The sequence below is a fragment of the Hibiscus syriacus genome, unplaced genomic scaffold, assembly GCF_006381635.1.
Source record: "Hibiscus syriacus cultivar Baekdansim isolate YM2019G1 unplaced genomic scaffold, ASM638163v2 tig00000916_pilon, whole genome shotgun sequence".
Lineage (NCBI taxonomy): Eukaryota > Viridiplantae > Streptophyta > Magnoliopsida > Malvales > Malvaceae > Hibiscus > Hibiscus syriacus.
The window spans coordinates 2,515,594-2,587,682 of NW_024061833.1; the positions used below are offsets into that span (position 1 = coordinate 2,515,594).

Sequence of the window (72,089 nt, forward strand, 5' to 3'; positions counted from 1 at the left end):
CTCCAGTTAGTGCGTTCTGTTTTGTTCAGCCTAACTAATTATTGGTGTAGGCAAGTTATGCTTCCTCGGGGGGTAATCAAGAAAGTTGAGCAGTTATGCTCTCGATATTTTTGGAAGGGTGCTGATCTTCCTGCTAAGGGAGCTAGGGTGAGCTGGAGATAGATCTGTCTTTCAAAGTCTGAAGGGGGCCTTGGTGTTATTGATATACAAGGATGGAATAGGGTTTGTTCTGTGAGGTTGTTTCGAAACTTATTGGCTGATGAGGGTTCCTTGTGGGTGGCTTGGACTCGGTCTTATGTTATTAAAAATGCAGATTTTTGGCATATGGTTCCTCCTACTAATGCTAGCTGGAATTTCAAAAAGCTGTTGAAGATGAGACATTCGGTTAATCATCTCTTTGTTAACCGTGATTGTGCCCTCAGTACTAGGCAGATATGGGAGGACTTGCGCATCGTGGCTCCAAAGGTTGCTTGGCATCATCTGGTTTGGTTTTCCGAGCGCATCCCTAAGCACAACATAATTCCGTGGATGGCCATTTTGGATAGGCTTCCCACCCGGGTTAGACTGATGCGAATGGGACTAGTAATAGAGAATGATCGATGTCTCTTCTGTGATTTGGTGCCTGAGACTAGAAATCACATTTTCTTTGAATGTGATTATGCTAAAAGCCTGTGGAAGGCCATCCTTCTGCTCTGTGGAGTTAACCGAAGAGTAAGCCACTGGGAAGGCGAGTTTTCATGGGCTGCTCACTGCCTTAAAGGAAAGTCCCTTCTCACGAGAGTGTTTAAGTTTGCTTTGACAAGCTATGTGTATGTCATATGGAGAGAAAGGAACAACAGACTGTACAGTGGATTGCTTAGGTCGATGAGTGATATCCTGCTGAGCATTAAAACTGATATCCAGATTCGACTCGATGGTTGGCCAATTAACAGAAGTGACTCTAGGAACATTACCCTTTGTGTTAGATGGGGTATTTCATAATTGTGATGTTGTTTTCTATGTTCCTTGTTAGCCTTTGTTTTGCATCTGTTCTCTTTGGTAATGCTTTGCTATTAGATGGATGATGTGTTGTAATGAGTTGGTTTTTTTTTTGTAGCAGAATTCTGCTTTCTTAAAAAAAGTATAAAGGTCTATAGATACACACCCTTTTTGCCAAAGTTATATATATTAAACAATTCGGCAACAAATAATAATTATTGAAACCGAGATAAAATGAATAGTGTTACGCATTATATAAAAGAAAACGACAATACATAATAAAAATAACATATATGTTTACATAAAAATTTAAAACAAAATCATGTGTTGAAAAAAAATCATTATAATATTAAAGTTATTAAGATTTGTAATTGCGATGCTTTTTGTCTTCTAAAATTTAATCAATAAATTTAATTATTGTTGTATATTTATATATATTTTTAATATAAACGGCTAGTTTTATTAAAAATAAAAAAAAATTCAAATTACAATAAAAGTTTACAACTATAACCATATACAAAACACATAATAAGTAAATTTTTCTATAATCATTAACGCAAAAAATAGCCACTCAAGATCACAAAATGATCATATAAGGAAAATGTTAAAAAAAACTAATCAAATAAACTCGAACAAAAGGTAGATACATATAGATTTGATCGCATCGACAAACGAACCACAAAATAGATCAAGCTATTGAGAGACCATCGAGAACAATGACCAAACGACCGAAATCGTGCCATAAAGACAGAGTTATTAAAATTTTAAAAAGAAAAAAAAGAAAAAATAAATATACTCTATAATAATATAAAAGGATAACAATGAATACCGATAGTCGATAATTAATACCATGATTAATATTATCACCGATCACAGATAAAGAATAAAAAAAACTAATGATGGCTAAAGAAAAGAGAAACCCTAAAAAAACCACAATAATTACTCTTATCTATTTATATGTTAATTATTCGATGAGAAATAAAGATTATATTACAAAGAATTTTTAATATAAATTATTATTTTAAATTAGAAATTAATGGAAACATATAATTGTGCACAGATTGAATTCACATATTCAATTAAAATGATAGGGGAAGTACGATTTTCGAACTTCAACGTGAGAATCTTTATAGATTATTCTTTTCCCTTTAATTTTACTTCTTTTAAAAGAATCGTATCAAAAAAATTCCTAATCGAATTAAACGAAATTCTAATTACAAATTTTATTTTAAGACAAGAAAGTTGGTAGGGGTATAGTGTTTGTTTTAATGAAGAAGATGTAAGTTTTAAGACATTTATTCAAGCAGTGTCCCTACAATCAGCGTTGGATATTAAACCAGCACTTAGTTGGAATTATTAATTTTCCACTTCTGAAATGATATAAATTACGGCACATGTGATACATCAATGATTTTAATCAAACAGAAACACTCGATTATTATTAATTGAATATGACAAAAATACAAATTTAGCTCTGATATAAAAATATTTAAATTAATAATATACAAATAAATAAAATATAAAAATATTTTATATGCGTTGCATGACACAATTGTAAAGCAACAAGCTTTGGCCGTCCAATTCATTCTCTACAAATCAATCGCAAGATGCCGACTGTACCTACAAAACTAATAACAAAAATTAAAATAAAGACAGAGCAGATGCCGCCTTCAATATGCACCCACTTTCTAGGATTCTTTGCTTGTTGCTCTATCTTTAACAATGATCATGTCTTCATGCTCCAATATGTAGTAAATGGTAGAATCGTGGAGTGATGGGGGAGCTTTTTATGAACAATACAATGCGACTTCAGTTGGTGGTCGTATTACCAAGAGCCTTATTGACGTGTGATCGGAAGTAGGGATAAATATGGGTCGAGTCTGATCGATTTTTAGCTCACCCAAATCCGATCAAAATTTAAACCCTTTCGCCCACACCTGACATGTTTTTAAGAGGGTTTCATTTGACCTAAAACACGACCCAAGTTTAAGAAGATTTTATCCGATCTTAAATTCTATATAGTTGTAATGTTAAAACTCGCACCTAACCTAACATGAATATAATTTATTTTTGTTAAGCAAAATAAAAGCTTAATTGACAAAATAAAAAGATTATTATTATAATTATCCATAAATATATAAAAGATAACTATAATATTATGTTAGGTAAGATCTTTTTAACTTTAAATCTGATCTAATCCTACACTTAAAAAAATTCAATTCGACCTGACCCAAATTTTCAAAATAAAAAACAAACCCAATCAGGTTAAGTCAAAATCTTTCATATCGAGATGAAATGACCATCCCTAAAATCGGGCGTGAGAGGAACTATTTCCATGCAATAAAAATTGGATTTTATTTTTTGAAAATACAAGTGTTAAAAAATTATTTTGGGTTCTAAACTATTTATTACATAAAATAAAAATTGGATTTTTTTATAATTTTTTTTTTTAATTCCGGCCTAGATTATTTGGCCACCGAAGTCACTTCCATGCGGGTCCTAATGTAATATTACGACGGTCAATGGCTATCTAACTTTCTGGTGTATGTCTGTAGCAGAGAGCCTCCACTAGTGCTGTTAGAGCAGCCTTTGCCCGCACTTAAGTACTCCGTGGGAATCACATTTGAATCAGGCACGCTTTCATGCCATTAGGTGTGCTTTTTGGCAAGTTGGTGGGCCAAAAAGGGACAGTGAAACTCTCTACTTCATGCTGTGTTGAACAACAACGTCTGATATTGTATTCTTGAGGTGTTCACTTGGTTTAGGGAAAAGAAACCACGGGCAAAATCAAACATAAACATCTCGAGCATACCAATACTAGACGTGTTAAACGAGTCGTAAATGTATTTAGACCTTCATTTTAGGGGGCGTTTGGTTCAAGTTATATTAGATTATCGGGAAAATGGAATATCATTCTCCCGTTTGATTCGTAAACATTCACAACCCCGATAATCTTTTATTTTCAATAGTGGTATTTTGAGGGTATATTACTAGGAATGTGATTTCCCTCTTCCCTTAGGTATTATTACATTTCCGATGTTTTAGACTAAAATACCCTTAATTTTTTTCCAAAAATATCCTTTTTCTGTCGTTAGATAAAAAATTATACGAATGTTAAATTATAATTTTATCCTTAAACTATTTTAAATTTACCAAAAAAAAATCGTAATTAGAATTTTATATGAAGTTTAGGGTTAAAATAAAATTTTATCCTTCCATTAAACTTGTTTATCTTTTCAATTTTGTAAAAAAAATTAAATAAATTTTATGAATTTAAAATTTTTAAAGAAAATATATAAATTATTTATAGTAAAATTATAGTAGAATTCAACTTGTTAAAAAACAAATATATAATAAAGATAATTTGGTAAAATATACATTCCAATAATATTTTATTCCTTTAACCAAACACTGTAATCTTATATTCCTGTTAAACGAACTAAACACAAAATATAACATTCCCAGTAATCTTACATTCCTGTTAAACGAACTAAACACAAAATATAACATTCCCAGTAATCTTATTCTTGCCGATAATCTTACATTTCTTGAACAAACGCACCCTTGGAGTTTTAACATCTTCCACCACAGAACAGTTAAAGCCGATAATTTCGGTTAAAATCCAACATTTCTATCTTAAAACCAAGTCATTTGCAACAAAGATGCAAGCATTTGTTTAGAGCCTGTTTTTATAGTACACTTATTTCTTGAACTACTCACTACTAAGGACTGGTCCACAGCATGAACCAACCTGGAAGTAATTCCATAAATTAAAAAAGCACATGATCAAAGCTTAAACAAAGCATAAAACATTGAAAATACAAAAGAAAAAAAGATTCCAAACTCAATTCAGATTAAAGAAATAAACAAACCAAATCAGGCTGTAAACAAGTACATATACTGATATAAGATACAGCTGGTCCACGATTTTGATTAAATTCGGAACACGAAAATTAAGACCAGTCTTGCTAATGTCTTGTCCTGTGTTTCTCTATTAGCTTCACTGCCTTGACAAAAATAAATAAAATAAAAGAAGCTTACCGAATGTGAGACAATCAAGACCCGAGCATCTCAAAGGTCGACAAAGTCAATACCCGAACCAAAACTCCACACGAGATTGGTTCGTTCTTGACTCGAAACCCTTCTTCTCGAGCTCCATTTCATTCCCATTCTATCTGTATCTCCTATACTTTCCGCTTTATCTTCTTTATTTTTCACAGCACAATGTATATATATGTAAATTGATTATGAAGGAACCTTACCAAGATGGCTCGGACTATGTTACCATAAGTGCAGCTCTGATTTTCTTAATTGTGCAGGAGATGAGATTGTTAACGGTTTCTACTGACTCCATTGTTATCTTAGCAGTAGGAACACTATTCACCAAAATCTGAAATCCAACTGTAAGTATGCATCCACTGCTGCTTATACTCCCATTGTCATCCGGTTTTACCATTTGTCCATCGGAGTTACTTTGCCCGCCATGATAACTAGGTGAAGTATGGGAAAGAATTGCGAATCCAGAAGGTAAGAGTGTTACGTATGCTGAATCGCCACCATTCATCACTATGCTCATTGGTGATATATCGACGGGTGTGTCGTAACCGGTTTTCGTCCGGGCACGAAATTTTTACTCGGCGGGAAAAGTGATGTGAATAAATGGTTTTTTAAAATATTTTGGGAGTCGCCATCGGCCTTTTGGGTTAGGTAAGTCGAATACCTAAAAATCATCTTTTAAAAGAGTTTTAAGAAAACATCAGTTAAAAGATGAACTGATATGCATTTATAACCAAAAATTCGTTCTTTTTAATAATAAAAAGGGATTCGTGGTCAGTTACGTTTAGGGAAGGATTAGCACCCCTACAACGCCCAAAATTGGTACTTTTTAATTATACATTGTCTCTATTATTAGAAATTTAAAAAATTCAAAATATATTTAATTTATAATCCTATTATTTTAAAATTATAATTATGAAAAATATATATTAATTTATATATTTATAAATAAAATATTTATTTATTTAGAAATATAAGAAAAGGACTTCTAGGTGCCTTAAGACAGCTCTTTTCTTTGATATAAAAATAAAAAACAATTACTATATAATTTATAAAATAAGATATTTATTTATTTAAAAATATCATAAAATGGACATCCAGTTATTTTAAGACTGCCCTTTCTTAATATTGAAAAATAAATAAATATATATTAAAATATGATTATTAAAAAAGTAATTTATGAAATATAAGATTTTAACGAATAAACAAATATTATTTATTATATATATATATATTTATTTATATAAATAATAAGAATAATAATAAAAAGTAATAATAAAAATAAAATAATATTGCAAATAATAATTAAAAATATAATATTAAAATAAAAAATAAAAAAAATAATCAAAAATAAAATTTGAATGATTAAAATATAAAATTATAAAACTAGAGTACTAATTCGAAATATATAAAAGATGGGCATTAAAAGTGTAATTTAACCATAATTCATAATACGTGATTAAAATAATAATTAATAAACTATGAGGGACTAAATTTGATATTTACCTAAATATACATATATATATACTGATAAGGACTAAATTAAAATAAAATAAAATTAGAAGACTAAATTAAAATAATCAAAAATTGCTTTCAGTGACTAAATTGCAAGGTATACAAATTTGGAGCACTGCGAACGGGATTTACCCTTTATGAAATTACAGAAAACCCTCCCCCAAAACGGCGTCGTTTGGGTTTTCTCTCAAACAGAGAGAGAGCCAGAGTTCTCTCTGGCTTCTCTCTAAACTGAGAGAAAGCCGTCACGGTCAGCCACCGCTGCCGGCCACCGTTAATGGTGGCCGGAAATTACAAAAATACACCAAAATATAGATTGGGACGATCTAAAACCGTTTCCGGTGTTCTTTTTCCTTAAAAAGCTCCCAATCGGAGCAAATCTACAAAAGTACCTTCAGTTTTCGTTGTTTTCGGCGACGGTTGGGTTTCTCCGATGACATAGTAAGTTTCTTTCCTCTCTTCTCTCCTTTTTTTTTTGTTGTTGCGTTGTTGTTGACTAGGATCGTTGGTAGTTTTTTTGTATCTTGTTTCTGTTCTGTTTTTTTTTGCTCTCCGTCCTCTGTCTGTTTTTTGTTTTACAGGATCCGGTGGCTTTTATAGCCACCACCGGTGATGGCTTCAGACCGGTCCCAATAAGGTTGATTAGGTGAGTCACCATAGCTATGGTGGTGACTCACCGTAGAGCTTGACATGTGGAGGGGTAGTTGGGTCTTCTGGAGCCTTCTGTTGAGGTATCGTGGCAGAGTAGACCCTCGGCAGCATCTGGTTGGGTCACCTGGCAGTGGAGTGTCGACAATGAGCGACGGCTGTGGCTTCTGGAAGCTTGAGGCGGCGGCTGGAACTAGGGTTTAGAAACCCTAACTAAAACCCTAAATGTTTAGGGTTTCCTTTTGGGCCTGGGCCGGTTCTGGTTGGGCCTAGGATTTGGGCTTGTAATTATTTTTTAATAATAATACTAATATATATAATAATATATATATATATATAATAATAATAATAATAATAATAATAAATAAAATTGGTAAAAAAATTAGTATATCCAGCTGACCCTCTTTGCTCATTCTTGTGTTAACAAGAATAGGGCAAAGACGAAAAGATAATAAATTTTTTTTATCCATTTGACTTCACTTGATTATGATGGCAATTTTGAATAATTTCTTCTTTGGGATTAGTTCTTCTAATTATGAACTTTTCCACTGGGGATGACAATTTATCTCCTTCTGTGATGTAATCTAGCAAAGGTTGAACAAGCTCTTCTCATTGTGAACTTCTTCTTCTTCAGATGAGTTCTTCTCATTGTGAACTCTTTCTGGAAATGCTGATGATGATATATCTCCTTCTGTGATAGAGTTATGCAAAAGGTTGAACAAAATTTTCTCATGATGAACTTCTTCTTCCTCTTCAGATAAGTTCTTCTCATTATGAACTTCTTCTTCTTTCTTCAGATAAGTTCTTCTCATTATGAACTTCTTCTTCTTTCTTCAGATGAGTTCTTTTTATTATGAACTCTACCTGGCAATGCTGATCCATCAAGTGATGGATTTGAACAAAAAGTTGAACAAGTTCTTCTCATTATGAACTTCTTCTTTCTTCTTCAGATGAATTCTTCTCATTATGAACTCGACCTGGTAATGCTGATCCATCGAATGATGAATTCAAGCGAAAAGTTTAACAAGTTCTTCTCATTATGAACTTCTTCTTCCTTCTTCAGATGAGTTCTTCTCATTATGAACTCGACCTGGTAATGCTGATCCATCGAATGATGAATTCAAGCGAAAAGTTGAACAAGTTCTTCTCATTATGAACTTCTTCTTCCTTCTTCAGATGAATTCTTCTCATTATGAACTCGACCTGGTAATGCTGATCCATCGAATGATGAATTCAAGCGAAAAGTTGAACAAGTTCCTCTCATTATGAACTTCTTCTTCCTTCTTCAGATGAGTTATTCTCATTATGAACTCGACCTGGTAATGCTGATCCATCGAATGATGAATTCAAGTGAAAAGTTGAACAAGTTCTTCTCATTATGAACTTCTTCTTCCTTCTTCAGATGAGTTCTTCTCATTATGAACTCGACCTGGAATGTTGATCCATTGAATGATGGATTTGAAGTTTGTTAAAATCTTTGAAATTCCTGTCAAATATTCAACATGGATAAAATGAATGAAAATACTCCTATTTTGCAAATGTCTAAATATGATGCATGAATGTTGATGCAATCTTTATTTGACTTCAAAATGGTGAACTCGTTTTCCTCCACTTCATCATTTATTGCCAGGGTCACCTCTGGATATCAGTGTAGCAACTTATGCTATCAAGCTTGCATTTCTGAAGAACCATCTGATCAACTTGTATCTTTATGTCTTCTTTGCTTCATGAAAGTCTCAGAAGAATTGTTTCATTTGTGGAACTCTTGTCGTAGTCAGAACTATGACCTTGATGCCCCATTTTGTCTTGGATAAAACCAACTTTCTTTGCTTGGAGTTGTGCAGAAATCCGATAAAGCTTTCATCTTTGAAAAGAGAATATGTCATCTTTAAAAAGGGAATCTATCATCTTTGAAGAGTGTAGATGTAGATATGCCTGACTCAGCAGGGATTAATTAGGAGAGTAGAGTCTGTTCTGATTTGACTCTTGAAACATATCAATAGGAGGATTTATTCCAATTCCTTTCATGTCTCCACATCTAATTGGATCTCGAACAAAGCAACTCAAACCATATCATGTAAAGATGTTTAACAACAACCTATTGTTTGTGTAACACCCCCAACCCGTATCCGACCCGGATACGAGTCCGAAGTGTCACATTGACTTTTCAAACATTTATTCGTATAAAATAGTGAGTAATTTAAAAACTTTGATAACATTTAACTTATTCAAAACGTTTACAAAATATATCAGAGTTCATACAATTTATATCTTTAGACTACATGCCAACTACACTCTATAACCAGTACATATATTTTCTGATCTGACATTTGGTAAGGAGAACTGACATGTCTTGCTCCGCATTCCTCTTTACTCTTCTCGAAACCTACGTGTGAAACAATCACACGCTAAGTCGAAGACTTAGTGAGGCATAACAACTTATAATGCACTTTATAACATATATCAATACATGCATGTTATGTTCTATCATGTTATACCAATTCCATGCATTCTTTGTATCATATAAAATCATATCAAATTAATTACAGTAAATACATACATACACATAATTCATCATTAACAGTTTATCATGTAATCACATACTTTTATGGTTAACCTTTTCAATCAAACACTATACACACACAACATCATAACATTTCTATAACATTTATCATACCACTAACATATATTTGTTCATATCTCTGGATTAGCCCATGTACATATGTGAGAACTATCGATATGTGAGTCTATAGAGGTTGTGCACTAATGTTGTCACCACAGCTCGTATAATTGCACCGAAGTGCCGCGTAGAATTGCACCGTAGTGCCATATAATAATGTCCATAAGGACCACATATTATTCCTTAAGAATCATATACATATACTAGGGATCAAGTATGTGTCTTACAAGACTTCACACATGTTCCACATAATATATATATATCCCGAAGGACCGCGTAGAATTGTACCGTAGTGCCATATAATAATGTCCCTAAGGACCACATATTATTCCTTAAGAATCATATACATATACTAAGGACCAATTATGTGCCTCAAATACCTCATAAATGTTCCAAAGAATATACATATGTCCCGAAGGACCGCGTAGACCCTCGACTCTTGGCATGCCAACTATACCCCTAGCTCTCATGACACATAACATGGGCATTATCATTTATTTCATTTCAAATATTCACATAAACATGTAATTCACTTTCACATATCACGTATCATATAGCTTCTTTTCATATTATCACATAGTTACATAGTTCACTTACACGTAGATCATTTCCATATAATTCACATGTCACATATCTCATGTTCTTGTATAATTTCTATCATTTCTCACCCAATCACATTTATTCATGTAAACATACTTATCATATCTTGTTCACATAAGATCATATACTTCATATAACATATAGAAACACCTAGAACACTTTCACGTAGTTTATAGTCATAGGTCTTATCTCATAACATATACTTGTTTTCACATATATATTTCATATCATTTCTTATACCATCACATAATTCATTTAACATACATAACATATCATGTAACATTATAATAGAAATACCTATAAGTCATATCACTTAGAGCACATATACGTATAGTCACATTTCTTATAACTTAATCTTATACCTTCTCTTAGACATATATATATATATATATATATATTCACATGTTCAGGTAATCCACCATTTCATCGCATAATTATGTATTCATATAACTCATTTCTATTATTTCTTTATGTATATAATCTAATCTGTTTACTTAATTCAATTTCATATAACTCTTATAATCTTCTCATATAGCTTCATAAATTTCTATCATACAACCCCTGTGTTATAGTTTTATTTAAACATATGAATCTTTCCCATCTAGCTTATCTTATATGTTCATATTATCATTTATGTTCAAATCTCCTAGTTAGTGTACTATTCTCACATCATCCTATAGATCAATATTATCTAGCTTATTTCACTTATCATATAATAATATAATTATATTTTACTATGATCACATAGTTTATATCTCATATAATTCATAACCTTTCTTATGTAATCACTTATACTTTCTCACCTAACACATAAAAGAACAGATCAATCCATATAATCAAGCATACATACATGCATATTCAATTCATGCCTTTAATCATGCATTCATGTGTAACACTTCAGGAAATAGACTCATCGCAAGTCTTATTCCCATCGCACATCATATACTATTGAATATGCACTCACATGGGCCTCGTTGTTTGAATCAATCCTAATCCGGAACAAACTTTCATTCTATATCTACATAATAATACATTAATACTTATCAGTATACTGATTGATATATTCGAAACTATCACTCCCTTAGTCTCAAAGAAAAGCCAATTTCATCTTTTAATGAAGGTATGCATCGATGCACTACACCATGCATCGATGCATAAATCCTATTCGATGTTTGTATTTAATGGGGATGCATCGATGCACTCCTTATGCATCGATGCATAAATCCTATTCGATGTTTTCTATTTAAATTCATGCATCGATGCACTGCATGTGCATCGATGCACCTTAAACAATTTCTGGTATTTATCATCGGTGCACAATGAATATGCATAGATGCACATTGCCCAGAACTGACATTTTAGCACGTAAATCATCAACTCTTCCCTTAATTCTTCTATTCTAAGCCTCTATTTTGACATTAAACTCAATTACCATTACTTGAACCAACTTATATCCATGTAAATCATCTTTAACCTCAAAATCCTATCTTCTTTATGAGATTCAAGAATCATACCAAATTTTCTATATGTTCTAAATCCAATTCTATCACTCCAAATCTCTTAATTTAACCATTGACAAGTCAAATTTAACTTCCAATTTAAGAAATGAACTCTACTTCAAGATTTCACTTTTCTACTTCCTTTCTTTAATTCTTCATCTACTCCTCATCTTATAGTTTTAAGATAATCTAAGCTTCCCTTAAGCTTAGTTATTATCTAAGGATCAATAAGCAACCTTAAATTCATCAAGAATTTGATCCACAAGAAAACTCACCTTTATCTTGGCTCTCCCACGTATGAAGAAGAAGAAAGGAGAAGAGAACTCTGGATGTTTCTCATTTCCCACGTTTATATTACCTTTTAAAAGAAAGATAAAAATCTTTCTGATCAAATGACCATTTAACCCTTAGCTTCTTTTAATAATTACAAAATAACCTTCATCATATATATTCAATAATCATTGAACTATTTCATTCTTATACTTTAGTCACCAAATTCTGAAACTTTACAATTTGGTCACTAACCCGGTATTGAGGATGTTACAAATCTCCCATTCTTTTAAGAAAATTCGTCCCCGAATTTTCAATGCACATCTTAATAAGAACATATCTTCTAATGTTCTTATGTTGCTTTCCTGACTTATTCTTTCTTGTCATCAACAGAAACTTACTTTTTAATCCTTTAGTTTTTCGACTATCTTTTTCGTTTATACATTCATCCTCTGTTGCTTATCATATAAACAATAACCAGTAATACCAATCCATTGTTGTCTTTTCTCTCATTCGACTATGCATTTTTCCTTTGACCTTTCTAAAATTCCATATAATGTCACTCATCACTCTATATCATAAATCCATCTCATCACTCTATATCATAAATCCATCTATTTCTTCATAACTCTTTAATTACCTTATAACCATACCAAACTTGTATTTCGTCATCATTTGACCAAAACATATACTTTAAGGAGTCAAATAATATTTTCACATCACCTTGCACACTTGTCTTATTTCTATATCAAAATTGTCCTCTGTACTCCCATATTTATCGTATCTGATCCTTTAAATCAATCCCTTTCATTTCTTTATTCCTTCTTCCTTATACATAAATCATATATTTCCTTTCATATTCACATAATCTTGTCTTATCACTTATACTCATCTTTATGTACCAATCTTCATTGCATCCTCATTACTCTAATAACCCATTTCTTATACATAACTTCATTCTTTATCATTTCTTATACTTGTATTTTCCTTCCTGAAGGTTCCATGCAAATACTTATCTCTGTTTCTACATCATAGCTATCTGCTCAGAATATACAACCATATTCAAATTCACATCATAATCAATTAACTCAACTTTATCTTTTCCTTCAATCTTATAACTCTATCACCTTTACTCTGACAGCTAGTCAATAACATATGTTCAATCTAGGGTACAAACCCTAATCAACCAAACACATACATCCTTTCAAATCGAAATTATCTTAAAATTCGCTTACTCAACTTATCAATTTCACCTCTATTCTCATACATCCTGAAATTTCTTTTGCTCAAACTCAACATTCTGACTTCTTGTGTCTTATATCTGATCATCGATATACACATTCTCAAACTCTTCTTATCAATCCTCAGCTTTACTTAAATATACAAATTCTTACTTCCTTTTCCTTTACTATACCACATTACTATGATCCAAATATGCAACTATATCCAGATCCATTGCAGATCTGGTTATCATATCCTGACAATATCTTATAATCTTATAATTCCAGTACATTCCCATCGCATATTCTTGTTAGCCAATGCTAACTTTTCCGTCTTAACTGCAAACCCTTATCATATAAACGCTCTGGCTTATACACAATGTTATCCCTTCATTTCGAACTCATAAGCTCTGACTTATACATCTTATACGCTTGTCACTGATGCACTTATCCTTGAGTTCTTCTATACGTACTCATCACGTCATTAGATCTTTTTAACATTCTTATGGTGACACCTGTTCACCATATTCTATCTTATCCACATAATAAAAAAACTACTCTATATCATTTTTTCCGATTCCAAACGATGAAAACTTTCTATCATTATTCAGATATGATTTCAGCTTTCTGAAATCAACTTTTGATCTTACTAGGCATTTCCTGAGGTGTCCGCTCTTCATCCTGCCTGGCCAGGGCAGGTGAATAGCTATCACAATCAGGAATATCACCTTTTACTTACTTCGAAATTATCACGATCGGATTTCTACTGTATTAAATTATTCTTATTCTATTAGCAAGACAACATATTCCTTACACTATCAGATCAGAAATTTTTCAATCTATGTTGGCATGTACACCTTTTATGACACTTTGGACTTCGGTTTATGCCGAGAATCGGATAAACCATAGCTCTGATACCATTAAATGTAACACCCCCAACCCGTATCCAACCCGGATACGAGTCCGAAGTGTCACATTGACTTTTCAAACATTTATTCGTATAAAATAGTGAGTAATTTAAAAACTTTGATAACATTTAACTTATTCAAAACGTTTACAAAATATATATCAGAGTTCATACAATTTATATCTTTAGACTACATGCCAACTACACTCTATAACCAGTACATATATTTTCTGATCTGACATTTGGTAAGGAGAACTGACATGTCTTGCTCCGCATTCCTCTTTACTCTTTTCGAAACCTACGTGTGAAACAATCACGCTAAGTCGAAGACTTAGTGAGGCATAACAACTTATAATGCACTTTATAACATATATCAATACATGCATGTTCTGTTCTATCATGTTATACCAATTCCATGCATTCTTTGTATCATATAAAATCATATCAAATTAATTACAGTAAATACATACATACACATAATTCATCATTAACAGTTTATCATGTAATCACATACTTTTATGGTTAACCTTTTCAATCAAACACTATACACACACACAACATCATAACATTTCTATAACATTTATCATACCACTAACATATATTTGTTCATATCTCTGGATTAGCCCATGTACATATGTGAGAACTATCGATATGTGAGTCTATAGAGGTTGTGCACTAATGCTGTCACCACAGCTCGTATAATTGCACCAAAGTGCCGCGTAGAATTGCACCGTAGTGCCATATAATAATGTCCATAAGGACCACATATTATTCCTTAAGAATCATATACATATACTAGGGATCAAGTATGTGTCTTACAAGACTTCACACATGTTCCACAGAATATATATATATCCCGAAGGACCGCGTAGAATTGTACCGTAGTGCCATATAATAATGTCCCTAAGGACCACATATTATTCCTTAAGAATCATATACATATACTAAGGACCAAGTATGTGCCTCAAAGACCTCATAAATGTTCCAAAGAATATACATATATCCCGAAGGACCGCGTAGACCCTCGACTCTTGGCATGCCAACTATACCCCTAGCTCTCATGACACATAACATGGGCATTATCATTTATTTCATTTCAAATATTCACATAAACATGTAATTCACTTTCACATATCACGTATCACATAGCTTCTTTTCATATTATCACATAGTTACATAGTTCACTTACACGTAGATCATTTCCATATAATTCACATGTCACATATCTCATGTTCTTGTATAATTTCTATCATTTCTCACCCAATCACATTTATTCATGTAAACATACTTATCATATCTTGTTCACATAAGATCATATACTTCATATAACATATAGAAACACCTAGAACACTTTCACGTAGTTTATAATCATAGGTCTTATCTCATAACATATACTTGTTTTCACATATATATTTCATATCATTTCTTATACCATCACATAATTCATTTAACATACATAACATATCATGTAACATTATAATAGAAATACCTATAAGTCATATCACTTAGAGCACATATACGTATAGTCACATTTCTTATAACTTAATCTTATACCTTCTCTTAGACATATATATATATATATATATATATATATTCACATGTTCAGGTAATCCACCATTTCATCGCATAATTATGTATTCATATAACTCATTTCATTTCATATCTACCTATATATATATATATTCTCAAGATTTATCCTAATATAAATCATATAGCACTCTTATAATTCATATTCATATTCATCTATGTCAGACTTATAAACACATCTCACTTCTATTATTTCTTTATGTATATAATCTAATCTGTTTACTTAATTCAATTTCATATAACTCTTATAATCTTCTCATATAGCTTCATAAATTTCTATCATACAACCCCTGTGTTATAGTTTTATTTAAACATATGAATCTTTCCCATCTAGCTTATCTTATATGTTCATATTATCATTTATGTTCAAATCTCCTAGTTAGTGTACTATTCTCACATCATCCTATAGATCAATATTATCTAGCTTATTTCACTTATCATATAATAATATAATTATATTTTACTATGATCACATAGTTTATATCTCATATAATTCATAACCTTTCTTATGTAATCACTTATACTTTCTCACCTAACACATAAAAGAACAGATCAATTCATATAATCAAGCATACATACATGCATATTCAATTCATGCCTTTAATCATGCATTCATGTGTAACACTTCAGGAAATAGACTCATCGCAAGTCTTATTCCCATCGCACATCATATACTATTGAATATGCACTCACCTGGGCCTCGTTGTTTGAATCAATCCTAATCCTTAGTTTGTTCCGGAACAAGCTTTCATTCTATATCTACATAATAATACATTAATACTTATCAGTATACTGATTGATATATTCGAAACTATCACTCCTTAGTCTCAAAGAAAAGCCAATTTCATCTTTTAATGAAGGTATGCATCGATGCACTACACCATGCATCGATGCATAAATCCTATTCGATGTTTGTATTTAATGGGGATGCATCGATGCACTCCTTATGCATCGATGCATAAATCCTATTCGATGTTTTCTATTTAAATTCATGCATCGATGCACTGCATGTGCATCGATGCACCTTAAACAATTTCTGGTATTTATCATCGATGCATCGGTGCACAATGAATATACATAGATGCACATTAACCAGAACTGACATTTTAGCACGTAAATCATCAACTCTTCCCTTAATTGTTCTATTCTAAGCCTCTATTTTGACATTAAACTCAATTATCATTACTTGAACCAACTTATATCCATGTAAATCATCTTTAACCTCAAAATCCTATCTTCTTTATGAGATTCAAGAATCATACCAAATTTTCTATATGTTCTAAATCCAATTCTATCACTCCAAATCTCTTAATTTAACCATTGACAAGTCAAATTTAACTTCCAATTTAAGAAATGAACTCTACTTCAAGATTTCACTTTTCTACTTCCTTTCTTTAATTCTTCAACTACTCCTCATCTTATAGTTTTAAGATAATCTAAGCTTCCCTTAAGCTTAGTTATTATCTAAGGATCAATAAGCAACCTTAAATTCATCAAGAATTTGATCCACAAGAAAACTCACCTTTATCTTGGCTCTCCCACGTATGAAGAAGAAGAAAGGAGAAGAGAACTCTGGATGTTTCTCATTTCCCACGTTTATATTACCTTTTAAAAGAAAGATAAAAATCTTTCTGATCAAATGACCATTTAACCCTTAGCTTCTTTTAATAATTACAAAATAACCTTCATCATATATATTCAATAATCATTGAACTATTTCATTCTTATACTTTAGTCACCAAATTCTGAAACTTTACAATTTGGTCACTAACCCGGTATTGAGGATGTTACATATCTCCCCTTCTTTTAAGAAAATTCGTCCCCGAATTTTCAATGCACATCTTAATAAGAACATATCTTCTAATGTTCATATGTTGCTTTCCTGACTTATTCTTTCTTGTCATCAACAGAAACTTACTTTTTAATCCTTTAGTTTTCCGACTATCTTTTTCGTTTATACATTCATCCTCTGTTACTTATCATATAAACAATAACCAGTAATACCAATCCATTGTTGTCTTTTCTCTCATTCGACTATGCATTTTTCCTTTGACCTTTCTAAAATTCCATATAATGTCACTCATCACTCTATATCATAAATCCATCTCATCACTCTATATCATAAATCCATCTATTTCTTCATAACTCTTTAATTACCTTATAACCATACCAAACTTGTATTTCGTCATCATTTGACCAAAACATATACTTTAAGGAGTCAAACAATATTTTCACATCACCTTGCACACTTGTCTTATTTCTATATCAAAATTGTCCTCTGTACTCCCATATTTATCGTATCTGATCCTTTAAATCAATCCCTTTCATTTCTTTATTCCTTCTTCCTTATACATAAATCATATATTTCCTTTCATATTCACATACTCTTGTCTTATCACTTATACTCATCTTTATGTACCAATCTTCATTGCATCCTCATTACTCTAATAACCCATTTCTTATACATAACTTCATTCTTTATCATTTCTTATACTTGTATTTTCCTTCCTGAAGGTTCCATGCAAATACTTATCTCTGTTTCTACATCATAGCTATCTGCTCAGAATATACAACCATATTCAAATTCACATCATAATCAATTAACTCAACTTTATATTTTCCTTCAATCTTATAACTCTATCACCTTTACTCTGACAGCTAGTCAATAACATATGTTCAATCTAGGGTACAAACCCTAATCAACCAAACACATACATCCTTTCAAATCGAAATTATCTTAAAATTCGCTTACTCAACTTATCAATTTCACCTCTATTCTCATACATCCTGAAATTTCTTTTGCTCAAACTCAACATTCTGACTTCTTGTGTCTTATAATCTGATCATCGATATACACATTCTCAAACTCTTCTTATCAATCCTCAGCTTTACTTAAATATACAAATTCTTACTTCCTTTTCCTTTACTATACCACATTACTATGATCCAAATATGCAACTATATCCAGATCCATTGCAGATCTGGTTATCATATCCTGACAATATCTTATAATCTTATAATTCCAGTACATTCCCATCGCATATTCTTGTTAGCCAACGCTAACTTTTCCGTCTTAACTGCAAACCCTTATCATATAAACGCTCTGGCTTATACACAATGTTATCCCTTCATTTCGAACTCATAAGCTCTGACTTATACATCTTATACGCTTGTCACTGATGCACTTATCCTTGAGTTCTTCTATACGTACTCATCACGTCATTAGATCTTTTTAACATTCTTATGGTGACACCTGTTCACCATATTCTATCTTATCCACATAATAAAAAAACTACTCTATATCATTTTTTCCGATTCCAAACGATGAAAACTTTCTATCATTATTCAGATATGATTTCAGCTTTCTGAAATCAACTTTTGATCTTACTAGGCATTTCCTGAGGTGGCCGCTCTTCATCCTGCCTGGCCAGGGCAGGTGAATAGCTATCACAATCAGGAATATCACCTTTTACTTACTTCGAAATTATCACGATCGGATTTCTATTGTATTAAATTATTCTTATTCTATTAGCAAGACAACATATTCCTTACACTATCAGATCAGAAATTTTTCAATCTATGTTGGCATGTACACCTTTTATGACACTTAGGACTTCGGTTTATGCCGAGAATCGGCTAAACCATAGCTCTGATACCATTAAATGTAACACCCCCAACCCGTATCCGACCCGGATACGAGTCTGAAGTGTCTCATTGACTTTTCAAACATTTATTCGTATAAAATAGTGAGTAATTTAAAAACTTTGATAACATTTAACTTATTCAAAACGTTTACAAAATATATCAGAGTTCATACAATTTATATCTTTAGACTACATGCCAACTACACTCTATAACCAGTACATATATTTTCTGATCTGACATTTGGTAAGGAGAACTGACATGTCTTGCTCCGCATTCCTCTTTACTCTTTTCGAAACCTACGTGTGAAACAATCACGCTAAGTCGAAGACTTAGTGAGGCATAACAACTTATAATGCACTTTATAACATATATCAATACATGCATGTTCTGTTCTATCATGTTATACCAATTCCATGCATTCTTTGTATCATATAAAATCATATCAAATTAATTACAGTAAATACATACATACACATAATTCATCATTAACAGTTTATCATGTAATCACATACTTTTATGGTTAACCTTTTCAATCAAACACTATACACACACAACATCATAACATTTCTATAACATTTATCATACCGCTAACATATATTTGTTCATATCTCTGGATTAGCCCATGTACATATGTGAGAACTATCGATATGTGAGTCTATAGAGGTTGTGCACTAATGCTGTCACCACAGCTCGTATAATTGCACCAAAGTGCCGCGTAGAATTGCACCGTAGTGCCATATAATAATGTCCATAAGGACCACATATTATTCCTTAAGAATCATATACATATACTAGGGATCAAGTATGTGTCTTACAAGACTTCACACATGTTCCACAGAATATATATATCCCGAAGGACCGCGTAGAATTGCACCGTAGTGCCATATAATAATGTCCCTAAGGACCACATATTATTCTTTAAGAATCATATACATATACTAAGGACCAAGTATGTGCCTCAAAGACCTCATAAATGTTCCAAAGAATATACATATGTCCCGAAGGACCGCGTAGACCCTCGACTCTTGGCATGCCAACTATACCCCTAGCTCTCATGACACATAACATGGGCATTATCATTTATTTCATTTCAAATATTCACATAAACATGTAATTCACTTTCACATATCACGTATCACATAGCTTCTTTTCATATTATCACATAGTCACATAGTTCACTTACACGTAGATCATTTCCATATAATTCACATGTCACATATCTCATGTTCTTGTATAATTTCTATCATTTCTCACCCAATCACATTTATTCATGTAAACATACTTATCATATCTTGTTCACATAAGATCATATACTTCATAAATATAGAAACACCTAGAACACTTTCACGTAGTTTATAGTCATAGGTCTTATCTCATAACATATACTTGTTTTCACATATATATTCATATCATTTCTTATACCATCACATAATTCATTTAACATACATAACATATCATGTAACATTATAATAGAAATACCTATAAGTCATATCACTTAGAGCACATATACTTATAGTCACATTTCTTATAACTTAATCTTATACCTTCTCTTAGACATATATATATATATATATATATATATATATATATTCACATGTTCAGGTAATCCACCATTTCATCACATAATTATGTATTCATATAACTCATTTCATTTCATATCTACCTATATATATATATATTCTCAAGATTTATCCTAATATAAATCATATAACACTCTTATAATTCATATTCATATTCATCTATGTCAGACTTATAAACACATCTCACTTCTATTATTTCTTTATGTATATAATCTAATCTGTTTACTTAATTCAATTTCATATAACTCTTATAATCTTCTCATATAGCTTCATAAATTTCTATCATACAACCCCTGTGTTATAGTTTTATTTAAACATATGAATCTTTCCCATCTAGCTTATCTTATATGTTCATATTATCATTTATGTTCAAATCTCCTAGTTAGTGTACTATTCTCACATCATCCTATAGATCAATATTATCTAGCTTATTTCACTTATCATATAATAATATAATTATATTTTACTATGATCACATAGTTTATATCTCATATAATTCATAACCTTTCTTATGTAATCACTTATACTTTCTCACCTAACACATAAAAGAACAGATCAATCCATATAATCAAGCATACATACATGCATATTCAATTCATGCCTTTAATCATGCATTCATGTGTAACACTTCAGGAAATAGACTCATCGCAAGTCTTATTCCCATCGCACATCATATACTATTGAATATGCACTCACCTGGGCCTCGTTGTTTGAATCAATCCTAATCCTTAGTTTGTTCCGGAACAAGCTTTCATTCTATATCTACATAATAATACATTAATACTTATCAGCATAATGATTGATATATTCGAAACTATCACTCCTTAGTCTCAAAGAAAAGCCAATTTCATCTTTTAATGAAGGTATGCATCGATGCACTACACCATGCATCGATGCATAAATCCTATTCGATGTTTGTATTTAATGGGGATGCATCGATGCACTCCTTATGCATCGATGCATAAATCCTATTCGATGTTTTCTATTTAAATTCATGCATCGATGCACTGCATGTGCATCGATGCACCTTAAACAATTTCTGGTATTTATCATCGATGCATCGGTGCACAATGAATATGCATCGATGCACATTGCCCAGAACTGACATTTTAGCACGTAAATCATCAACTCTTCCCTTAATTCTTCTATTCTAAGCCCCTATTTTGACATTAAACTCAATTACCATTACTTGAACCAACTTATATCCATGTAAATCATCTTTAACCTCAAAATCCTATCTTCTTTATGAGATTCAAGAATCATACCAAATTTTCTATATGTTCTAAATCCAATTCTATCACTCCAAATCTCTTAATTTAACCATTGACAAGTCAAATTTAACTTCCAATTTAAGAAATGAACTCTACTTCAAGATTTCACTTTTCTACTTCCTTTCTTTAATTTTTCATCTACTCCTCATCTTATAGTTTTAAGATAATCGAAGCTTCCCTTAAGCTTAGTTATTATCTAAGGATCAATAAGCAACCTTAAATTCATCAAGAATTTGATCCACAAGAAAACTCACCTTTAGCTTGGCTCTCCCACGTATGAAGAAGAAGAAAGGAGAAGAGAACTCTGGATGTTTCTCATTTCCTACGTTTATATTACCTTTTAAAAGAAAGATAAAAATCTTTCTGATCAAATGATCATTTAACCCTTAGCTTCTTTTAATAATTACAAAATAACCTTCATCATATATATTCAATAATCATTGAACTATTTCATTCTTATACTTTAGTCACCAAATTCTGAAACTTTACAATTTGGTCACTTACCCGGTATTGAGGATGTTACAGTTTGATCTTAGTTGGCTCCAATAGTTTCTTGTTGTTAAAATTTCAGCTCTCCTTCTGTGGAAAGAAATCTCCATAATATCTCACTTCTAATCTTGGGGTTGAAGAAGACAGACTTCATCTTGGATCAAAAATGGAAACCATATGATCACAACATTGGTTCAACATCAGAATAACTAGTTCGTAAAACATTTTGACAACACATTCTTCATCTCATATGGTTTCAGCTCAAATGTTCGTAAAGCATTTGACAACACATTCATCCTTTTTTGTGGCTTATGCCAAGATTTATCAATCATTGAATCTCTTTGCATGGTGTTCAAAGTTTTTGTATGATGTTATAAGACCATTTGAGAATAAAACTCAATGGGGATTCAAGTGTGATGTTGGTATGACCAAAAAGTTGGTCAAATTCACAAGATATACTGGTGTCGAATTGAATAGAAGACACTAATTACTCTTGATATCCTCTCGAGCAAGGGCAAATGTAATACTGATCACGTTTTCTTCTGTAATGAGCATTTTAGAAAGTAGAAACACTTCATCTATAGGATCCATGTACATAAAGATATCCATGGATTTCTTGCTGCTGGGGATGAAACGCACATGATAAAACTAAAATAGATGAAAACTCAGTTCATCTTGGCTAGCAATGATGATCCCAATAACAACGGGAAAGAGCAATATATATGAGCTTCTCTCTTTAATGTCATCAAGTAAACAAAACTGATGTGAAAACAGCTTTGTAACCTCAACAGTATGGTTGAAACTAACTGACAGGAATCTCAAAGAAATATTTCTAATCGTCACCGACACACGGAATACAAAATTCAAAGCTGAGATTTTGAGGAACTGAATCCTAGATCGAATGGTCTGCTTGGGGACCATCTTTATTCATGCAACCATGATGTAGCTTAACAAAGAACACGCCGTCATGTGATATATGGTTAAGAAGATTGGGTACTTGAAACCATACTTGATGAGTAGATATTTGTTCAACAACATGATCATAATGTAACTGCCTGATGAACGAAACAATTATGTATAGTCAGCTTGACTGTCACTGTTTTATCATTTTTATTCTTCATATCATTCTGTCTTATTGGAAATATTTTCTCAAATCAATGATCTTTAACACATGATGATATGAGCCTTCAACATGTCCCAACATTGCTGAAAAAAATACATCAACAGTCCTAATTCTGATTGAAAGGGACTTTCAGCACACCCCAACATTTGCTAATACAAACGTTCAAAATACATCAATATTCCTGATTCTATTTGAAAGGGGCTTTCAGCATGCCCCAGTATTTGCTTCTTGTTAATCTGAGACTTCAAAATGCCCCATATGGATTTGTCTGAAGTAACCTTCAAAATATCCCAACATTCTATTTCTGGTTGAAATGAGCCTCCAAGAATACCCAAAATGTCCCACTATTCTATTTCTGTTTGAAATGGGTTTTCAAGATGTCCCGCATGAATCTGTCTGAATTGGACCTTTAGAATGCCCCCAACCTTATAAATTGTAAGGCTTACTTCCAATGTTTGTTTGATTTCAATACCATAATCCCCACGAAGTTCAATTTTGACAATGTACTGTTGTTGGTACTTGTAGCTTTATTCATGCCTCAAATATGTTTGTCTTGAATACTCTCATTCTGGTGTCACTAAACAGCAGTTGTCAAGTAACTTGAGGAAATATCTTCATGTTGTCACAAACTTAAGAAGTGCTCAATCATTCTGACGGAAATGAATGAGATATGTGTCTTTTGAATGAGGTGACCATTTTCTGTATCTGGAGGGATCTAGTCAGACAGAGTAGTAAAAATAGCTTGGTAATCAGTTCCAGGCTGACACAGTGGCTTATCATGTTTCAGTGAAGGTCATCTCTGAAATATACTTTTCTGTGGGAAAGAAACCAATTTCTGCAAACAGTAATCTGATGCAATAGAAAGACTACATATACAGTGATACATGCTCTTCAAAAATCCACACCCATACAACATGTTGATTTTGATAACAACTCATCTGATTATGAAGCGATCTTTCAGGATGATTTCACAGATATTTGATAGTTCTTCTGATATCGAGGAAATCCTGAATTCTGATTCTGATGAGGAGAATAAACTGTTATGCTTGACAAAAATGATATTCTCAGAGGCTGAGGCTTCAATAACCATGGAGAGATGTGGTCCAGATTCATCAATTGCAAAATTGACAGATTTTATATGTGCTGCTCAAATGGCTAAGGCTGCTGACGTACTTCTTCCAGTAGAAGATAGGAATTCATTATACAATGACCCCAATTACAAGCAAAGGCGAAACTTGGGCTATGATTTTTGAAAAGGAAGAAGCAGAGGAAGCTTGAAAAGAAGCTTCTTAATGAGGACGATTATGCAGTTCATCTTTCAATTCCAATGATTAGTTATGGGGTTCCTACCGAACCAGATCAGATAACTCAAAGAACACTTCCAGAAGATGCTATTGGGTCTCTTTATTTCTACTATGAGCAAATTCATCTTTTAAATTCAATGATTGGTTTTGGGGTTTATACCAAACCGAATCAGATAGCTCAAAGAACACTTCCAGAAGATGCTATTGGGTCTTCTTATTTCTACTACGAGAACGTGTCACTTGCTCCAGTTAATATTTGGAGTGGAATATCACAGTAATTATTCGATGTAGAGCCAGAATTTGTAGATTCGAAGCATTTTCATACTGTTACACTGAAAATAGGCTATATTCATAATCTGCCAATTGAGAACAGATTTCCTCTTATCTTGTTTTCTCCACGCACTATACATGATATTTTTCCATTGACAAAGAAATGATGGCCTTCCTGGGATCCAAGAACAAAGTTGAACTGTTTACAAATATGTACAAGAAGTGCCAAATTGACAGAAAGGATATGTAAGGCTCTTGAAGCTTATGACGAGGAGCCACCTTCGAGTGTCCAGAAGTATGTTCTTGATGAGTGCTGAAAATGGAATCTGGTATGGGTTGGAAGGAATAAAGTTACTCTACTTGAACCTGATGAGGTGGAAATGCTTCTAGGTTTCCCTAAAAACCATACATGAGGATCTGTATAGAGACATGTTCCATGGTGGTATCAATGTCTTGTCTCTTTTCTCTGGGATCAATGATGCAGAAGTTGCCTTTTACTGTCTTGGCATATCTTTGAAAACTGATGTGCAAGAATTGAATGATGATCGGTTGGAGCAATTAATGAGTAGTTTTGTCGAATTCGACCTTGTTGTCAGTGGCATCCAGCGTAACAACCTTACTGGAAGAAATAAACATCATCAGGATGAGCTAGACGATTTTTGTTGGTGCATTTCCTTGCAATGATTGCTACAGTGACTATTTCTTCTGTTGTTTCAATATATCCCACTCTTTTCGAATCATGGAACAGTTTAGTTAACAGTAAAACTGGTCATCTTCAATTTTTGGAATCCTGTAAAAAAGGCCTATAAGGATATATTCTGTTCCAATGTCTTGTTCTGTGTCATAAGTCCTCAAATTCAAATTCAGCAATCTTTTGAAGGACATAATGGATATCATCTTGACAAAGAAAATGATCGGCATAGAAGAAGTAGCAATGATGTATCAAGACTTGAGCCAACACCAGAGTGCAGGTAGTGACTTGTTCATGGCTCTATGATGTAATCTTCTAGAGAACATGAATTGATGGTTGGGGAAAATAATTTGTCTGGTGATGCTTATCGCCCTCAGCATGAGATAAACGATAATCTTTCTTGATGAGCTGCTAATAATGTCATAGGAGAGTGTTACAAGTTCAATTTTCCAGACTTTCTGGCTTTTTGGACCACTTGCCTTTAAAAATGTGAAGTGTTTCATCATACTGGCCTCGTTCATTCTTTTTCTACAACAGAGGTAGAATAAGCAACAATTGCTTTAAGGACCTTCCTCATTTGAGACTGTCCTGTTTGAAAATGTTTTTTCTCATTTCTTTATTGAAGAATAAAAGAATTTTGTAAAGTATTACCCCTTTCAGGTTCACAATATAATCAAATCATAAACAATGAGTTTAATGAATATCCAATAAATCAACTACACTTTTAAATCATTCAAAAATCATAGTCCTATGGCAAGTGTCAAAATTATTGACTGATTTGAGGTGTAGGTTGATTTTGGTAAAGTAGGTTCTTTCAAGTTGGTTCAGTATGTCGCTTCGGCTTCCACTAACTTGAAGAAAAGGTTGTTATGCTCATCTTGTAAAGATGCTTCTCATTTTCAAAATCTCAGGAACGTCTTTGGGATGTGCGGTGCTTCATTTAAGAGCTTAAAATCGTCTCTTATGTCATTGTTGCACCATTCAATATTCGAGCCGCCTTTTCAGGTTTTCAACACGAATCCTCCTTTGGTTTCAAGATGTTATTTAAAAATTTACATCTTAAACCCCCCTTTTATCATTTTTTATATCATGCATTAAAGATTTTAAAAACCAATTTTTGCAAATAAAAATCAATCTTGAGAGGCGGAATGAATTCTGAAGATATTCTCTTTAGATGCCTTCAATCTTGCTTTGCTTGACTTAGATATGCCGTGTTGGGGATTTTTTCATCCTCTGGATCCCTCTAGACTGCCAAATTTTGGGTTCATTTCCATTTTCTCATATCTTCATCATTTCTTGCTCTTCTTGTTTGAATATGAATCTTTGACTTAATTATACTTGATTAACTTTGTAACTTGAGGCTCCATGAGTCACCCATCCTGGTTCAATTTTTTCCTTTTTTCCTTTTTTTTCTCATTTTTTCTCATTTTCCTTTTTCATCTTTTTTCTTTTTTTCTTTTTCCTCATTTTTCCTTTTTTCATAATTTTTTTCTTTTTTCTTTCTTTGCTGGATTTTTCTTTTTTCTTTCTTTGCTGGATGAGTGTAAGACTTCAATTGCTTTGAACACCTCTTTTTCCTTTTTGTCCTTTTTTCTTCTTCAAGTATAATATTTCTTGACAGAATCTGAGTTTATTTGGTTTCTCAAAACTTTCCCATCCGTTTTTGCCAAGATCAACGCTTCTCGGGAAAAGGCCTTTTTTTTACAACATAGGTCCCTTCTCAATTAGACCTTCATTTCCTACAGAAATCTTTATGTATAGGCAATATTAGATCACACTCTTAGAACTCTCTCGGATGTACTTTCTGTTCGTAACCTTTCATCATCCATTTCTGATACATCTGCCCATGGTAAATAGCTTTCAATTGGTTCTCATCAATAAGGTTTAATTGATCAAATCAAAATTGGATACATTTAGTCTTCTCCAATTTTTCCTCCTTTAGGATACAAAATAATGGGATCTCAACTTCAATTGGTAATATTGCTTCCCTCCCATAGACTAAACAATAAGGTGTTGCCCCAATAAATGTTCGCACAGTAATTCAATATGCATATAAGGCAAAAGGTAGCTTCTCGTGCCAATCCTTGTAAGCTTCAGTGGTCTTTGTAATGATCCTCTTAATGTTCTTATTTGCTCCTGCAAATGCCCCATTCATCTTTAGGTGATATGACACTGAGTTGGCGTGCTTGATTTGTGCGCGAAGTTAGTCATCTCATACATAGAAGTCTTTGTAAAAAGAGGTATCTCCAGGAGAATGAATATTCAAGATTAACTTTACTTACATGAAAAATGTAATTAATTCATGACATATTTATTTCAATCAATCATTTTTTTTTCTCTGAGTATGCTCCAATCACTCAAAATTATGTTCGATAAGCTGGTCCATAATTCCTCATCTCGTCTCCTCTTACAGGAAGATTCACGGATAATTGAAAGTTTGGTTCTTTTGAGTTTATTTGGTTTATGGTGGTTTTGTATTTGGAAGGACAAATGTGTGACTTTTGAAGTCGTATATATGGTGGAATGTAGTATCATCAATTAACTCTACCTGAAAAGGTAAACATCTGGAGTATGTGTCTCAAAAACAGGTGGAGACATTACTTCAGAGTCTCAGATAAATATAGTGTCAGGATTTGGTTTTGGTAAGGGTCGAGTAATTGGCGTTGAATGGGATATGGAAGATATAATTTTACCACTTGCCAAAGATCTATAACTCTTGAAAAATTAAAAGAATATTTAATCTACTTGATACTTAATAATCTCAAGGTTAAAACTTGATTCCTTGCTCATAACCATAAAAGCAACACACATTTATTTATTGTACAAAAGGTGTAGAAAGGAACAAAAAACAAGTTCAAACAAGATGCTGAAAACAGAAAGTACTACAATGGTAGATAACACTTCCACTTATTTATCTTATCATGCATCATTATAATGTTAGGTGTGCAATAGGACTAATGTTTTTGTCCTCATTTGCCCCCCATTTCTTGATCATCTTTTGTGTCAAATTCTTTGGATAAACTCTCAAATGCACAAATCTTTGCTTCTTCCTGATCAGTCTCTATCATCATCTTCTTCTTCCCCGAGTGGAAATTGGGCTCAATTTTATATTCAGAATAGCTTCCTTTGGTGATGAAAGTTTTGTTCTGATTCTGAATGCATCTTGCAGCTGTGATTAGAGTAATATTCACTAGACTCTTTATATTGCCCATTGCTTCACTTGTCCTAAGAACATCTGATACAAATGTTTGAGGTTTCTTTAGAGTTACATTTTCCCATTCATTCTTAAACTGGTGGGCTAATCTCGAATTACCTCTATTTTCATTTCTTTTTCGTTCTTTAGTATCAGAGAAGTATCAGGAGTTGAATCTGTCATACATACTTCATATTCCTTAATTTTGCCTTTTTTCTTTTCAATATCTTCTGTTGTATGATCTTCATTTGCCTTGACCATGTTAATTTCATTTTAGGGTTTGAATCCCGGTTGTTTAACCAAAATAGATTGATCATCCACTTCTATGATTCCCTGAACCAAAAGGTCTTGAACTCGTCGTTTGAAGCGACCGCAGTTCTCGATGGAGTGTCCTCAGATTCCAGCATGATATTCACAAAAGACTTTCTCATTATACCATCTCGGGTAAGGAGGCAACAAAGGCTTAGCCTGACATGGGCCAATAAGATGGGCTTTGAGTAACTCAGGATATAACTTGCTGCATAAAACTGAAGGAAACTTGGGTAGAATTTCCCCTGACATCACTGTCACATTACAATTATTTTCTTTGCTTTCTTGAAGACCTTGTGACTTACGATCTAGATGTTTGCTTTGTTTAGCTTTCTTCAATGGTATTGAAATTTCTTCTATGTTTTTCTTCAACTTGATCTTTGTCTCATCTTCTGGGGTCATACCCAATTTTTGGAGATTTATCGAATTTCCACATTCCTTGGCAAAGTTCTGGTTATTTGTTTCGATTGTATCATCTACATTATTCATAATCCTATTCAAATCTTTCACAACAGGATCCTCTAAGGGTTTCTCTCCATGTATCACAACATTCATCAGGTTCATCAGCTTGGTCATTTGCTCTTTTGAATCATCCTGAAACTTTTTTGCATGATCAGTCATTTCTTGTTGAGTCTTAATAAGTTGCTCTTGCAGTTTCTCAATTGTACTGACCCTTGCTAAGATCTCATTCATGGTTCTTATCCTTGTTTAGGAAGACCAAGTTAACTCCACTTTGATTCTGTCATGGAATTCTCCACGAATTATTCCACGTTGTCATGATTAAATGCATGTAAAATAGTTTGAAATAAAATGTAATTATGTAAGAATGAAAATGTAAATATAAACGTAAAGAAAATGCAAATGTAAATGCAAATGTAAATATGCAAATGTAACAATAAAAATGCAAATTGTATAGTGCAAAAGCAAATATAAAAGTATAAATGCAAAATGTAAAATGCAAGGATGCAAAATGCAAATGTATGCATGAAAAGGTGTTACTCAAGAGTGATCATCTTAGAACGGATTTCATTGAACACAAAATTTTTGGTACATCAAACAAAACTTTACATATAAGGATAAGCCCAGTTAGTTTCCATTTATGCTCAAAAGTTGAATCTTCAGTCTGCTTCATCTCTTTGTAAAATCAGTTAAATCTATCATTTAAGAACCATATTGCATGTCTGGACTGCAACTTCTTCCATGACATTCTCTTTCATCTTCTGTGTCATTTCTCGGAGTTTCTCATTTTCCCTTGTAAGAGATCCTTTCTTTCCAAGAAGTTCTTGAACAAGATCTACATATATATTGCAGTTCTTTTTCAGCTTGGTGACCCCTGTGATCCACTCTTCTGGGGTACTTCCTAGGCCAGCATTTTGAAAGGCTTGACTGATCTTCTGAAAATCTTCCTACATGGTTTTCATTTTTGTGCTTAATTTCTTGTTTTGGTTGTTCAAGTCCTTCAAATAACATGCTTCAGCTTCATAAAAACCTCCACTACTCTGAATGTCCCGACTGATACTCTTACTGTAGACTGCTTTTGGTATCAATCTGGTAGGATCTTTGTGTAATACTTTTGGTATTAATATAACCGGTTCTCTATGTACAGAACTTCCCTCGATCCTCTTAGTTTCTTCAGGATGCCTTTCCTTGGCCGCATCATATTTTGTTTGATCATAAAACTTTTTGTCAATTTACGATTTCTTTCCAATATGATGAACAGTCTTTCCAGTAAACACCTTTTGGTTATGCCATGATCATGCAATGCAAACAAAAGAAATCAATATGAACAGATTAGAGCAATGTAACATGCATGAAAAAAATAAGAAAAAATAGAATAGTTAGTACCAACTAATGGAAAAAAATCTATCTATCAAGGTATAAATCTTAACCTCATGCTTTCTAGTTCCATGCTTTGTTTGGAAAATTTAACCTAACCGCATGATTTCTAGTTCGCATGCATTTATTAAAAGACAAAAAATTAAAACTTATTTCTCCTTTGTGTACACCTATGAACAGAGGTTCAGTACTGTCTTAGATCAGGTGAATTTCTAGGGTTTATTATATACAGAATTTCAGTTCTAGGAGTAAAGGTACTCGAATTGTCCTCGTTGATGTCCCCTTGGGCTGTCAAACCCTCAATCTTAGTCTATTACAGACTTAAGCGGATCGAGTTCAATTCGAGGGGACACATTTCTCTATGTCTGACACGGAGAATAAATTTTCACGAAGACATAGAGCATATGAACCCCGAAAGTTACTTGCTAGGTCTGACACAGAGAATAAATTCTCACAAAGACGTCGCTTTCACTCCCACTTGAAAGGGACAAACTCAATTATAGAGCTTTATGTTATGCAATGCAAGTGTTGTGTGTGAGGAGAAATGTTCAAACCTCTAACAGATAAATAAAATAATTAATACCTGAAAAAAATATTAATAAAATAATATAAAAATAATAAGTAATAAAAAATTTGAAAGAAAAGAATTAAAATTTAAATAAATGAATTTTTAATTTCTAATTAATAGAGACAATTTATAATTAATTTTAAAGTTTGACACTCCCCAGCGGAGTCGCCAAGCTGTCGTAACCGGTTTTCGTCCGGGCACGAAATTTTTACTCGGCGGGAAAAGTGATGTGAATAAATGGTTTTTTAAAATAATTTGGGAGTCGCCATCGACCTTTTGAGTTAGGTAAGTTGAATACCTAAAAATTATCTTTTAAAAGAGTTTTAAGAAAACATCAGTTAAAAGATGAACTAATCTGCGTTTATAACCAAAAATTTATTCTTTTTAATAATAAAAAGGGATTCGTGGTCGGTTACGTTTAGGGAAGGATTAGCACCCCCTACAACGCCCAAAATTGGTACTTTTAATTATACATTGTCTCTATTATTAGAAATTTAAAAATTCAAAATATATTTAATTTATAATCCTATTATTTTAAAATTATAATTATGAAAAATATATATTAATTTATATATTTATAAATAAAATATTTATTTATTTAGAAATAGAAGAAAAGGACTTCTAGGTGCCTTAAGACAGCTCTTTTTTTTATATAAAAATAAAAAACAATTACTATATAATTTATAAAATAAGATATTTATTTATTTAAAAATATCATAAAATGGACATCCAGTTATTTTAAGACTGCCCTTTCTTAATATTGAAAAATAAATAAATATATATTAAAATATGATTATTAAAAAAGTAATTTATGAAATATAAGATTTTAACGAATAAACAAATATTATTTATTATATATATATATATATATATATATATTTATATAAATAATAAGAATAATAATAAAAAGTAATAATAATAATAAAATAATATTGCAAATAATAATTAAAAATATAATATTAAAATAAAAAATAAAAAAATAATCAAAAATAAAATTTGAATGATTAAAATATAAAATTATAAAACTAGAGTACTAATTCGAAATATATAAAAGATGGGCATTAAAAGTGTAATTTAACTATAATTCATAATACGGGATTAAAATAATAATTAATAAACTATGAGGGACTAAATTTGATATTAACCTAAATATACATATATATATACTGATAAGGACTAAATTAAAATAAAATAAAATTAGAAGACTAAATTAAAATAATCAAAAATTGCTTTCAGTGACTAAATTGCAAGGTATACAAATTTGGAGCACTGCGAACGGGATTTACCCTTTATGAAATTACAGAAAACCCTCCCCCAAAACGGCGTCGTTTGGGAGAGGGTATTAATACCCAAAATCGGCTAGCTCTCAAACAGAGAGAGAGCCAGAGTTCTCTCTGGCTTCTCTCTAAACTGAGAGAAAGCCGTCCCGGTCAGCCACCGCTGCCGGCCACCGTTAATGGTGGCCGAAAATTACAAAAATACACCAAAATATAGATCGGGACGATCTAAAACCATTTCTGGTGTTCTTTTTCCTTAAAAAGCTCCCAATCGGAGCAAATCTACAAAAGTACTTTCGGTTTTCGTTGTATCCGGCGATGGTTGGGGTTCTCCGATGACAGAGTAAGTTTCTTTCCTCTCTTCTCTCCTTTTTTTTGTTGCTGCGTTGTTGTTGACTGGGATCGTTGGTAGTTTTTTTTTTTTTTTGTATCTTGTTTCTGTTCTGTTTTTTTTTTTTGCTCTCCGTCCTTTGTCTGTTTTTTGTTTTGCTGGATCCGGTGGCTTTTATAGCCACCACCGGTGATGGCTTCAGACCGGTCCCAATGAGGTTGATTAGGTGAGTCACCATAGCTATGGTGGTGACTCACCGTAGAGCTTGACATGTGGAGGGGTAGTTGGGTCTTCTGGAGCCTTCTGTTGAGGTATCGTGGCAGAGTAGACCGTCGGCAACATCTGGTTGGGTCACCTGGCAGTGGAGTGTCGGCAATGAGCGACGACTGTGGCTTCTAGAAGCTTGAGGCGGCGGCTGGAGCTAGGGTTTAGAAACCCTAGCTGAAACCCCAAATGTTTAGGGTTTCCTTTTGGGTCTGGGCCGGTTCTGGTTGGGCCTGGGATTTGGGCTTGTAATTATTTTTTAATAATAATACTAATATATATAATAATATATATAATAATTATTATAATAATAATAATAATAAATAAATAAATAAATAAAATGGGTAAAAAAATTAGTATCTTCGGGGTGCATAAATTACCAATGCACCAGAGGCATCATACAATGTCTCTTGTAAAATTAGCATCGTGTTCTCGTTTGTGTTAATGGCCTGAGGTATAGCATGAAAAGAAATAGAAAAAATATTGGATGAGAAAATCTAAGAAATATGCAGTTTATCTAGGGTGTGAATGCTTACACTGCCACGAAGGAGAGAAACCGAGTTGTCATGACCTGGTCCCTTGGCAATATTGACCATCTCCTGCATTAGCCCGCCGTTGGACAGAATGTCCCACTGAATCTGCATCCGTTCATCCCTCAAGAAATCAAACAACCTTTTCTGTGTTGCCGGCATCCAAACAGAAGTAGCAGCACACAACAGAACCCCTTGAGGTTCACCAGGATCATTTACATTCTTCCAGCTCATTATTCTCATATCTTCAACCATGCTACCACCATTAAATGTTTCCCATTTAAACACGCTTGAAGCACAAACACCGGCACAGAAGTTATTTGTCATGCGCTGTGCAAGCTTTAACATGCTTTTCCTCCCGGCTGGAGTTATTCCTAAAGCACAATATCACGTATAAGACGAGGACGATTCCACATATTATTATGGAAGATGAAAGAATAATGTAGCAGTAGAAAAAAAAAATCACCTATGTTATCTTCCCCGGGGATGTCGGGGGACATCAGGAGTGCCAAGCAGTCACATTGCCTTTGGAGAGTGCCAATCCACCTGTGTGCACCAAAGCCTAAACCAGAACTGAATAATGGCCTTAAGAGATGGTGAACTGCTCTTTCATCATATTCCGAGTGTTCGATCCAAGTAACCTGCATTTAACTTTTTGTAAGCATACTCTCTTGCAAAAAATATCAAACTAATTAATGGGACAGAAATTTGAAGTAATTAAAATGTAGGGTACTAGATTCACTTCTTAAAAGATCATAAAAACACAGGCGTTACAGCAACTTAAAAAGATCATCATATGATCCGAATTCACTTAAAAGATCATAAAAGCACATGAGTGTTACGACAAAATAGAAGGATTATCATATGATCCCAATTCACTTCTTAAAAGATCATAAAAGAAAATGAGGGTTATGACAACATACAAAGATCAACATATGATCCTAATTCACTTCTTAAAAAAGCATAGACAAGTTTAATAAAATAAGATGGCTTTCTTTATTAGGTTAAATATTGATTTCAGAAAAAAAAACACTGGTTACACATACATAAAGGTATATATCTATGTATATGCATGATGACCTTAACAAAATAAAACAAACCAAGGACCACATAACATGGAGCTCTAAAGATTAAAGATTCCAAGTCGTATCAACTTGTTGACAATTAAAAAATACAGTAGCAGACAAGGAGAGAGGAATAGAAACATCATATTATAATTTACTGATAGACAATTCCAAGGATTCGCCTGCATAAATAGATTACAACTAAGGTATGCTCAAAAAATTATACTAATATCAAACACTGATTATAACCTTGATTTGCTCAACTCTGCAAGTAGCAGTGGACTAATTAAGTACACACATAAAAAATTTGCTTTGAAACCAAAAAACTTTTAAATGGTTTAAAACAAGTTAGCATCTTCTTGAGTAGACAAATAATTGAATAAAGCTTCATATTCTTAGGTGAAGTTGTCATATCCCTTATTAGTTGCCCCATCAAAGAGGAAGGAAATCTGGTGAGCTATAAAACGAGCATTAAATTCGACAAAGCATAAGTCAAGGGAGATGGAGACCAAAGTCGGTGCATATAATTTCACCCCCATATGGCCTCAACCAAACTCAGAAGTTGTAATTATAATAACTACCTTATTAAATGCCTATTAGGAAAAAAAACGAGTACAATGCAAGCTCAATGAGAATCAATATATTAAGGACACTGTTTTTATTTGAAAAAGAAAATAAGTAGAGAACATAATAAAATTTATATTAGCAATTACTTTGGAGTACTTATTGTCCAGATCCTGGAAGACACAGCTAGAAGGAAGCCTCCTGCAGTTGACAAACGTATGCGTATTTGCAGCATCTTGGGTAGTATTGATTGAAATATCAATCACATCCCACACACCCTCCGAATGCTGTTTGCAGAACCGGATGAATCTCACTAGACGGGAAGGAACCAATGGAGAAAGAACTTGAAATTCAGCATCCATCTGCAAAGTATGATTTTCATAAGGCCCGGACAAGCAGCTAAAGAAACAAAGATGGATGGTAGAAAAAAATACCACTTGCAATGCGTTGTCTCTGGCTAAACCTGTACCAGTGGATAGAACTTCGATGGTTGCTGCTCTAGAAATCAAGCATGGAAACATTTCTGCCCAACGATTCTATTCATAAAGTAGCAGAAAAAGACCATGTCAAACAACAATTTTCAAACGATATTCCTTTTTTTAAGATTCGATCGTTCATAACAGCAGATGGGCAGTTATGCTTAACATAACTATAAAAGCATTGGAACAAGTGAATGGGTGGCATACCGCATCTATTAATGCCTCAACAAGAGCCAGGCCACCCAAGGAAACCAGGCCAGTTTCCCTTGTGGCCTCAGTTGTGTAGCCACTTGGTTTCATGCCAATGCAAGAGGAGAAAGTTCTACTGTACTCTTTGAGATTCAATGTTTCGATCCCACAATCCAGGTCTTTGATCCAAAGAGGATTGTCCATCTGTGCCAACTTAATTAATTCATCCAAAGCCGCCAAAGCAAAATCTACAATGGCTGACCTGTCATATGGCATTTCATGGGACCTAGATTTCATCAACGGCAACATAGCCCCATCACAGAAGTTGAATTCCATTGGCAATGAAGTGCCTGCATTGTTCAAGCCACCAAAACCATTTCTACCCATTGCAAGCTCCAAATTGGAGTTTAAGCCTTGGGAAGCAATAGGACTTTCCGAGGAAGATGTTGGCCAGCCCAAGAACTTGTTTGTTAAAGAACAAACCCGGCTTAGTACATAGGGGACTGATAGGGAAGGGGAGTTCTGCATAAGGTATGGAATATGTTGGGTGAGAAGAGATTGTGGTAGCTCAATGATGGCATCATCACCACCACTTAGCATGTTGCCGTACGGAACAATATCAGCCACAAGTATACTTGCACCAATATCAACACTGTTGCTGCTGGCAGTAGTACTACACTTGATCAAACACCCAAAACTCATTAAATGAGGAGGGAAAAAATCTTTAATTTCGTTTCTCTTTCTCCACAAAGTCCCAACCTTTTTTGAACAATTTCATCTTCCTCAAATGGTGAATGAACAAAAGAAAAGAAAAGCCTCTCCTCGTTAACGCCCATGCATGACTGCAATGTATCTAATTGTTTGACATTTACTGTGTTCTCTCTAACGAAAGAAAGAAAGCAAGAAAGAGAAAAAAAACAGCCGTAGAACAGGACAAAAAAGGTCCACTTTTTTTATCTTATAATATAAACAAAGAGTCCACGGTTCACACCTTCTTTTGGTCCTTTTATAGCTAAAAGCTCTACCTGTGAAAATCGCTGAAAACGCCAGAAGATTATGACTAACATGAGAAAAAAACCCTAATTTTCCCAGCAACTTGCTTGACCAAGTGTTTGTCAATATGTTTGACAGAAAAATAATGAAAACGACCCCAGTAAACCAGAGAAAAAAGAGCACAGAACACAAAAAGGCTAAGCTTACAACTTTCTCATTCACAACGATCAATACTAACCAATGAAAAACAACACCCAGTTGACCTTCTTTCTCTCCCTTTTGCAATGCAGGCATTAAAAACAACAAGCTGTAAGCAATAAATGCACATAAACAAGAACCCAAACTCATTACAGGAGTTGAAAGAGATTAAACAAATGTTAGCTTTACCTTTTAAAAATAAATATAATCGACTTTAAGCAAAAATCAGTGGTTTTCAACAAAGAGTAAAGAAAGAATCAAAGATTACATGCTATTCATATCCTTGGAAACTTCTCTTTCTCTCTCTTCTTTCTCCTCTGAATTGTTGGGATCTGTTTCAGAGTCAAAGGACAGAGGAAACTATATAATAAAATATTCAACTTTGTTTTTTCTTTTAATTTTCTTACAAGAAATTAATCGTGAGCGGAGAACCGCGTAGAGAGAAAAACCGAAGAGCTTCAGCATTAGTACAGTATAGAGTGGGCCTCACTCCCCCAAAATCGCGTTCGGGATGCCCGCCCTACTCTACTCCCACGCGCTAAATTTGTGCAAGTGTTTCTTGGCCGGACTTTTGGGGATTCGTAAATGGGTTATGGACAGTTATTTCTCTCACAATCCTATAGCCTCGTTTGACGGTGACGGCGGTTGGGCCGATTTTGTGTATGCCTCTTATGAACCAACTACTATAGCCTTCAGTTGACGGTGGCAGTCGGGCCGATCGTTTAGCCCATGATGGCTCGTCCAAGTTGTAGGTAACTCGTTCTCTACACTTGCTCTGATTTCTTATTTTCTTTAGGATTATCATTTAATTTGAAACAATTTGTTCATACGCTAGGATAAAAGAGAATGATTATCATCAGAGTTAGTTCAAATGATAAACAATTTAATATCATTTAAATAAATTTTGAGTTTGATATTTTATATATGTAGAAAATATTTGTTGTGAAACTCACCATCCAAATTAGGTTTATGATACAGGACTATCCAAATTAGTCAGGACAAAATTTTGAAATACATAAAATGATTTTTATTTTTCATGTTTTTTCATCAAATATTATAATTTAATTTAATTTCATTCTCCTTTTTCTATCGTTTAAATTTTATATTAAATTATATTATTTTTTTTAATATTCAAATCTGATTTCAATCGTTTAAAATGTAACATATTTTAACATTGCCTCAAATATTTGATGGCAACATGAGAGGATTGAACCATCTGAACTAAATATTAGATGTTATATTTAAGTCACTTGATATAGATTTTTGCTTAAAAAATAATTTAAATACATGATTAAGTAAATATTATTGTAACACCTCCAATCCGTACCCGACATGGATACAAGTCTGAGATGTCACATTGACTTTTTAAAATAATATTTTTACAAAATAATAGAACATTTGGACTTATATTAAGAAAATACAATAATATACTATTAAATTATGTTTCATTATAACAAATTTAAGGTAAAAATATTTTTATGAATAGTACTATTATGTATGAATAGTACTGATACTGTGCAAATAGTACCGTAAACAGTATTGAACAGTGCTACAGTGTACCGATACATTGCTACAGTGCACCGATGCATTGCTACAGTGTACTGATGCACAAAAACATCGAATATAAATTGTGTATCGATGCACTGCTACAGTGTACCGATGCACTACTACAGTAACTTCAGCTCAACTTATATAAAACTCATAAAAATTTAAGCTTTCATCACTATAAATTACCATTTACATAAATACGTTTAAAACATTACAAAACTCGATCAGAGCATATATACTATATGATTCTATTTACATGCTAACACATATATTACATAAGCGGACATACTATATAAGGTGTTTCTGATCTGATCTTCAAATGATGATATGTTGCTTTGCTGCTCCTAAGACCGGTCTTCTTACTTTTATGTACCTACGTGTAAATCACTTACACGCTAAGTCATAGACTTAGTGAGACATAAACTTATAATGATAATGCATTTCTTATGAGTATGAACATATAACATACTATTCAGAATTCCATATCATTTCATATGATTCATTATAAACAATATTGATACTATAACATATAATGAAATATACACTTTTCACATTATTTATAGGCCCATGTATATATAGAGAACTTAAGGTATTCGAGTGCATAGAGGTTGTGCACGTCTGCTGTCACCACAGCTTGTATAATTCCCACTAAGTGGCATATGAAATTTGTCCCGAAGGATCTGTGAATATGTCCCGAAGGACCTATGAAACCCTCAACTCTTGGCATGCCAACTATACCTAGAGCTCTCATATTACATGACATGTGCATTAATATTATTTTTCATATAAACATGTACTCATGTCATTTCCTTTGTGATCACATATATCTTTTCTTTAATCACATTCACATGTGTGTATTACCATCCATCTTATATCATATAACATGAGTCATATAACATATATCAAATCATATGTAAACCTATATGACTTATGCATATTTAATAAAGACTATAATGTATGCATGTTCATAACTATTATATTATGAAATTGACCTAGGAAATAAACTCATCGCAAGGCTTATTTCCATTAGATTATCCCTATATTATGCACTGATCTTAGCCTTGCTTGATTTGAATCGATCCTAATTCTTCAATTGTTCTGGAACGGGATTACGTATAGTATCTACATAAACATGCATGGATCCATATCAATATTCTAATTGTTCACTCCTTAGACTAAAAGAAATGTTGATTTCATCTTTTATTCAAGGTAGGCATCGATACACTCTGTAGTGTATCGGTACATTCCTTAACATATGTATCGATGCACTAACTATGCATCGATACACAAATTACATTCGATGTTTTTCATTTAAAGGGGTGCATAGATACACTTCCTGTGCATCGATATACACTAAATAATTTCTGGAAATTTACCCTTGATGCATCAGTACATGTTGAATGTGTACCGATACACACCAGCCCAGAATTCATATTTTATGCACGAAAATTACTTAACTTAGCTCAAAAACTTCATATTCCACCCTCTTACATATTCTTAACTCACATCCATTTACTTGTATCCATTATTACTCATTTATCACATCTTAAACCTCAAAATCCTATCATCCATATAAAATTCAAGAATTACACCAACTTTGCAACATGTTCTAATTCCAGTTCTAACACTTCATATCTCTTAATTAGGTTGATGACAAGTCAAATTTAGTTTCGAATTCAACTTATCAACTCTTTTCCAGAAATTCATTTAAACACCCCTTCTCTTTAAACTCTTATAACTTCTTCATCTTTTGACTATAAGATAACTTAAGCTTTCTTTAAGCTTAAGTATCACCTAAGGATCAAAACCCACTCTTTAAATCAACAAATAATTAGCTAACAAATAAACTCACATTTGCCTTTGGTAGCTCACGTCTGAGGAGGAGGAAGAAGAAATTTTTTTGGAGAAATCTTCTCTCTTCCTTATCTAATATAGGAAAATAAAAAATCTTTCATGTCAAATGACCATTTTACCCTTTACTTCATTTAATAATTACTATCAATAATTCATAAAATATCTCCAAATAAATTCTTAACTATTCAACTATTTTATTTTAATCACCAAATTCTGAAGTTTGACAATTTAGTCACTATCCCGTAGTTTGAGATGTTACAATTATATTCATTCAAATAACTTAATCATAGAATTGCATAAAACAAAAAAGAAAGAAAAAAACTTAATCATACAACGAAGAACATACCTTATTTTCCAGCTAAGTATAAGCTAGGGACATGCACAAGTTTTACGGAAAAGAGTATAAACATATAAAAGGGTGTTTTCGGTATTTCCTGCCATACTTTCATAAACCATATCAAACCACAAAATTAGCATAATAAAAAATTGTAACATTATCCCAAGTGGTACTGTATCAAATATCAGTTCAATCGGAGATTTCAATCTATGAAAACTGTAGAAACATTGATTTCTAGGGACCAAATTTAAAATCTAAAAGAATATTTCAGTACCTCTTGAAAATATTAAATTTCCATGTTCCAAACTTAAATTAATTTCATTTTTAACTTGTAGCCAAAATTTCAAGTTAATCTAAAACCACCATTTAATTGCGCTTTAAAGTTTAAGACGAAACCACGCAAAACATTAAAAATCGTTAAAAGAAAATGGGTAAAGTACACAAATGATCCCTCAACTATAGGGAGTTACTTTGTTGAGTCACTCGACTATTAAAAGTTACAAAATGAATCTACTATTCATTATGTTCCAAACTCGTTCTTTTTCGTTAAAAAATTAATGATTGTCTGAGATGGACGTTAATATGCTGATTGAGATATGATAGTCGTTGGAGATTATGATATAAGATTTTATCAAATCTTAGTTAGTATGTTAACGTCAAACTCAGACTGTCGTTAATTTTTTAACATAAAAGGACGAGTTTGGAATATAATGAATAGTCGAGCGACCATTTCATAAATTTTAATAGTCTAGGGACTCAACAAAGCAACTCCCTATAGTCTGGGATTATTTGTAACTTTTAATAGTCGAGAGTCTCAACAAAGCAACTCCTTATAGTTTGAAATTTATTTTATAACTTTTAATAATCAAGTACTCAACTAAATAATATCTTATAGTCATTGAATCATTTATGTACTTTATAAAAAAAATTATTAAACACTTAAACATTAAGAAAGTATTTTTATACTATCCAAAAGCAACTTTCCATAATAAAAAATATGAGAAAAAATATTGCTTTCATTCTGAATAGTGTATGCTTAGCGTCTACTGATAGGAAATAGCAGGTGGAGTTGGCACCTCAATCACTTGCCTGATGTAGGCCATGCTGGTCCTTTCGATATTTTCTACTCAACAACTACAATGTCTATGTAGGCTCGCAACCAATACATGAGCTTCGCATGCGAACCATAAGTAGGCTAGATGGTGGATTTTCACCGTCGATTTTCACGTCATTGTGTATCAAGATCACATATAACACCCTAAGCAAAGGAGAGACAGGACAAGAGGGTTGGGTTAAAATAACTGCCAAAACCGAAAGATGAGGTAACTGGCAAAGCTAGCGTGCACAGTTAGGAGCCGCAACAACCAATCACCTCTCTTCTCGTAAATGACCGAACTTTACGCTTCTTACGTGCCAATCAAACATGATCACGTCGAGTCTTCTAAGACACCCGATTTCCTCGCAAACTGCGACAGTTTAAAACAACCTCAAAAACAACACAAGACCAGAAAGGAACAAAACTAGTGTTTTCTATTAAACAAACAATCTAGCTACAGTTTCTGGATATACAGAAGTACCCAAAATCCAAAAGGCCTGCTTTTTTTTTCTTTTCCTGTTTCTTGTATTAGGGTTAAAATGGCTGGGGATGATGTAGAGAACAGGGGAGGAAGGGCGAAGAGAAACATCAATAGCATTAATAATAGCGGCGGCGTTGGCTACATGATAGAAGGTAGAGAGAGTAAATGGACATCGTGGTTGGTGCCTATGTTCGTGGTGGCTAATGTTACTGTTTTTGTAATCGTTATGTATCTCAACAATTGTCCGAAGCAAAATCAAACGAGGCCTGTCGTCGGCGGGTGTGTGGCGAGGTTTCTCGGTCGTTTTTCTTTTCAGCCTTTGAGAGATAACCCTCTCTTCGGTCCCTCTTCTTCTACGTAAATTTCCTGGTCACTCCTTGTATGTTTTTTGGATTGAATTGTTGAAATCTCTGCTCTATGAAGATTTGTTTTTCACTTTCTTACAGATTGCAGAAATTGGGAGCTGTCGAGTGGAGCAAGGTTGTGGTAAACCATCAAGGATGGAGGCTTATAACATGCATCTGACTACATGCCGGTGTCATTCATCTCCTAGCACACATGCTCAGCTTCATCGGTATTCGCCTCGAACAGCAGTTTGGGTTCGGTATGTTTCACCTTCTGGTTGAAGCTTATATCAAGGCTAGTTCTTAGTCGTGTAGATATCTGATGTGTTGTTACTACTTCACAATTTGGCAGTTCGGATTGGAATCCTTTACCTCTTGTCAGGATTCGGTGGCAGCGTGTTATCGTCTCTATTTATCCGAAACAGCATCTCCGTCGGTGCCTCCGGTGCTCTTTTTGGACTTCTCGGCGCTATACTGTCCGAGCAGATCACAAACTGGACCATATACACAAACAAGGTGAAACATTATAAAACTGTTCCGCTTCATCACATGTACAATACAATGTTGAACCACTAGACCCTTTCAATTGCTTACTACCGTTGTTGTTGCATTCCGCAGGGTTCAGCTTTACTAACTCTTCTGGTCATCATTGCGATTAACCTCGCGATCGGGATTCTGCCACACGTCGACAATTTCGCACATATCGGCGGGTTTTTAACAGGCTTTCTACTAGGGTTCTTCCTACTACCTCATCCTCAGTTAGGGTGGTTTGAGAGCCGGAATGTTCCGGTCGGGACTCGTTTGAAATCGAAGTACAAGCCTTACCAATACGTCATGCGGGTGGCTTCAATGGTGCTGTTGCTTGCAGGGTAAGAAATCAACCAACCATTCCTAATCACGTACCATTAAGATAAAACATGCTTTCGATACGAAGAGTTCTGATATTGTCATGTGTCGTTAATTACGCAGACTCGGAGTTGCACCGACGGTGCTGTTCCTGGGAGAAGACAGAAATGAACATTGCAGTTGGTGTCACTACCTCAGCTGTGTCCACACGTCTAGATGGGAATGCGATCAAAACAACTAACACCGGGCAGATGGATAACATTAATTAAATGCTTCTTCTTCTTCTTCAGTCTTCTTTTTACATGCAATTTGTCATTTCATTGTTAGAGCTTACGGGTGCTGTGTTTTCAGTCCTGGCTTTGTTTAATCATCAGAACAATGGATTTATGTTGTGTGTATGTCTGTATATGATGAGCTTAAAATTAATAAATTTATCTTATTAATATCGTATTTTATGAGATAGATGTGTAAATGGAGTGGAGAGCTTTTAACCAATTTTTCTATCGAAAAATTATAATAAATTATATAAACATCACTAGCATTGTTTAACTCAAAAAAAAAATCATTATGCAGATTGTCATTCAACCTTGATGAACCACACACGTTTTCCATTGCACAACGACCCAAATTTAAATCAAAGATATATACTCATCTGCAAGACTAGCGGGGATAAGGTCCAAAAAAACTGATATAAATGGGGCCTCATAAATTTATGATGCCGGTGTTGATGTTGCTTTCATGTTCTACTTCAATAGGTGCAGCAGTGGACTGCACCACCGTGACGGACCTAATCTCGGTCTGCGCCACCTTCATCACCTACGGTTCACCTGACCCTTATCCTGGTTCACCCTGTTGCGAGGCCATAACCAACCTCAGCTTGATGACTCGTTCCACCGCTAACCGGAGATCGCTTTGCTGGTGCTTAATGGGGCTCATCACCGCTAACAATCCCAATTCCACCGCGATTGCTACTTTGCCGGGCTTTTGCGGCATCCCACTCGGCTTCACCATTGAACCGGATACCGACTGCAACTCGAATATATTTTAATCTCTTATGATAAATGTTAGATTACCGGATACCAACATTTGATAATTACCAGCTGTAGCATATGTATATATGCAGAATTCCATGATGGCAAGTACACTAGCGTTGGCAATATTATTCAACAAATATTCCACCCTTCAGTAGTATTATTCTTGATCGAGCTCTGTTTTTTTTTTCACGGGAGATTCGAACGTGGAAGCCCTAGGAAACAACATTCCCGGCTGTCTAGCTGCCTTTCCTGTTGCGGAAGATGGCTATCGAATAAAGCAAAATCACAACTGATAATTTGAGAAAATAAAAATGAAGACAAAAGTGACATGGCAAAATCTCACATTTAGTCATTGTAATTTAGGGTATTTTCAAGATTAGTCCTTAAAGCTTCTACTATAAATACCCTATCTCATTTAGCTTCAAAACCTTCCCAAAGCATTCTAACTTTCTTCCAATACTCTAGAGAATTTAGAGAGTTTCTTGAGAGTTGTTTACTTTTTTATCAAGAGAGAATTATTATTGTTTTCTCCTTGGTAGATTGAGAGAAGTTGTAATTCCTATTTTCTCATAGTGAAATTCTTCTACCGTTGCCCGTGGTTTTTACCCTATATTATTTAGGGGGTTTCACGTAAATTTTGTGTCTCTTTTATCTTCATTTTTATTTTCTCAAATTATAAGTTGTGATTTTGCTTTATTCGATAGCCGTCTTTCGCAACAATTGGTATCTGAGCCAAATTTGAGTGTGTAATATCTGCTTATTGTCTTTGTGGTTGCCACTAAAAGGTGGATCCTCCAACATAAGAAAGTAAGAAGGTATTACCCATTCTTTGAAGGTTCCAGAGAACTATTCACGATAGTGAAATAGTGGGAGCTATCCGTAATAGAAGCCATGGCAACAAAATTTGATATTGAAAAATTTAATGGGACAAATTTCTCATTGTGGAAATTGAAGATGAAGGCCATCCTGAGGAAAGACAGTTGTCTAGCAGCTATCAGTGAAAGGCCGGTAGATTTTACATACGACAACAAATGGATCGAAATGGACGGGAATGCTATTACAAACTTTCATCTAGCATTAGCAGATGAAGTATTATCAAGCATCGAGGAGAAAAAGACAGCTAAGGAGATATGGGATCATGTCACCAAATTGTACGAGGCCACATCGTTGAACAATAAAATTTTCCTTAAGAGGAAATTGTACACTCTCCGGATTTTAGAATCTACTTCAGTGACGGAGCACTTAAACACACTGAATAGTTTATTTTCTCAGCTTACATCCTTAAGTTGTACAATAGTAGAACAAGAACGTGTTGAACTTCTACTTCAAAGTCTACCGGATTCGTATGATCAACTCATCATCAACTTGACAAACAGTAATGTCACCAGTCTAGTCTTCGATGACGTTGCAGCTGCTGTTCTACAAGAAGAAAATCGGCGCAAGAACAAGGAAGACGGACAAGTAAATCTGCAACAAGCAGAAGCGTTGACAACGATGAGAGGGAGATCAACAGAAAGTGGCCAAAGCAGCAGTCACAAACATGGTAGATCGAAGTCGAGAAGCAAGAAGAATTTAAAGTACTACAACTGTGGAAAGAAGGGTCACTTGAAGAAGGATTGTTAGAGTCTAAATAAAAACTCCAATCCACAAGGCAATACTACAAACACTTCAGATGATGGAGATGCTCTATGCTGTGAAGCGTCAACCACCGTAGAAGGTAGAAAGAGATATGCAGACATATGACTCATTGATTCGGGAGCAACATATCACATGACCTCAAGAAGAGAATGGTTTTATCATTATGAACCTGTCTCAGGAGGATCTGTGTATAGTTGCAATGATCATGCCTTAGAGATCATTGGCGTGGGAACCATCAAATTGAAGATGTAAGATGGAACAATTAAAGTTGTTCGAATGTGCGGCACGTGAAAGGCCTGAAGATAAATTTATTATCCTACGGATTGTTGGATAATAATGCAAGTAAGATTGAAACACGAAAAGGAATCATGAAGGTGTTATGTGGAGCGCTTGTGGTGCTGAAAGGCGAAAAGATAGCTGCAAACTTGTACATACTGAAGGGAGAAACTTTGCTAGAAGCAGAAGCCTCTGTTGCCTCATGTAGTTCAGATTCTGAAATGCTATGGCATCAGAAACTTGGACATATGTCAGAACAAGGAATGAAAGTCCTTGTGGAGAAAAAGCTACTTCCAGGCTTAACAAAGGTATCACTTCCTTTGTGTGAGCATTGCATAACAAGTAAGCAGCACCGGTTAAAATTCAACACGTCAAATTCTAGAGCCAAAAGTGTTCTAGAATTGGTTCACTCTGATGTATGGCAAGCACCAGTTACATCCCTAGGCGGAGCAAAATACTTTGTCTTATTTATTGATGACTACTCCAGGAGATGTTGGGTGTACCCTATTAAGAAGAAGTCAGATGTGTTTTCCACTTTCAAAAACTTCAAAGCGCGGGTGAAACTTGATTCTGGAAATAAGATCAAGTGTTTCAGAACAGATAATGGAGGAGAATACACAAGTGAAGAATTTGATGACTTTTGCAGGAAAGAAGGCATCAAAAGACAGTTTACAGTGGCAAACACTCCTCAACAAAATGGAGTGGCAGAGCGGATGAACAGAACCTTGTTAGAAAGAACAAGAGCAATGTTGAGGGATGCAGGCCTAGAAAAATTTATCAGCGTTGATCACCTTCGTCATGAAATCTGCTATGTTGTCTTTGGTATGGATCTTCTGCATATCTACCGTCCCTTCTTCCACCTTTTCACGAATGAAATGGTATTAAACTCATATGTTCTTTGTCCTTGAATGAAATGTTGGATTCCTTGCTAGATGCAAAGTGCTTTGAATGTCACAAAACAGAGAGACATACTCTTGCTTGTGCCCAAGCTCCTCCAATAGCATCTTTAACCAAATTGCTTCTTTACTGGCTTGTGTAGCTGCTACATATTCTGCCTCTGTTGTGGATGTAGCCACAACTGACTGTAATTTTGAAACCCAGCTTACAGCTCCACCAGCAATTTTGAACACATATCATGTAGTAGATTTGCTTTTATCCAAATCCCCTGCATAGTCAGAATCTACATACCCATTAATTAGTAAGTTTGATCCTCCGCAACATAATGCAATATTTGAGGTCCCTTTGATGTATCTCAGGATCCTCTTTACTGTATTTCAATGCTCTTTTTCTGGATTCTCCATGTATCGACTAACCACTCACACTGCTTGTGCAATGTTTGGTCTTGTCCATATCATAGTGAACATTAAACTTCCCACTACTGATGCATATGGTACTCGAGACATCTCCATCCTCACTTCTTCACTGCTAGGACTCATACTAGAAGATAATTTGAAGTTAATAGGAAGATGGGTAGAAATTGGCTTACAATCTTGCATGTTGAATCGTGACAATATCTTCTTCAAGTAATTCTTTTGTGAAAGCCAAATCTTCCTATTACTTCTGTCACGGTGAAATTGCATCCCTAGAATCTTGTTTGCTGATCCCAAGTCCTTCATTTCAAATTCCATAGCCAATTGTGCATTCAATTCTTTAATATGATCTTTGTTGGGTCCTGCAACCAACATATCATCCACATACAACAGTAATATAACAAAATCGTTATCACCAGACCTCTTGAAATAAGCACAAGGGTCTGCATTAAGTCTGTTGTATCCAAGACACATAATGAAGGAATCAAATCTCTTATACTAACACCTCGGCGCATGCTTTAGACCGTACAGAGATTTGTTCAACCTACAAACCAAGTTCTTCTTTTCTTTATCTTCAAAACCTTCAGGCTGGAACATGTAAATCTCTTCTTCAAGATTTCCATGAAGAAAAGCTGTTTTAATATCTAGCTGCTCTAGATGTAAGTTCAATGTAGCACACATTGCCAAAACTACTTGAACTGTTGTTAGTCGAACCACAGGAGAAAATATTTCATTGAAATCAATACCTTATTTTTGAGCATATCCTTTGACCACCAGTCTTGCACGATACCTCTCCACTTGATCGTCACCATTTCGCTTGATTTTGAAGACCCATTTGTTACCAATTGGTTTCCTTCATTGTGGTAGTGGCACAAGGTCCCATGTATTTATTTTTATGAAGGGCTTCAATTTCTTCTTGCATCGCCATCATCCACACTGAAGCATCTGAGCTGTTTATTGCCTCCTAGTATGTTGATGGCTCGTCGTCCTCTGTTAAAAGGCATTATGCAATATTACCTTCTATAACATAATCTGAGTGCCAATTGGGACGTCTTCTCACACGATCTGATTGACGAGTTGTTGGAACTTCAGAACTCTCTGGTTCTTGTTCATCATATGCTGGTTCTACTTCAGAAGAATCTCCTTGTTCAAACTCCTTTTCCACATGTATCTGTGTAGTCTCTGACTTTTCAGCGCTATCATCGTCTTCTTTTCTCTTCTATAAAGATAACATCCCTGCTAATGATCACTTTGCGGGCAGTGGGATCCCACAAGCGATACCCCTTTACTCTATTAACATACCCCAAGAATTTGTATTTCCTGGATTTTGGATCCAACTTTGAAATTTCTTGGGCGTTGTACATCACGTACACAATACTTCCAAATGCATGGAGGTTTGAATAATCAACTGGTTTACCAGTCCACATCTCCATTGGTGTCTTCAGCTCTATTGCAGTTGATGGAGCTTGATTCACCAAATAACAGGCGGTATTGACTGCTTCTGCCCAGAATGATCTCTCTAGGCCTGCATCCCTCAACATTGCGACGGTTATCGAATAAAGTAAAATCACAACTGATAATTTGAGAAAATAAAAATGAAGATAAAAGAGACACAAAATTTATGTGGAAAACCCCTAAATAATAAAGGGTAAAAACCACAGGTAATGGTAGAAGAATTTCACTATGAGAAAATAGGAATTACAACTTCTCTCAATCTACCAAGGAGAAAACAATGATAATTCTCTCTTGATAAAAAAGAAAACAACTCTCAAGAAACTCTCTAAATTCTCTCTAGTATTGGAAGAAAGCTATAATACTTTGAGATGGTTTTGAAGCTAAATGAGTCAGGGTATTTATAGTAGAAGCTTTAAGGACTAATCTTGAAAATACCCTAAATTATAATAACTAAATGTGAGATTTTACCATGTCACTTTTCAACCATTATTAGTGCCAACTATGAACCATTATTATGCATTATACAACTATTATTAGTTGTATGACAACTAATAATTTTGCATGACAACTAATATTTTCGTCCTTCGTCGCCGTCCACCGAAACACAGTTGTGATTTGTACAATATTACTTCGTTTCGAACGATTAAATGCAGAATAATCTCTCTTAACTTAATCATCTTTCCTGTCTGATTTTTGTTCATCATGCATCTGCTAATTAGTATAAAATCAAAGCAAATTGTCTTCAAATTTGCTTTCGGATAATGAACTAAAGCATACCTTCTATCGCATGGATCAAATGTCATCGTCGTATTTCGTGGGGTTCAAATGAACTGCTGGTGTACAAGCCAAAATGATCCAACCAGTAGGAAATGTACAACCTCTACGACCCATAAATTCACATAAAATACGGATTAATATTTGATACACTGACGGTAACAAATTGTATAACCTGTACATCATCGGTGACATATTAATCGAATAAAAATCCGAGTTTCGAAAGAAAAGTTAATATACTTGATGTGGTTTATTTCATTCCGATTGAAGGCTGACACGACCACAAGTTCAGATGTCTGGTGGTTAATTTTTGTAATTCAGAGAGATGTTCTTTTTTTTAGGGCTTCGAAACCGAAAAGACCTTCAATCATTTGACAATGAATACTCAAACATTCTTGTAAAGGTCGTATTCGAATCCGAGACCTCTAAAGATAACAATTATCCGTTTAACTACTGAGTTCACTTGGTTCATGCATATAATTATTATTTTAACAATTACTTAGGTTATTGTAATTACTCTATGGTGTCTAAATATACTCAATAAATTTCGAGAAAAAGAAAAATTAAACGGGGTCTTATAAGGATATTTTGTAGAAGTCCAGGGTAACAAGTCATATTTTGACAAACCTGAGGGATCTTTTATTAAATAAACTCACGTCTACTTAATGGATTTTACAACATAACAAAACCTCTCTTACTTTATTTGGTTAGGGTTTCTGATAGCGGTAAGCAGAGGATGATGACTATAACGACATGGATATGGGGTTCTATCTCTCTCCCTCTCTATAACATTTTTCTCTGTTTTTTGTTTTGTTTCTTTCCAATGCCTTGGTTTCGACTATTGGATTATTTTTTCAGTTTCTGTTGAAGTTCTGATAAGTAAAGGAAATTCGAAAAGTGGGGTTTTACGATTTGTTCTTCGATTGTACTGTTGTTTTTTTTCAATTGCTTTCGTCTTTAATGTTAATGTTGCAGCATTTTTTTCTCAAAATTTGACCGTTGGTTGTTGAAATTGTTGCTAAAGTTAGGAGGATGAGCCACCAGAGCCTGAGATTGAAGTAAGTACGTCTGTGTTAGAAAGAAATCATAAGTGATAGAAGTTATTTATTGTGTACTGGGTTATCTTTATGGTGGACAGGAAGGAGTCGAGGAGGATTTAGAAAATAATAACAATTATGATGTTCCTTTGGAACCTATTGAAACAGAGGAAAAAGACAACCAGGATGCAAAAGACAAAGCTTCTCGCAAAACATCGAAGTATATGACCAAATATGTGCGTGCTAGAATCTTGGGCACCCGTGCTCTGCAAATAAGAACAGTATTTTCAAAGTTTAACTTTAGATTCTTTATATTTTCAAAGGGGATGGGGTTTATGGTTTTCAATTGTCTTATATGGTGTAAAATGTTTTTTCTCTGAACAGTATGAATGCTCCAGTTATAGTTGAGATGGAGGGAGAGACTGACTCGCTCGAGGTAAGATTATGCTAATGACTATTTTGTCGTATATTATGCTCTCTTTGTTATATTCTGCCTTGTAAACAATCGACAAAACTACAGGTGAGCTTGATACTAAAGCACTAGCAGTTTGACTACTTATATGTGATTACGACACTCATAACTGTTTGACAATAGATGTTATGTGTAATGATGTGTGAATTGGACATAGATCTCTTTTTCATTCTTTTCATATTGGTCTAAAGAAGTTTTTAGATTGTATATAAGGAGTATGATTCCTAGATGCATGTTATGTTTAACACTTCTCATGCTGAATGGGATAAGAAGACATGAAATATCATAATCTCTTAGCTAGGCAAATAATAATGGTTTTGCCCTGGTTTTATCGATCTCATATTGCATCTTGTTACAACTGAAACATGATTGGCTTTAGTTTCATTCAACTGTTTTCTGTAGGTTTCTCTATATATTCTGTGTTCGAAAGTTCTTTGATTGTCACAAATTTTTACTATCTCTTTTACTTCATTTGCCTGCTTTCTTTCCACTTTCCACTGCTTCACTTGGACTTGACAATTTGTGTATCCATATTGTATTCGTGTATTATAGTGTTATAATTGCATTTAAGATGTTTTATGTTCATATAAATTTTGATATGTTAATTCGATGTGTTCTATGAGTTTAGAGACATTTGTCTATTCTGTCTTGTTCTTTTCGTTGTCGTGTTTTAGTTATTTGTTTGTGTTGTGTATTATTTAATCACGTTGTGTCATGTTTAATATTAGCACTTCTTGCATCACCTCTACAATTTAAGTCATACGCAAGTTTGTATTTTTATTTTTTACATTCCTGTAACACATTCTGAGCTGCATGATTTGTGACAATGCTCTCGATTATTTATCCTACAAACTGTATTATATATTGCTTTTACTTCACTATAACTATTTTTTTGGCTTTTATAATAGATTGCCATGAAGCAACTTCGAGAGCGGAAAATACCCTTCACCATTAGGCGTTACTTGCCTGATGGAAGGTGAGATTTAGTATTTACTTTGTATATAATCTATCATCAGGCTTTAGCTGATGCTATTGCTTTGTAGTTTGAGGTCTGGGCCTGGAGCATGAGGTTTGGGCAGGCTTTAGCTGATGCTATTGCTTTGTAGTTTGAGGTCTGGGCCTGGAGCATGAGGTTTGGGTTTTGATAGTGTTTTCATTTACCTGCTGCATTTTGATGCATTTATGATGGATTAACCTTTGGTATAATAATATTTCAGTTATGAAGATTGGGGAGTTAATGAGTTGATTGTGGAAGACTCATGGAAGAGACAAGTTGGCGGTGATTGATTATTGATCGATTATCGTTCATCCGTCAATGGAGGAGGAATATGGATGTCTCACTTTCATGTTTGGTGTGCCATGGTGTTGTATCTTTTAGATTTGGTTGTTAGATGTAAAAGAGGGATACAAAAAGTGTGCTTGCATAAACAAAGAATTGAAATGGCCCCCATTAAAATCAGCCAAAAATCTTGAAGTGAGAGAAGCTGAGCTTCTCTCTAACCTAGGCGTTTTCAAATTTCAAATTTCCAAGGGAGAGAGAAAATATGGGTGTTGTTTATACATCCCTCACTACCGTCATCCATCGTTAGTCTTCTACCTCCAGTCGCTTGTCGTCCGCCGTCCTTCGAACGCCGTTCGTCGTCTTTCGACCACATCCACCGCCGCACTCCGACCACCGTCCACCGTCGTACTCCGACCATCTTTTGACGCCATTTTTCTCAAGGATATTCGTCTACCCACATCGTTTCATTTTTCTTGGTTATTTTTGTTAGATTCCTTTTCAATAGGAGCAAATCTACTTGCCTTTCTTCATCGTTCTTTTCCACCAGCAGTTTCCCGAGTTTCGTTTTAACTGTTCCATTATACTCGTCGAAAGCTCGTGACAAAAACCCAAGTTCTCTACTGTGAATAATCACTGTTGGTCAACGGATATTCTTGAGAAAAACTTATTTTTCCAGATCGTAGTTACTGGCTCTGGGTTTTCACGTATGGAGGCATATCTTACCTAGCATTTTACTTTGATTTTTTCGTTCAAATCTACATTCAAAATCCAGGACAGTTTGTCAAGTCTCTAGGTGTTTTATTTCAACAGTCAGTCATCATGCCAAGTGTTGGAATCCTACCTTCTCTCAAGATGAGACCTCCGGTTCAAGTTCCTTCACCCTTTGTAGCTGCGCATTCTCTGTCATCTCACCTTTCTCATCATGATGAGGTTTGTATTATCTTCATTATGGGTCTGCCTGAAGATGTTAAAGAGAGAGAGTTGCAGAATTTTTTGAGATGGCTTTCATGTTTTTAAGATTCACATTTGAGCTTCAAGGGAGATAAGCCTAAGGGTTTTGCACGCTTCTCAACTGTTAAATTTGCAGTTGCTGCCATGGATGCCCTTCAGAAAATAGTTTTTGACGCTAAGTTGAAGTCCTTTTTGCACATCGAGATGGCAAGGAAGAATCTTGTTGTTAAAATAGTAGTTACAGATTCTGATTTTGACAAGTATGGAGGTTTTCCTGTTCCTCCAGTACTGCCATTGCCAATTCCAGCTTCTGTAGCATCTCCTAGTTTTCATGTGTCAGTTAAAGAAGTTTGCTGCAATGAAAAATCTGCAGTAAATGGTGTACGCGAGGGATCCAGAGAGTCGATCACAAAGGGGTGCAGAGTTGACAAGTCTGGATGCTTCACGTTATTTGTTGAAAATTTACCAGAGAAGATTCATTGGGAGAGGTTTGGATCTCTTTTTTGCTCTCATGGTTGGGTAATTGATGCTTTTATTCCAAATAAAAGGAATTCAAAAAGGAGTTCGCTCTGGTTTTATTCGCTCTAAGTCAAATATACACAACTATATTAAAAGATATGGAGGCTGTCTTTTCAGGCTAAATGAATGCATGTTTATTAGTTCTCACTAGAAAGGAACATTTGTTTCCGTTTTGATTTTTAAAAAGCGAAACCATGTTTAGCTTTTGGTATTTAGAGTCGAAACAAAAACTACAAACAGATAGGAACAATGAATCCTTCAATATCCTTATAAGGGCCGAGTCAGTGCCAGGTCAAGGGCTGCATCCTCTGTGATTTGTACTGTTGCTGAACATGGCATCTGTGTTATTTGGTTCAATTTATAAGGACTAGGATGCCTGGCCCATGTCTCTTCTTTCATCGACCTGTTGGATTTCATTTAAATTATTATTAACTATAACTCATGTGAAATTCAATTTTTAAAAAAAATAAAATTTAATCAAAGCTTTCCGCATTCAATTATAACTAACATTGATTTGTTATTATTATTATTTAAAAGATTCATGTCGTTGGAACACATGGGTTATTCAATAGGTGAGTGGGTGAGTTTAAATATACTAAACAATCTACTAAACCCACCAATTTTAGTGTAATCATTATGTTTTTTTTTAAAAAATTTTATTAAAGTTTTCTTATCATTATGTAATCATTATGCCTTTTTTTTTATTTTTTATAATTAAGTAATTATTTATTTTTAATTTTTTTTTATCTTTTTTACTTAATTATACATACATATATAATTTTATATTTTATGTTGTTTAATATTTATGCCACCGTGCCGTTGTCACGTCGCCGCTGCCATCGGTGGCCGATGGTTACCAAATTTCACTGGGAAGACAGTCTTAGCCTCCGATTATCCGATCTTCTTTCTCTCTCCCGTATGGCCTCCCCTTGGTACTATTTCTTCTCTTTGATTTATGATGAATTTTAGTGTAGTGGGTGTCTTTTGCTTCTTTTTTATAATTAAGTAATAATTATTTATTTTTAATTTATTTTTATCTTTTTTACTTATTTAATTATACATACATATATAATTTTATATTTTATGTTGTTTAATATTTATGCCACCGTGCTGCCACCGCGCCGTCGCGTCGTCGCTATTACCGGTGGCCGATGGTTACCAAATTTCATCGGAAAATCCGTCTTGGCCTCTGATCTTCTTTCACTCTTCAGTATGACCTCCGATCTTCTTTCTATCTTCCGTATGGCCTCCCCTTGGTACTATTTCTTCCCTTTGATTTATGATAAATTTTAGTGTAGTGGGTGTCTTTCGCTTCTTTTATATAATTAAGTAATAATTATTTATTTTTATTTATTTTATCTTTTTTACTTATTTAATTTTATATACATATATAATTTTATATTTTTTAATATTTATGCCACCGTGCTGCCACCGCACCGCCGCATCGCCGATGCCACCGGTGGTCGATGGTTACCAAATTTCACCGGGAATTCCTTCTTGGCCTCCGATCGTCCGATCTTCTTTCTCTCTTCCGTATGGCCTCCTTTTGGTATGTCTTCTTCCCCCTTGATTTATGATGAATTTTAGTGTAGTGGTGATTTATTTAATATGTAGTGGGTTTTTGGTGGGTATTTATTTAATGGGTAGTGAGTTTTTAGTAGATAATTGTTTAATAAATATTTATTTAAACTAAATATTTTATTAAAATCTTGGCAAGTTCAATAAATCTTGGTAGGTTTAATAGTACCCTAATGATATTGTTGCCTCCACTTATGTTTCCATATCATCTAGTGGTGGATTCAACAACTTCCATTTGTTGGGAAAAAGTAGCACCACTATTCATTGATTATTATTCGGGTACTACTAAACCTATCAAAATTTAATAAACCTACCTAGATTTGAATAATATATTTAGTTTAAATAAATACCTATTAAACAATGGGAAAAAGTAGCACCACTATTCATTGATTATTGCTCGGGTATTGCTAAACCTATCAAGATTTAATAAACCTACCAAGATTGAATAATATATTTAGTTTAAATAAATACTTATTAAACAATCATCTACTAAAAACCCACTACCCATTAAATAAATACCTACAAAAAATCCACTACCTATTAAATAAATCACCCAGTACACTAAAATTCATCATAAATCAAAGGGAAGAAGACATACCAAGGGGAGGCCATACGGGAGAGAGAAAGAAGATCGGACGATAAGAGGCCAAGACGGACTTTCCGGTGAAATTTGGTAACCATCGGTCACCAGTGGCAGTGGGGACGCGGTGGCAGCACGGTAGCATAAATATTAAATAACATAAAATATAAAATTATATATGTATGTATAATTAAATAAGTAAAACAGATAAAAAAAATTTAAAAATAAATAATTATTACTTAATTATAAAAAAGGAGCAAAAGACACTCACTACACTAAAATTCATCATAAATCAAAGGGAAGAAGTAGTACCAAGGGGAGGCCATACGGGAGAGAGAAAGAAGATCGGAGGCCAAGACGGACATCCCGATGAAATTTGGTAACCATCGGCCACAGGCGGCGGCACGATGGCAGCACGGTGGAATAAATATTAAACAACATAAAATATAAAATTATGTATAATTAAATAAGTAAAAAAAATTAAAAATAAATAATTATTACTTAATTATAAAAAAAAGCAAGAGACAATCATTACTCTAAAATTCATCATAAATCAAGGGGAAGATGTAGTACCAAGGGGAGGCAATACGGGAGAGAGAAAGAAGATCAGACAATCGGAGGCCAAGACGGACTTCCAGTGAAATTTGGTAACCACCGGCGGCGCGGTGGCTGCACGGTGACATAAATATTAAACAATATAAAATTATATATGTATGTATAATTAAATTAGTAAAAAAATTTAAAATTAATAATTATTACTTAATTATAAAAAAGAAGCAAAATACATAATGATAAGAAAACTTTAATAAAAAAAACATAATGATTACACTAAAGTTGGTGGATTTAGTAGATTACTTAAGGGTATTACTAAACCTACTAAGATTTACTAAACCTACCAAAATTTGAATAAAATATTTAGTTTAAATAAATACCTATTAAACAATTATCCACTAAAATCACACTACCAATTAAATAAATACCTACCAAAAACCCACTACCTGTTAAATAAATCACCCACTACACTAAAATTCATCATAAATCAAGAGGAAGAAGACATACCAAGGGGAGGCCATACGGGAGAGAGAAAGAAGATCAGACGATTGGAGGCCAATACTAACTTTCCGGTGAAATTTGGTAACCATCGGCCACCAGTGGACGCGACGGTGCGGTGGCAACACGGTGGCATAAATATTAAACAATGTAAAATTATATATGTATGTATAATAAAATAAGTAAAAAGGTAAAACAATTTAAAAATAAATAATTATACATACATACATATATAATTTTATATTTTATGTTTAATATTTATGGCACCGAGCCGCCACTGTATCGCCTTTGCCACCGGTGGCCGATGGTTACCAAATTTCACCGGTAAGTCCGTCTTGACCTCCGATTGTCCGATCTTCTCTCTCTCCCGTATGGCCTCCCCTTGGTACTACTTCTTCCCCTTGATTTATGATGAATTTTAGTGTAGTAGTTGTCTTTTGTTTCTTTTTTATAATTAAGTAATAATTTTTTTTTATTTTTTTACTTATTTAATTATACATACATATATAATTTTATATTATATTTGTTTAATATTTATGCCGCCGCGTCGCCGCTGCCACTGGTGGCCGTTGGTTACCAAATTTCACCGGGAAGTCCGTCTTAGCCTCCGATCGTCCGATCTTCTTTCTCTCCCGTATGACCTCCCCTTGGCACTACTTCTTCCCCTTGATTTATGATGAATTTTAGTGTAGTGGGTGTCTTTTGCTTATTTTTTATAATTAAGTAATAATTATTTATTTTTAATTTATTTTTATCTTTTTTACTTTTTTACTTATATATACATATATAATTTTATATTTTATGTTGTTTAATATTTATACCACCGTGTTGCTATCGCGTCGCCGATGGTTACCAAATTTCACCGGGAAGTTCGTTTTGATCTCCGATCGTCCGATCTTCTTTCTCTCTCCCGTGTGGCCTCCTCTTGGTACTACTTCCCCTTGATTTATGATAAATTTTAGTGTAGTGGGTGTCTTTTACTTCTTTTTTTTATAATTAAGTAATAATTATTTATTTTTAATTTATTTTTATTTTTTTACTTATTTAATTATACATGCATATATAATTTTATATTTTGTGTTGTTTAATATTTATGCCACCGTGCTGCCACCGCGCCGCCGCTGCTACCGGTGGATGATGGATACCAAATTTTACCGAAAAGTTCATCTTGGCATCTGATCGTTCGATCTTCTTTCTCTCCCCCGTATGGCCTCCCCTTGGTATGTCTTCTTCCCCTTGATTTATGATAATTTTAGTGTAGTGGGTGATTTATTTAATAGATAGTAGGGTTTTGGTTGGTATTTATTTAATAGGTAGTGAGTTGTTTAATAGGTATTTATTTAAACTAAATATTTTATTCAAATCTTGGTAGGTTTAGTAAATCTTGGTAGATTTAATAGTACCCTTAGTGAGTTCATGCCCTAACAGTAAAACAATGTTTTTTCATTTGGATTCGAGTGATCCAACAAAACTTTATTTTCATCATTATTGTCGTTTCAATAATAAAATAGTACTATGTAATGTGAATTAAGTGTTGTACGGTGGCCATTTAATAATTGGGAAGATGTGCCGAAAGGTTACCAACCCAAGCAACTCAAGTCTCACTTAATTCATTTATCATTCATATTTACAAAATTTTGAATTTCAGCTTATTTAGGTGAAAGAAAATGAGGATATATCAAAATTATTCAATAAATCATATTAAAGTTATTGTATTTGATAAAATGTTTTACATTAATATAATTTTGTTTGAATTAAGAAAAAACTCTTTCATGAAAAATCGAACATGTATTAACATTTACATGGATCGAGAAACGTGTGTAAGGTCTTAACTTTAATTATTAGTAAAAGTGAATTATTATATTTGAAAGTGACAATACACATTAGTTGGATATTAAGTTTTAGGTATTTAAATATATTTTTTAACTTATTCTTGTTAGATAGTTATTGTCTCAATGTATCTGTTGATAAAGAGTAAACAACATAATGGAGAAAAAATGAACTCTTTTTATTATATATATTGAATGGTAAAAATACATCTTTTTATAGGAAAAGTTAGGAGTAAGTTTTCTATTAGAAGTAAACTACTTAGTAGTTATCCTTATCTATCTAACTTTCTAAGAGTTAGTGTTATATTAAAATACTAACTTATCTATTGCATAACCTACACTCCCCCTCAAGTTGGGGAGTAAATGTTGAAAAGACCCAACTTGAATATAATCTCATCAAAGGTAATTCTTGGAAGTGCTTTGGTGAGAATATTTGCTAACTGATTCTTCGTTGAAATATAATTGAGCTTCACCGTTCCACCATTCACCTTTTTAGAGATGAAATGTCTGTCAATCTCCACATGTTTCGTTCGGTCATGATGAACTGGATTCTTTGCAATACTTATTGCATATTTACTGTCACTTTGAAGTTTAAACCATTTGTTGGCACATAACCCCAACTCAGTTAACATTCTTTGAAGCCAAATTCCTTCGCAAATTCCAAGTGCCATTGCTCTAAATTCTGCTTCTGCACTACTTCGAGACACCACCGCTTGTTTTTTACTTCTCCAAGTAACCATATTTCCCCAAACAAATGAACAATAACGAGTTGTAGATCTTCTATCCGTTAATTCAACTGCCCAGCTTGAATCCGAAAAAATTCTTACTGTTCTATCATCACTCTTTCTAAAAATTAATCCATGTCCTGGTGTCATTTTCAAGTATCTTAGAATTCTATTCACAGCCTTTAAATGTTCTTCTCTTGGATCATTCATATATTGACTCACTATATTGACAGAGAATGCAATATCAGGTCTAATAAGTGATAAATAAATTAGTTTACCTCTTTGTTCACAGGACTTCCCAATTCTTCTCTCCTTAGCTTCAGATTTGCTTCCATGGGTGTTTTAGCCGGCTTACATCCCTTCATTACAGTTTCTGATAGTAGATCAAGGATATATTTCCTTTGGTTGATCACTATTCCTTCTTTTGACCTTGTAACCTCCATGCCTAAAAAATATCGTAAAGTTCTCAAGTCTTTGGTTTCGAACTCCTTCGCCAGTAGCTTTTTCAATCTTTCTATCTCTATACAATCATCACATGTTAGAATGATATCATCCACATAGACAATCAAAATTTCCTTTTTGTTGTTTGAAGATGTTTTGACAAATAAAGTGTGATCGGATTGACATTGCTTGTAACCATCCTGAATAATCACCTTTGTAAATTTGTCAAACCAGGCTCTTGGAGATTGCGTAAGTCCATACAAGGACTTTAGTAATCTACATGCTTTTCCTGTATTACTCTTCACACCCGGTGAAATTCGCATATATACTTCCTCCTCCAAGTTTCTGTTTAAAAATGCATTTTTGATGTGATGAAACACCCAATTCTCATTAACTGCTAATGACTAACACTCTCACAGTGTTTAGTTTTGCTACCAGAGCAAACGTTTCATGATAATCAACTCCAAAAGATTGAGTGAATCCTTTCGCCACTAATCTTGCCTTATATCTTTCAATGCTACCATCAGCTTTGTATTTTACAGTGAATACCCATTTGCAATCGAATGATTTTTTATATTTCGGAAGATCAAATATAATCCAAGTATTGTTGTTTTCCAGTGCTTTTAATTCCTCTTCTACTGCCTTTTTCCACTTGGGATCTTTCAATGCTTCTTCCATCGTTTCTGGAACAGTAATGCTATCTACACTTGCTGTAAAGTTCTTAAAACAATGCGTTAGCTTTCCATATGCAACAAATCTCTCAATTGGATAATTTATGCATTTTCTTACTCCTTTCCTTTGAGCAATCGACAAGTCATTATCATCAATTAAAGCATTTAATTCAGTGGAAGAACTCTGATTACCTTATTCATTCTCCAAAGGATTCTCGTTCGGTTCCGGTTCATGACAGTGTCTATGCTGTGTGGGAGACTCGGGATTAGGTTCAGGGATTGATTTAGAAATTGGTTTTTGTCGTCTCGTGTAAATTTGCAACTCAGATTGAGGTATTTGAGGCGAAGTGATATGTTGATCATGCCGAGGTAAATGTGTTTCGGTGGACTGGTTTGGCAAGGATACGTTTTTTGGGTTCGGTAGTGTTGTTTGGTCTGGCTGTAGCGATTTTGTAGGCTTATTCGACTGGTTTAACTGGTTTGACGGTGCTGATTAGGGATGGCAACAGGCCAGGTATTTGGTCCCTCGTCCCTGTTTAAAAAATTATGGGGATTTAAACGGGGGTACCCATCGGGTAATCGGGGAAAATTGCGGGGAAACATGTATCCCCGTTTAGCATAAACAGTTATTTAAACAGGTATCAGGCCGGGTATATATATATATTTAAATTAAATATATAAATATTATATATATATATATATATTTAATTTAAATTAAATTTATTAATATTATATATATATAATAATTATTTTTAATATTTATCGGGACGGGTATCGGGCCGAGTAATTGGGGCTGGGATTACCAAACCCGTCCGCGTCCCCATTTACCATAAACAGTTTTTTCTCCGTCGCCGTTTAATTCGATTTTCGGTTTTCCTCGTCAGGTTTGAGTTTTTTTTGCCATCCCTAGTGCTGATTGATCAAAAAGAGCTGGATGCAAATCAAGTAACAATTGTTGTGAGTCAATAAACTAATATTCATTATATGACTCCCCCTGAATAGCAGTTTTAAGGAAAAAAATGTGTTTTTTCAAGGAAAGTAACGTCCATAGTAATAAAAAATTTCTTTGTAAGAGGATAATAACATCGAAAGCCCGTTTGAGTCGATGAATAACCTAGAAACACACACCGAAATGCTCGAGGATCTAATTTGGACCTGAAAGAAACATTGTTATGAACGAACACAGTACAACCAAAAACTCTAAGGGGTAACAATGAAGTCATAGGTTTAAAATTGGGAAAAAACTGAAGAAAAACATCTCTCGGACACTTAAATTGTAACGGTTTACTAGGGAGACGGTTAATCAAATAAGTGGCAGTTAAAAGGGTTTCCCCTAAAAATAGTTAGAAACATTTGTGGAAAAAAGTAGAGACTGAGTAACCTCAAGAAGATGCATGTTTTTTCGCTCAGCAATCCCAATTTGTTGAGGAGAATTGACACACGAAGTAAGATGAATAATCCCGGTTTCCTGAAAGAAAGAACCCAAAACATTGGCAAAATACTCACTACCATTGTCAGAATGAAAAATTTGGATTGAACACTGAAATTGGGTTTCAACCATCTTATGAAACCGTTTAAATATTTCACAAGCTTCAAATTTGGTTTTCATGAGAAAGGTCCAGGTAGTACGAGTGTGATCATCAATAAATGAAATAAACCACCGAAACCCATGTAAAGATGCGACTCGAGATGGTCCCCAAATATCACTATGGATCATGGTAAATGGTTTGAACGGTTTATATAGAGAAGGTAGATAAACACTCATAGTTTGTTTAGCAATTGGACAAATATCACAAGAAAAAGATTTTAGACTCTTATTGACAAACAAATGTGGAAACAATTTTGCAAGATAAAAGAAACTGGGATGTCCTAAACGAAAATGCAATAACATAACATCGGTTGAAGGTTCAAGTAAAGGAAATTGTTGTATAACATGGTAGGAAGTAGATGAGTGGGAAAATAAAGTTGTTGGAAGTAGGTAAAGACCCCCACAAAGCCTAGCACTGCCAATCACTTTCCCCGAGCTAGAATCCTGAAATTCACAAAAATCAGAGTTAAATTTCGTGATACAACATATATTGGCAGACAACTTGCTAATGGAGATAAGATTGCAAGTGAGATTGGGAACATAAAGAACATGATATAACAAAATGTCTTGATTTATTCGAATAGACCCATGACTGACAACACCGGATAGAGAACCATCAACTGTTCGAATATGAGAGATAGACGAGTCGGCATGAAAAGTGTGAAAGAGCCGAAGATCACCTGTCATATAATCACTTGCACCAGAATCCACAACCCAAGTAGGAGTGGTGGATGTATTAGCCAAAGTAGCAGAAGGAATTCTACCTGCAGGTTTTGATTGGGAATGAGTGTTTAACTGACTAAAAAACTGCTGCAACTATTCCATTTGTGTTTTAGTAAACGAACTTCCTTGTAAATCAGTATTTACAACACAATTTTCTTGAGTATCACGTTGTTGATTCTGTTTTGAAGACTTCCCATCAGTAGGCTTGCCATGTAATTTTTAACAGGAATCTCGCAGATGGTCAACCTTCTTACAATAGTCACACCAAGGTCTCCCCTTCTTTGGCCGAGTAGTAGTTTGAGAGTAAGGGATATAATTGTCATCATTCAATCGGTGACAGGTGATAGAGGCGGAAGAAACATCAGAATGGGGTGAATTAATGAGGAATTCCGAAGTGACCTCCGATGAAGAAGTGGTGGAATTCATGATTGACGGCTAGATTTAGGGTAAAAAAATAGGCTATATTTAGATGAAGGATCGATCACCTAGCTAATACCATGTTGATAAAGAGTAAACAACATAGTGGAGGAGAAAAGGAACTCTTTTTATTATATATTGTGAATGGTGAAAATACATATTTTTATAGGAAAAGTTAGGAGTAGGTTTTCTATTAGAAGTAAACTACTTAGTAGTTATCCTCATCTATCTAACTTTCTAAGAGTTAGTGTTATATTAAAATACTAACTTATCTATTGCATAACCTACAATATCAAATATACATTTTAGGACAATTTATTCTTTCAACTCTTGCACTTATAGATTTAATTTATATAATTCAATTTAATTTCTTTTCAGTATGAAGTGATTATAAGGTAACATCAGTTTAAGAGACTCAATCATTTGATACTTTTAAATTTTTTGAATCCTTATACTTTTAAATTTTTGAAAATTTGAAAATTTAAGGACCTGTAAGAATAATAACAATTCCTTAATTATTTGAATCCTTATACTTTTAAATTTTTGAAAATTTGATACTTACCTAATCTTCTTAGTCGTATAATGTGTACATCTACACACGTTATCCATGCACGATCATATTAACGTACCCTTTCTCACCTTTCGTCAAGTGGAGAATATTAATATTGATCACTCACTCCACCTTTATCCCTTTCCTTTTTCTCTCCTCAAAGACTCCAAAATCTTTGATTTGCTAAAGAATCCTCTTGTTTCCCTTTGAACATGAAGAAACTGGTGCCCTTTTCTTTGATTTCTCCCCTTGTTTCCTGCTTTATTTACCTTTTCCTCTACCTTTAAACCCTTCCTTGAGACACACAACCCCTGCTTTCGTTAATCTTCTTAAACTGCACGAGTGTGTGTTTTTATGGGGGCTGGTGTTTCTGGTCATGCAGCTGTAGATTCTCAGTTCAGGATCGGTCTTGATGATGTGCCTGAGAGTTGCATATCGTCCATATACATGCATATGGATCCGCAGGAGATTTACAGATTAGCGGGGCTTAACAGGGCTTTCCGTGGAGCTTCGTCTATCGATTTCGTGTAGGAAAAGTAGCTGCCATCGAATTACAGGTATCTGGTGGAGAAAGTTCTTGGTTAGAGTCTGGAGTCTCTGTGCAAGAAAGAGACTTTTGCTAGATTGTGCATGCGTAATCGTCTTGATGGCGACACCAAGGTAGCTTTGATCATTCTTTCCTCGTTGATTGATCACAACCTGTGAGTAAAATGAATTTTATTGTTCTGAAGGAGGTGTGGTTGGATAAAAAGAACTGCAAGCTTTGCTTGTCGGTATCGACCAAGGCACTGAAAATAACAGAGATTGATGATCGGAGATATTGGAATCACATTCCAACAGATGAATCCAGGTAATACAATAGTGTTGGGGTAAAGTACAATGATAATCACCAAACTATGTTCAAATGACCATCAAATTTATCGAATAATTATAAAATAATTTTTTGATTATCTTTTTATATGCTTATTACTTGAGACCTTAAAATAGACTAAACCCAAGTTGGCTGTTTTTTGCTTATTCCACTAAGAGAAAATAACCTCAGTGACAAAAAATGCCTTATAATATACGATTTTAACCAACCTTTTTTGGATTTTCCAAAATGACCAACTAAATCGCAATGCGATCGATAATTCGCAATGCGATCTCCGGTATCGCAAATCAGTTTCCAGATTCGCAACGCGATTCTGACTATCGCATTGCGATTTCCCAAATTCGCGTTGCGATTACTTAAATCGCGTTGCGATTACTTAAATCGCAATGCGATTACTTAAATCGCAATGCGATTACTTAAATCGCAATGCGAATTAGGAAAATCGCAATGCGAATACGTAAATCGCAATGCGATTACGTATTCGCATTGCGATTTTTCTAATTCGAATTGCGATTTACGTATTCGCGTTGCGATTTTCATAATTCGCAATGCGAATACGTAAATCGCAACGCGATTAAGTAAATCGCAATGCGAATTAGGAAAATCGCAATGCGAATACGTAAATCGCAATGCGAATCTGACTATCGCAATGCGATTTACATAGCGCCATTCGTATTAACGCGTATTTTTTTTTCAAATTCCAAACACGAATTTTTTCTTAATATCGGAAACTGAGCCGTCCACAGTAATCGCAACTCATAACCTCAAACCTAAAATCACAACACTCAGTCCCATCTCCATCTCTCACTCTCTACGGCGAAATCCGTCCCCATCTCTGAAGATTTCTGTCCCCATCGCCGGCGAAATCCCTCACAACCATTCACGGTCAGAAATCCCTCACAATCATTCAGAAATGGAAAATCAACCTCCGAGGGTTAGTTTTTTTAATTATTTTTATTTTGAAAATTTTGCATTATTTTAGGTTTTTCATATTGAAATTGATGATAAGTTTACTGGTAATTTCAATAATAGATTAACCATTTCACTTAGATTTCTTATTAAATTCATTCGATTGCTGCCAATACTGTTAAAATGTTTAGTATTTAACCCTGTGAAGTTAGTATTTGTCTTTGTTTTGTCTTTTGGTTGAAGTAATGCAGAAGAAGAATAGTTTCGAGAATGAAAATCGCAACGCGGAAATGACTATCGCAACGAGAGAATCGCAACACGAAATGAAAATCGCAACGCGAAACCAAAATCGCATTGCGATTTTCATTTCGCGTTGCGATTCTCTCGTTGCGATTTTCATTTCGCGTTGCGATTCTCTCGTTGCGATAGTCATTTCGCGTTGCGATAGTCATTTCCGCGTTGCGATTTTCATTATCTCGTTGCGATTTTCATTATCTCGTTGCGATTTTCATTTCAACCAAAAGACAAAACAGTGTTGCAAATTTTAGTTTCAAGAATAAACTACTATTTATGTTTATTGTTTTTGGTATATCTTCACAGTGTAGTTTTTGGTATATCTAACTTGGTATGTTTATTGTTTTTGTAGAAATTTTTTTCGGCTTCATTGACATTAAGGAATAAAGTTAGCTTAGCCACTACAATTGCTTCGAAGCTTTCACCTACACAAAGAAAATTGTTTGAGGAAACCTGATTCGGGCCATGGCTGAGAGTACAGCATCTGGGTGGAGATGTTAATTTGACCAATTTGTGGCTTCAGACCATGACTAGCGATCTACCCGACAGTATACAACGTGGTGAGGAAGAGATATGATTTCATTTTCCACCGGCGTATACTTGTTTTGGGCGGAAAGAGTTCTGCTTAATCACTGGTCTACGATAGAATAATGACTTGAATGAATTGCATTACTTCAACCAATAGACAAAGACAAATACTAAGTTGACAGTGTTGCAAGTTTGAAACATATTTGCCTTTGTTATCTGATGCATTTTGTGAACTATGATAGAATAATGACTTGGGTGAATTCAATGCAAGTTTGAAACATATTTGTCTTTGTTTTCACTGTTTAAATATCATGTCTTTTATTTACTGATATTTGTATTTAATTATTTAGCGGACCGATAAGGTGGATGCTTTACGTCGGGTTTTTCTTGCACGACAGAGTTTACGCATCAGACGGCGTGCACGTGCTATTAAGTCTCCGTACACCCCAATAGTGCGAAGACACCGCAAGAAGAAGCCCAACTCGTCTGTCATCCCTCAAGAGTCCACTCCTATCGTTGAAGAGGCCCCTATCATTCCTCGAGAGTCCCCTCCCACCGTTCAAGAGGCCACTGTCATCGTTGAAGAGGTCCCTCCCACCATTCAAGAGCCCGATTCACATGGCGTCATATGTAGGATTCTTGAGAAACCCTCTGACGTGCCGGACATGATGGATTCAAGTTGGCTCTCGTATGAGTTACCGGCCAGTACCATACCGGTATCTGAAGTGGAGAGGAGACAACTACCGGACACAATTCTGGATAACACCCTTTGGGCTAAGACCGTAGTTGATTTTTATCTACATGAGCGGAGCCAGGGGTGTTTCACTGACATATGCAAGCTCAACGATGATATCTATTTGTTGCTTGATCGGTCTTGGTGGGGCGTATTATTAGGGGTCGAAGACCATGGCTATTTCGATGGAGGGGTAAGTCTTATTTTTCTTATATTTCAATTTGATTTTTTTTTTTAAATTTATGTAAGTTACTAATATATGTCTTTTTTTGTAAAACAGCATATCGATGCGTGGGTGTCACGTATTCTAATAATTAGGAAACTTAAGGAAAATTAAAGAAATACACGATATACAATTATGCCGACGTCTTTTAACGCCGTTCACTTGAAGAATCAACGGATGAATCATTTGCGTTGGGCAATGGACAAGCTAAACTTTATCCTGCATGGTGGGAGGTCGATAAGGTAGTATTTATTTTAGATTGAGTTTAAAGGTATTCATAAATAAGTGCGCAAATGAATGAATTATTACTTATGATTGCAGGTGTTTATCCCTGTTTTGGAACGTAAACATTGGCTTCTCGTCGAGCTTCAGCTCCCATCCTTAAGGCAATAGTATAGACAGCATGATAAATTACATATCATTGGCTGATTTAAGAGATATTATTAAGGGATGGAGCTCTCATTTGGCTAAATTCTTGGATGCGATAAATTATTGGACTCGTTCTAGAAACAAGAAGCCAAAGAAGCTCAATATTACAGTTAGCAGACGAGACCGCACCAAACAAACGAAAGGACCAGAGGGGATTGTGGTCCTCTCGTATGCTTGGCGTTGGAGCGTTTGATCACAGGATGTATAAAGTATCTACCTCCCACCGATAGAGATAGAGCTGCAGTAGGCTTGTGGTTTCGGCATTATATGGCTAGATCGATATATACGAGACACTGCCTACATGCATCCGCGTTATAAAAATGTCCATAAACAATTGGTAAGTTTATAGGCTTGTGGTTTGAAAATGTTTGGTTAAGTACCTAGAATTCAATAATTTGCTGTTTGTAGGTTTTAGATGTGTAGAAAGTGTTGTTTGAGCAAATGTTTGGTTTCTGCAGGTTAATCTCAGAAGTGAGCTGCGTGAAAATGATGTATGGCTGCAAAAGTTGATTCAATAGTATATGAGGAAATAAGAATTATTGCTTATTTTTTGATTGTTTAATTGATTTGTAAAAGATGATTTGTAAAAGATGATTTGTTTAATTGATGTGAACATAATTCTTATTTGTGCTTGTTTAATTGATTGAAATGTAATGGTTGATTTTGTTGATTTCAATCTGCATTATGTTGAAGGCAAAAATGACTATCGCAATGCGAAATAAAAATCGCAACGAGAGAATCGCAATGCGAAATGAAAATCGCAACGCGAAACTAAAATCGCAATGCGAAACTAAATTCGCGTTGCGATTTTCATTTCGCTTTGCGATTCCCTCGTTGCGATTTTCATTTCGCATTGCGATTCTCTCGTTGCGATTTTCATTTCGCATTGCGATAGTCATTTCCGCGTTGCGATAGACATTAAGATGATTGCGAACGTCATTTCCGTGTTGCGATAGTCAAATGATTACCTAATAAGTGATAACAACTGAACAGATCATAGCAATTTTCAAACTCAAGTTACTAATACATGCCTAACTGAAAATGTTAAAAGTTCACACATAAAATCTACATAATACAACGTTTGCATTTAAAAATCACCTAAGTTAACAGTCCCAAAAGGTGAAGCCAGCTGTGATTTGGATTTTAAAGATGATGGCGATTTTGATTGCCTTTTGCTTGACACCATATGAGCTTTGGATTTTTATGAGGATCCATATTTTGGTAGAGGAAAAGATGATTGTGATGACACTGGTGATCCACATGTCAACCTTATATGACCACTTTCCTTGCACCGACTGCATGTCGATCTCTTCTTCTCTTCACCCTTAGACGGTATACGATCGTGACTTTTTGGTCAGCCAGGTAGCCTTCTATCCATGGCTGGTGGCAAAACTGTTTGTAAGTCATCTGGTATGTCCCACTCAGAAGGATGTGGAATAGGGTAGACAATCTCGCCATAAGTCTGTCGATATACTTCTGTAGTGTAGCAATCCATAGCGTATGCGCTTGAATCATCTTGGTTTAGATGAAGAGAAACTTTTATAACATGGTCATACGGATAACCAGATGTTTGCCATTTCATACAACTACACGTCTTTGCATTTAGATCGACAAGCCTATTTAAGTTATTATCCAGTACTTCAAACAAAGTGTTTGAACATGGTTCAACTCTCCATGACGTTGACTTCACAACACGTTTCGTTATCTTTTTTTTCTGTCCATGGTGTAACACGATGTTCCAATGTTCCTGTAAATTTAAATAAATAATACTTAGTAAAATATATGATAAGTTACGAATTTAAATAAATAATACCTGCATGGTTTCTTTTCTTGTAGTACCACTGTTGAATAGAGGCTCGAAAAAACTCCATTAACATAGTAATGGGTAATTTCCGGGAATGACGACTTAGAGCGTTGATTGATTCTGCACTATTAGACGTCATGAAACCATATCTTGCTCCAAGTTGATGTACTCTTGACCATCTTTCAAACCCGACATCTTCTAGTGTTTGAGCACACTGAGGCAAAACACGTTTTAAACAGTTTATATGCTTATTAAAATCCACTTCCCGATAAGCTTTTACAGCCTTCCAGTATATCCATTTGTATTTTTTATACCAGCAGACCTTGATTTTAGATTTCTATACAAATGAACACCACAAAGTCCATAAAAAGCATCTGAGAAACACCTTCTAACAGCGTTGTCAATTGAGTTTGCCCTATCGGATATGATTGTCAGATTGCTAATAGGACCTATACAATCCCTAAGATGCCCCATAAACCATGTCCATGAATTAGAGGTTTCAGATTTGCCAACCCCGTAAGCTATTGGCAATATCCCATTGTTAGCATCCATGGCTACTGCTAATAAGTTTACTCCAAGGTATCGACCTTTCAAATGTGCTCTGTCAACTATAATAACTGGGCGCATGCAAGTAATAAACGAACGAATCTACAAAATAATATACACAAGAAATATAATCATTTAAATGTGAAATGCATGTAACTAACAAAAAATGAGTCAACAGAATTATATTGATTTACTAACCGCAACACCAATGGTGATAA

General features: G+C 34.2%; 3 protein-coding genes, 1 long non-coding RNA gene and 2 pseudogenes across 5 annotated transcripts in view; 5 read left to right on the plus strand and 1 right to left on the minus strand.

Moving 5' to 3' along the window:
- LOC120117142 overlaps nucleotides 1–981 on the plus strand; it is a 2,780-nt gene extending 1,799 nt beyond the window's left edge. The window contains exons 3-4 of the mRNA XM_039137463.1: nucleotides 1–72; nucleotides 163–981. The exon at nucleotides 1–72 is cut by the window's left edge and continues 984 nt beyond it. Coding sequence (XP_038993394.1) covers nucleotides 1–72; nucleotides 163–981 — 891 coding nt within the window. The remainder of the gene's footprint in view (nucleotides 73–162) is intronic.
- A 33,564-nt stretch (nucleotides 982–34,545) lies between these two features.
- LOC120117153 (homeobox-leucine zipper protein HDG1-like) lies at nucleotides 34,546–37,816 on the minus strand. The gene is made up of 5 exons (XM_039137472.1): nucleotides 36,956–37,816; nucleotides 36,704–36,805; nucleotides 36,419–36,631; nucleotides 35,108–35,282; nucleotides 34,546–35,015 (listed from the first exon to the last, which is right to left on the minus strand). Exons 1-5 carry the CDS (start codon nucleotides 37,637–37,639, stop codon nucleotides 34,609–34,611), a joined length of 1,581 nt encoding a protein of 526 aa, XP_038993403.1. The 5' UTR covers nucleotides 37,640–37,816; the 3' UTR covers nucleotides 34,546–34,608.
- Nucleotides 37,817–43,502: 5,686 nt separating this feature from the next.
- LOC120116690 lies at nucleotides 43,503–44,661 on the plus strand (annotated as a pseudogene).
- A 667-nt stretch (nucleotides 44,662–45,328) lies between these two features.
- Nucleotides 45,329–45,682, plus strand: LOC120117164 (putative non-specific lipid-transfer protein 14). Its single transcript, XM_039137477.1, has one exon. It carries the CDS (start codon nucleotides 45,329–45,331, stop codon nucleotides 45,680–45,682), a length of 354 nt encoding a protein of 117 aa, XP_038993408.1.
- Nucleotides 45,683–51,833: 6,151 nt separating this feature from the next.
- On the plus strand, nucleotides 51,834–54,081 carry LOC120116699. Of its 2 annotated transcripts, XR_005515582.1 has the most exons (7): nucleotides 51,834–51,885; nucleotides 52,146–52,179; nucleotides 52,260–52,394; nucleotides 52,543–52,594; nucleotides 53,539–53,606; nucleotides 53,674–53,762; nucleotides 53,848–54,081. It is a non-coding gene; the product is annotated as an uncharacterized LOC120116699 (long non-coding RNA). The 2 variants fall into 2 exon arrangements; XR_005515581.1 differs by lacking the exon at nucleotides 53,674–53,762 and having other exon boundaries at nucleotides 53,848–54,073.
- An 11,782-nt stretch (nucleotides 54,082–65,863) lies between these two features.
- LOC120118107 overlaps nucleotides 65,864–72,089 on the plus strand; it is an 8,862-nt pseudogene continuing 2,636 nt past the window's right edge.

Bases quoted from the DNA above. Each gene is read 5' to 3' on its own strand.
- LOC120117153 (XM_039137472.1), bottom strand. From the start codon at position 37,639: ATGAGTTTTGGGTGTTTGATCAAGTGTAGTACTACTGCCAGCAGCAAC. The intron at 36,632-36,703 runs GTATTTTTTTCT...CATACTTTGCAG, and splicing joins GAGACAACGCATTGCAAGTG to ATGGATGCTGAATTTCAAGT. The intron at 35,016-35,107 runs GTGATTTTTTTT...ATTGTGCTTTAG, and splicing joins CCCCGGGGAAGATAACATAG to GAATAACTCCAGCCGGGAGG.
- LOC120117164 (XM_039137477.1), top strand. From the start codon at position 45,329: ATGGGGCCTCATAAATTTATGATGCCGGTGTTGATGTTGCTTTCATGT.